At 39.5% G+C, this 72089-nt stretch overlaps 3 protein-coding genes, 1 long non-coding RNA gene and 1 pseudogene across 4 annotated transcripts in view; 4 read left to right on the top strand and 1 right to left on the bottom strand.

Moving 5' to 3' along the window:
- Positions 1 to 16706: 16706 nt before the first annotated feature.
- On the bottom strand, positions 16707 to 17958 carry LOC138907031 (uncharacterized). Its single transcript, XR_011414730.1, has 2 exons — positions 17457 to 17958; positions 16707 to 17116 (listed from the first exon to the last, which is right to left on the bottom strand). It is a non-coding gene; the product is annotated as an uncharacterized lncRNA (long non-coding RNA).
- Positions 17959 to 19698: 1740 nt separating this feature from the next.
- LOC104090192 (7-deoxyloganetic acid glucosyltransferase-like) lies at positions 19699 to 22946 on the top strand (annotated as a pseudogene).
- An 8814-nt stretch (positions 22947 to 31760) lies between these two features.
- Positions 31761 to 36150, top strand: LOC108946654 (uncharacterized). Its single transcript, XM_070198462.1, has 5 exons — positions 31761 to 32645; positions 33073 to 33198; positions 33253 to 34112; positions 34296 to 35627; positions 35727 to 36150. The coding sequence occupies exons 1-5, from the start codon at positions 31761 to 31763 to the stop codon at positions 36148 to 36150; spliced, it is 3627 nt and encodes a 1208-aa protein (XP_070054563.1).
- Positions 36151 to 36341: 191 nt separating this feature from the next.
- On the top strand, positions 36342 to 47094 carry LOC138907842 (uncharacterized). Its single transcript, XM_070198461.1, has 7 exons — positions 36342 to 36350; positions 36480 to 36728; positions 36849 to 37100; positions 43199 to 43257; positions 45693 to 45915; positions 46603 to 46608; positions 46858 to 47094. Exons 1-7 carry the CDS (start codon positions 36342 to 36344, stop codon positions 47092 to 47094), a joined length of 1035 nt encoding a protein of 344 aa, XP_070054562.1.
- Positions 47095 to 64723: 17629 nt separating this feature from the next.
- LOC104090601 (7-deoxyloganetic acid glucosyltransferase-like) overlaps positions 64724 to 72089 on the top strand; it is a 9353-nt gene continuing 1987 nt past the window's right edge. Inside the window, exon 1 of the mRNA XM_009595735.4 lies at positions 64724 to 65433. Coding sequence (XP_009594030.1) covers positions 65247 to 65433 — 187 coding nt within the window. The 5' untranslated portion in view covers positions 64724 to 65246. The remainder of the gene's footprint in view (positions 65434 to 72089) is intronic.

Here is a 72089-nt window from a genome sequence, read left to right as displayed (position 1 = left end):
ATTTGACATTTTTAAACTTGATATTGAAGCAACGTATTAAAGATTTTAAAATATTATTTTCCTGAATTATTTACTCCTGAATATTTTTGTAAGATTTTCGTACTCATTGTGATGGAGCAGTGAGCTCTTTATTGTGGAAAAATATTATTATTGAATTATTTTGACATGAGTCGTGAGCTCTTTATTGTGGAAAAATATTATTGTTGAATTATTTTGACATGAGTCGTGAGCTCTTTATTGTGGAAAAATATTATTGATGATTTATTTTGGCATGAGCCGTGAGCTCTTTATTGTGAAAAAATATTGTTGTTGAATTATTTTGGCAAGTTAAATTATTTGAGCACTTGAGGTGCAAATTGTGATATATTGTGATATTGATACGCATGCGGTGGTATAAGGTCTGGGTATTGAAACGCATGCGGTGAGATAAGGGTAGCTTGATACGCGTGGCTAGTAGGGGGAAATACTAGAAGTCATGCGGTGTGATAAGGATGGCTAAAACGCGGGATGCTATTTCGGAAAAAATATTTTCTTTAAAATAAATTGTGAAGGCTCCCACAGTGAGATAAGGAAATGAGATATTGTGAATTTGTTTATAATTTAAGACTATGAGGTGGTACCTCGGGAGTGCCCTTGTTGATATTGATTTATGGCGACAGTTGCCTTTGATTATTGTTGTGATATTCTTAAAGTTGAAAAGAATTCTGTTTTGTTTCCACGAGGTATTTATTTGCCATTATTTGATGTAATTAAATGTGACATACTATTTGATTCATTTTCATTATCATTTTATCTTATAATATTATTTAAATATTTTACCATGCCATTATTTATTCTCCAGTAGGGCCTGACCTGACCTCGTCACTACTCTACCGAGGTTAGGCTTGGCACTTACTGGGTACCGTTGTGGTGTACTCATACTACGCTTCTGCACATCTTTTTGTGCAGATCCAGGTACATCTTATCAGACCAAGCATTAGTAAACTAGTTGTACGAGGAGACTTCGAGGTATATCTACCAGTATCCGCAGACTCCGGAGTCCCGTTCTCTCTTACTATATTGTCTTCCTTATTTGCTTTAGACTCTGATGTATAGAGACATAGAGAATAAATTCTTAGAAGCTTGTGACTTATTTCTACCGGGTTTTGAGAGTTGAAATTGTTTGAATTGTAGTTTATTTATTTCAGATATTTATTATTATTCCGCATTTATAGGCTTACCTAGTCTTAGAGACTAGGTGCCATCACGACATCCTACGAAGGGAATTTGGGGTCGTGACATTAACGTTGGGTTAATGGCTGACAAAGAAATTTCAAATTATATATAAAGTAGTCAAAACGTGATAAGAAAGTAAAATATAGGCCCAATTTGGTTAATATTAGGGAAACTTACACAAATATCCCAAATAAGTCTCAACTTAACAATATCTAGCCATTAGTCATAAACTTACAAAAACTAGCCAATAATATATAAAAGTTAAAAAATAAAATAAATAAAGTTCTTTCTCTAAAAGAATCACATGCAAAAATCTCATTCCATATTTTTAAGCGTGATTAGCAACATTAGATGCAAGACGGAAAGGAAATTTCATGGATGTGGTAGCAAATAAGGTGATAAAATACAAAATAAAATACAATATTCCAAAAATCTAAGCAAAGAAAAAAGGAACTTTTATAATGGGTATAGTTGAAATCCATTGAAAACATATAGATAAGTTAATACACAAAATTTGATGAAGATTAGAGGTGATTTGGACTGGTTTTCAAAATTCGTAATTAAATCGAGTTCAAAAAATTCTTCTGCGATATATGTATCACGCATGTATCTCACACAAAGGTATACATGTGATACACAATTGATACAAATATGATACATATGTGATACACAAATGATACACAGTGTGATACACATAACATTTTTTTCATGCTCAGTGTTTACTTCGAATTTTCAATTCAAACCACCTCAAAACTTCACCAAATCATCCCAAAACTGATATTCAAGCTCCTTAAGATGTACCCAATCTATTCGAATGACACTCACTCAAAAAGAAAGCAAAAATTTGACTTTGTTTTGCTACAAATAGCTAATTGGCTAATATTAGTAATATTTGGCTAATATTAGTAATATTTTATGAATTGATCAATTTTTGTAATGAGCTACTTATAAATGGACATAGCTGGTAGTTTCCCTTAATATTAGGGTTCTTTTCACTTTTAACCTGTCACGACCCCAAATTCCCTCTGTAGGATATCGTGATGGCACCTAGAGACTAGGTAAGCCTATAAATGCGGAATAATAATAAATATCTAAAATAAATAAACTACAATTCAAACAATTTCAACTCCCAAAACCCGATAGAAATAAGTCACAAGCTTCTAAGAATTTATTCTCTATGTCTCTATACATCAGAGTCTAAAGCAAATAAGAAAGACAACATAGTAAGATAGAAGGGGACTCCGGAGTCTGCGGTCGCTGGCAGATATACCTCGAAGTCTCCTCGTACAACTAGTTTACTGATGCCTGGTCTGATAAGGTGTACCTGGATCTGCACAAAAAGATGTGCAGAAGCATAATATGAGTACACCACAGCGGTACCCAATAAGTGTCAAGCCTAACCTCGGTAGAGTAGTGACGAAGTTAGGTCAGGCCCTACTGAAAAATAATAATAAATGGCATGATAAAATGTTTCACAATATAATATAATAAAATTACAATGAAAATGAATCAAGTAGTAGGTCACCATTTAATTACACAAATAATGGCAAATAATACCCCGTGGAACAAAACAAAATTTCTTTTCAACTTTAAGAAAAATCACAACAAAATCAAAGGCAACTACGGCCATAAATCAATATCAACAAGGGCACTCACGAGGTACCGCCTCGTAGTCCCAAATCATAAATAAATTCACAAAATCTCATTTCCTTATCTCACCGTGAGAGCCTTCACAATTTATTTTAAAGAAAATATTTTTTTTTCCGAAATAGCATCCCGCGTTTTAGCCATCCTTATCACACCGCATGACTTCTAGTAGTTCCCCCTACTAGCCACCCTTATCTCACCGCATGCGTTTCAATACCCAGATCTTATACCACCGCATGCGTATAATATCACAATATATCACAATTTGTACCTCAAGTGCTCAAATAATTTAACTTGCTAAAATAATTTAACAACAATATTTTTTCAACAATAAAGAGCTCACGGCTCATGCCAAAATAAATTATCAATAATAATTTTTCACAATAAAGAGCTCACGGCTCCATCACAATGAGTACGAAAATCTAACAAAAATATTCAGGAATAAATAATCCAGGAAAATAATATTTCAAAATTTTTAATACGTTGCTTAAATATCAAATTTAAAAATGTCAAATACTTCATATTAATAATATTTAATTTAAAGAAAATCAATCTTCAAATAATGCAAATAATAAAAGAAACCAAGTTTCAACTAAACAGGTAAAACAATTAGGAGGAAAAAGTTAAATAAATTTAAAGTATATATCTCAGATCAGTGATGAAGAATATAACAAGATATAATAATTTAATAAATGCGCAACGGTGATCTACACAATTTAAAAATATAATCTTTCACATTTACCCCTTGTACACACTCGTCACCTTATGTACACGACTTTCAACATATTTTCATAATCACATCAATACCAATCCTAGGAAAATTTCCCCCACACAAGGTTAGACAAGTCACTTACCTCGACTTGCACTAATTTAACCAAGTATTATGCTTTTTTCTCGATTTTCTGACTTTGATCGACTCGTATCTAGTCATAATTAATTCGATACAGTCAACAAAAATTATAGGAATCAATTTCATAAGAAAATACTATATTTTTCAATAAAATCCGAAATTAGCTCAAAAATCGCCCGTGGGGCCCACTTCTCGGAATCCGACAAAACTTACAAAATTCGATAACCCATTCAATTACGAATCCAACCATACCAGTTTCACTCAAATCCGACTCCAGAACGACACCGAAATCTCAAAAAATCGTTTCTATGAGATTTCTCAAAAGTTTCTCAAATTTCTATCTCAAAACACTAATTAAATGGTGAAAACAATGATATATTCGTGTATATTGACCAAATTCGAGTCAACCCAATACACCAACAAGTCCTAAAATATCATATGAACTTATTTGAAACCTCAAATCAAATCAAACAACGCTAAAAGCACAAATCACACCCCAATTCAAGCTTAATTTTCTCAATAATTTCTAACTTCTACATTCGATGTCGAAACCTATCAAATCAATTTCGATTGACCTCAAATTTTGCACACAAGTCATAAATAACATAACGGAGCTGTAAAAATTTTCAGAACTGGATTCCAACCTCGATATCAAAAAGTCAACTCCCCGGTCAAACTTCCAAACTTAAATTCCTAGTTTAGCCATTTCAAGCCTAATTTCACTACGGACTTGCAAATAAAATTTTGACCATGCTCCGAAATCCAAAATCACCATACAGAGCTGTTGAAATTATCAAAATTCTATTCCGGGGTCGTTTGCACATAATTCGATATCTGGTCACTATTTGAACTTAAACTTTTAATTTTTTATCAAAATTACATATCTCGGGTTAGGGACCTCGGAATTTGATTCTGGGCATACGCCCAGGTCCCAAATCATAATACAGACCTACCGGAACTGTCAAAATACTGATCCGAGTTCGTTTTCTCAAAATATTGACGAAAGTCAACTTAGTTGAGTTTTAAAGCTCTAATTCACATTTTAATCCATTTTTTTCACCTAAAACCTTTTCGGAAAATTTAACGGATTGCGCACGCAAGTCTAGGAATGATAAATAGTGCTTTTCAAGGTCTTAAATTATAGAATTGACTATTAATTTTAAAGATGACATTTTGGGTCATCACATTTCTACCTCTAAAACAAGCGTTCGTACTCGAACGGAGTTAGAAAACGTACCTGAGATGGTGAATAGATGTGGATAACAGCTGCGCATATCATGCTCGGTCTCCCAAGTCACCTCTTCGACCGGATGACCCTTCCACTGAACATTCACGGAAGCAATATTCTTAGACCTCAGCTTTCGAACCTACCTATCTAAAATAGACACTGGTTCCTCAACATAAGATAGATCCTTGTCCAACTGAACCGAACTGAAGTCTAACACATGAGACGGATCGCCATGATATTTCTGAAGCATAGAAACATGGAATACCGGATGAACTGCAGAGAGACTAGGTGGTAGTGCAAGTCTGTAAGCCACCTCTCCAACTCTCTCATGAATCTCAAAAGGTCCAATATACCTAGGGCTCAACTTGCCCTTCTTTCCGAACCTCATCACACCCTTCATAGGCGAAACCCGGAGCAATACCCGCTTACCAACCATGAATGCAACATCACGAACCTTCCGGTCTGCATAACTCTTCTGTCTAGATTGGGCTGTACGAAATCGATCTTGAATCAACTTAACCTTTTCGAAGGCATCCTGAACCAAGTGTGTACCCAATAGTCTAGCCTCGCCCGGTTCGAACCAACCCACTGGAGACCGGCACCGCCTACCATACAAGACCTCATACGGAGCCATCTGAATGCTTGAATAGTAACTGTTGTTGTAAGCAAACTCCGCAAGTGGTAAGAATTGATCCCAAGCACCCCCCAAAATCTATCACACACGCACGAAGCATATCCGTCAGTATCTGAATAGTACGTTCGGATTGCCCGTCTGTCTGAGGGTGAACTTTACCCGAATACCCAACTCACACTGTACTGCCCTCCAGAACCGTGATGTAAACTGCGTACCCCGGTTAGAGATGATAGATACCGGTACGCGTGAAGTCTGACAATCTCGCGAATATATACCTGAGCCAGCTGCTCTGAAGAGTAAGTAGTAATCACATGAATGAAATGAGCTGACTTGGTCAATCTATCCGCAATCACCCAAACTGCATCGAACTTCCTCTAAGTCCGTGAGAGACCAACAACGAAATCCATAGTGATCCACTCCCATTTCCATTCTGGAATTTCTAACGTCTGAAGCAATCCACTCGATTGCTGATGCTCATATTTCACCTATTGACAATTTAGACAACGAGCTACATACTCCACTATGTCTTTCTTCATCCGCCTCCACCAATAGTGTTGTCTTAAGTCCTGATACATCTTTGCAGCACCTGGATGAATGGAGTACCGCGAACTGTGAGCCTCCTGGAGAATCAACTCACGCAAGCCATCTGCATTGGGTACACATAGCCTGCCCTTCATCCGTAATACACCGTCATCTCCAATAGTGACTTCCTTGGCATCACCATGTTGAACTGTATCCTTAAGGACAAGCAAATGGGGATCACCATACCGACGCTCCCTGATACGATCATAAAGAGAAGACTGAGAAACTACGAAAGCCAAAACTCGACTCGGCCCGGAAACATCCAATCTGACAAACTGGTTGGCCAAGGCTTGAGCCTCCAAGGCTAAAGGCCTCTCTGCTATCGGTAAATATGCTAAGCTGCCCAAACTCTTCGCCTTACGACTCAAGGCATCGGCCACTACATTGGCCTTCCCAGGATGATAGAGAATGGTGATATCATAATACTTAAGCAACTCCAACCACCTCCGCTGCCGCAAATTAATATCCTTCTGTTTAAACAGATGCTGTAGACTTCGGTGATCGGTGTAGACCTCGCAATGGACACCATACAAATAATGCCGCCAAATCTTCAAGGCATGAACAATAACTGCTAACTCAAGGTCGTGTACAGGATAATTCTTCTTATGCACCTTTAACTATCTGTATGCGTAGGCAATCACCCTACTATCTTGTATCAATATTGCGCCGAGATCAATACGCGATGCATCACAATACACAGTATAAGCCCCTGAACCTGTAGGTAATACCAATATTGGGGTTGTAGTCAAAGTTGTCTTGAGCTTTTGGAAGCTCTCCTCACATTCTTTGGTCCACCTGAACGGAGCACCCTTCTGGGTCAATTTGGTCATAGATGCAACAATAGAAGAGAAACCCTTTACAAATCAGCGATAATACCCTACCAAACCAAGAAAACTCCGGATTTCCGTAGCTGAGGATGGTCTGGACCAACTCTGCACTGCTTCAATTTTCTTCGGATCTACCTTGATCCCCTCGCACGAAACTATATGACCCAAAAATCCCACTGAATCAAGCCAGAATTCACACTTTGAAAATTTTGCATATAACTTCTTTTCTCTCAAAGTCTGAAGCACAGTCCTCAGGTGTTGTTCATGATCTTCCCGACTACGGGAATACACCAGAATGTTGTCAATAAACACAATGATGAAAGAATCAAGATAGGGCTGAAATACACTATTTATTAAGTGCATAAATGTTGTCGGGGAATTGGTCAACCCAAAAGACATCACAAGGAACTCGTAATGACCGTACCGAGTCCTGAAAGTAGTCTTTGGGATATCTAGCTCCCGAATCTTCAACTGATGATAGCCTGAACGTAAGTCGATCTTAGAGAACACTCTAGCACCCTGAAGCAGATCAAATAGATCATCAATATGTGGCAATGGATACCTGTTCTTCACTGTAGCCTTGTTCAGCTGGCGGTAATCAATACACATCCGCATAGAACTATCCTTCTTCTTTACATATAAGACAGGAGCACCCCAAGGCGATACACTAGGCCGAATGAAACCCTTATCAAGCAACTCCTGTAACTGTTCTTTTAATTCTTTCAACTCTACTGAAGCCATACCATATAGTGGAATAGAAATGGGCTGAGTACCCTATAATAAATCAATGCCAAAGTCAATATCCCTGTCGGGTGGCATACCCAGAAGATCTGCTGGAAATACATCAGGAAAATCCATTACTACCGGAACTGACTCCATACTAGGAGTATCAATACTAACATCTCTCACATAGGCCAGATACGCATCACACCCCTTCTCAACCATTCGTTAAGCCTTAAGAAATGAAACAACCCTGCTAGGAACATGATCTGAGGTACCTCTCCACTCTAGCTGTGGTAGACCTGGCATATCCAACGTCACCGTCTTGGCGTAACAATCAAAAATAGCGTGATAGGGCGACAACCAGTCTATGCCCAAAATAATATCAAAATCCACCATACTGAGCAATAATAAATCAGCTCTGGTCTCAAAACCGCTGATAACAATTAAACACGACTGATACACGCGGTCCACAATAATAGATTCACCCACGGGTGTAGATACATAAACAGAAGAACTCAAGGAATCACGTGATACGCCCAAATACGGGGCAAAATAAGATGACACATAAGAATAAGTGGAGCCTGGATCAAATAAGACTGATGCATCTCTATGACAGACTGGAACAATACCTGTGATAATAGAATCGGATGCAACAACATCTGTCATAGCAGAAAGGGCATAATATCTGGCCTGGACTCCCCCTCTAGGGCGACCTCTACGTGTTCGACCTTCACCTCTAGCTAGCTGTGCAGGAGGAGTGGCAACTGGTGCAGTAATCATGGCCTGAGAAGCCTGAGGGCCCTGTGGGATAGGTGGGGCCTGAGAAATCTATGGAGGTGCACCCCTACTAAATCTGGGGCAATCTCTTATAATATGACGAGTGTCATCACACTCAAAATAAGCCCTTAGAGGACGTAGATGCTGGGACTGGCTCGGGCCTGATCGACTAGACTGCCCGCTGAAAGCACCCTGTACAGGAGGTACAGAAGACACTAGCGGTGCATAATATGGAACCTGAGGTCTGGGAGTAGCCGGAATACCACTGGAAGCTGGAAGTGCTGAATGAATAGGACGACTCACATAACCTCTACCATGATGGGCTGCAACTGGGGCACGAGAATTATTATGTGTGCCAAAATCTCGGGGTCTCTTAGCTTCCCTCTCTTCCCCTCTTCCGAGTCCGCATACCTTCCAATCTCCTAGCAATTGACACCACATGTTGGTATATGATGTCCATATCTAGCTCTCGGGCCATATTGTATCTGATACTAGGGTGGAGACCCTCAATAAATCTGCGAACCCGCTCTCGAACAGTAGAAACTAAGGCTGGTGCATGCCTAGCCAAATCACTGAATCGGACCGCATATTCTGACACGGTCATAGAACCCTAGCGCAGCTACTCAAACTCTATGCGCCATGCATCTCTAAGACTCTGAGGAACATACTCCCTTAAGAACATATCTGAAAATTGAGTCCAAGTAAGTGAAGTTGCCTCAGTCGGACTATCCAACTCATATGCCCGCCACCACTGGTAGGCTGCTCCTATAAACTGGAATGTCGTGAAAGAAACCCCACTGGAATCCACAATACCCATAGTACGAAGGATACGGTGACATTCCTCCAGAAAATCCTGAGCATCTTCTGAAGCTAAACCGCTGAAAGTGGGAGGGTGGTACTTCTCATACCTCTCGAGCCTGAGCTGCTCCCCCTCTAAAACTGTTGTCCTAATCTCAGGTCGAACTGGAACAACTGGATGCACTGGTATAACCTCTGGGCCATTGTCAACTTGGGCCCGTGGCTCTAGAGTACGGGCGGCGGGAGCCTGTGCTCTTCCTCCGACCTGAGATGTGGCAGGAGCAAGTGAAATTAACCCTGCCTAAGCTAGAGTGACAAACATGCTCAAAAACTAGGCAAGGCTCTCCTGAAGTGCAGGAGTAGTAACAGGCGTCTCAGGTGCCTACTCTCCAACTGGAGCTACTGGTGGCTCTGGTGTAGCAGCTCGTGCAAGTGCTCTGGCTGCACTACGTGATCTTCCTCGGCCTTTGGCTCGGCCTCTGCCCCGACCCCGGCCTCTTGCGGCTCCAATAGAGGGTGTGGGTGTCTGATCATCAGATCCAGTTGTGCGTGTCCTCACCATCTTTGAGAGAATAGAAAGACAATGGTTCAAAATTTTGAAGTCAACAAATACGCACGATAAGGAATCAAAGAAGCGAATATTTCCTAACAGTTTCATAGCCTCTCGAAGATAAGTACAGATGTCTCCGTACCGATCTGTAAGATTCTACTAAACCTGCTTGTGACTCATAACACCTATGAACCTAGAGCTCTGATACCAACTTGTCGAGACCCCAAATTCCCTCTGTAGGAAATCGTGACGGCACCTAGTCTCTAAGACTAGGTAAGCCTATCAATGCGGAATAATAATAAATATCTGAAATAAATAAACTACAATTCAAACAATTTCAACTCCCAAAACCCGGTATAAATAAGTCACAAACTTCTAAGAATTTATTCTCTATGTATCTATACATCAGAGTCTAAAGCAAATAAGGAAGACAACATAGTAAGATAGAAGGGGACTCCGGAGTCTGCGGTCGCTGGCAGATATACCTCAAAGTCTCCTTGTACAACTAGTTTATTGATGCCTGGTCTGATAAGATGTACCTGGATCTGCACAAAAAGATGTGCAGAAGCATAGTATGAGTACACCACAGCGGTACCCAGTAAGTGCCAAGCCTAACCTCGGTAGAGTAGTGACGAGGTCAGGTCAGGCCCTACTGGAAAATAATAATAAATGGCATGGTAAAATATTTTACAATATAATAAAATAAAATTACAATAAAAATGAATCAAGTAGTAGGTTACCATTTAATTACACAAATAATGGCAAATAATACCTCGTGGAACAAGACAAAATTTCTTTTCAACTTTAAGAAAAACCACAACACAATCAAAGGCAACTACGGCCATAAATCAATATCAACAAGGGCACTCACGAGGTACCGCCTCATAGTCCCAAATCATAAATAGATTCACAAAATCTCATTTCCTTATCTCACCGTGGGAGCCTTCACAATTTATTTTAAAAAAATATATTTTTTCCGAAATAGCATCCCGCGTTTTAGCCATCCTTATCACACTGCATGACTTCTAATAGTTTTCCCTATTAGCCACGCATATCAAGACACCCTTATCTCACCGCATGTGTTTCAATACCCATACCTTATACCATTACATGCGTATATTATCACAATTTGCACCTCAAGTGCTCAAATAATTTAACTTGCCAAAATAATTCAATAATAATATTTTTTCCGCAAAAAAGAGCTCACGGCTCATGCCAAAATAAATCATCAATAATATTTTTTCACAATAAAGAGCATACGGCTCCATCACAATGAGTAGGAAAATCTAACAAAAATATTCAGAAATAAATAATTCAGGAAAATAATATTTTAAAATCTTTAATACGTTGCTTCAATATCAAATTTAAAAATATCAAATACTTCATGTTAATAATATTTAATTTAAAGAAAATCAACATTCAAATAATTCACAGAATAAAAGAAATCAAGTTTCAACTAAACAGGTAAAACAATAGCAGGAAAAAGTCAAATAAATTTAAAGTATATATCTCACATCAATGATGAAGAAAATAACAAGATAAAATAATTTAATAAATGCGCAACAGTGATCTACACAATTTAAAAATATAATCTTTCACATTTAGCCCATGTACACACTTGTCACCTCGTGTACACGATTTTCAATACATCTCAATAATCACATCAATACCAATCCTAGAAGAAATTTCCCTCACACAAGGTTAGACAAGTCACTTACCTCGACTTGCTCCAATTTAATCAAGTATTATGCTTTTTCCTCGATTTTCCAACTCCGATCGACTCGTATCTAGTCATAATTAATTCGATACTGTCAACAAAAATTATAGGAATCAATTTCATAAGAAAATACTATATTTTTCAATAAAATCCGAAATTAGCTCAAAAATCGCCCATGGGGTCCACGTCTCGAAATCCAGCGAAACTCAAAAAATCCGATAACCCATTCAATTACGAGTCCAACCATACTAGTTTCACTCAAATTCGACTCCGGATCGACACCGAAATCTCAAAAATTCGTTTCTATGAGATTTCTAAAAGTTTCTCAAATTTCTATCTCAAAACGCTAATTAAATGGTGAAAATAATGATATATTCGTGTATATTGATCAAATCCGAGTTCGAATCACTTACCCCAATATTTTTCCTTGAAAATATATTAAAATCGCCTCTTCTCAAGATCCAATTCGTCAAAAATGGCAAATGGGATGAAGTCCCCTATTTTTATAACTTACAGATCTGTCAGGGAGTCCGATTTTGACAGGGAGCCTGATTTTGACATGGAGTTCGATTTTGACAGGGAGTTCGATTTTGACAGGGACTCCGATTTTGACAGGGAGTCCGATTTTGACATTGGAGTTCGATTTTGACAGGGAGTTCGATTTTGACAGGGACCCCGATTTTGACAGGGAGTCCGATTTTGACAGGGAGCCCGATTTTGACAGCATTTCTAGCAGAAAATTTGCACCAGCTTTTGCAGTAGCTAAGTCCAACTTTTGATCCGTTAACCATTTTGACAGGGAGCCCGATTTTGACATGGAGTTCGATTTTGACAGGGAGTTCGATTTTGACAGGGAGTCCGATTTTGACATGGAGTCCGATTTTGACACGGAGTTCGATTTTGACAGGGAGTTTGATTTTGACAGGGACCCCGATTTTGACAGAGAGTCCGATTTTGACAGGGAGCCCGATTTTGACAGCATTTCTAGCAGAAAATTTGCACCAGCTTTTGCAGTAGCTAAGTCCAACTTTTGATCCGTTAACCATTTGAAACTCACCCGAGGCCCTCGGGACCTCAACCCAATACACCAACAAGTCCTAAAACATCATACGAACTTATTCGAAACCTCAAATTAAATCAAACAATGCTAAAATCACAAATCACACCCCAATTCAAGCTTAATGAAACTCAAGAATTTCTAACTTCTACATTTGATGTCGAAACCTATCAAATCAATTTCGATTGACCTCAAATTTTGCACACAAGTCATAAATGACATAACGGAGCTGTAAAAATTTTCAGAACTGGATTCCGACCTCGATATCAAAAAGTCAACTCCCAGGTCAAACTTCCAAACTTAAATTTCTATTTTAGCCATTTCAAGTCTAATTTCACTACGGACTTCCAAATAAAATTTCGACCACGCTCCTAAATCCAAAATCACCATAAAAAGCTGTTGGAATCATCAAAATTCTATTCCGGGATCGTTTGCACATAATTCGATATCCGGTCAGTATTTGAACTTAAACTTTTAATTTTTTATCAAAATTCCATATCTCGGGTTAGGGACCTCGGAATTTAATTCCGGGAATATGCCCAAGTCCCAAATCACGATACGGACCTACTGGAACTGTCAAAACACTGATCCGAGTCCGTTTTCTCAAAATGTTGACCAAAGTCAACTCAATTGAGTTTTAAAGCTCTAATTCACATTTAATCCATTCTTTTCACCTAAAAATTTTTCGAAAAATTTTACGGATTGCGCACGCAAGTCGAGGAATGATAAATAGTGCTTTTTGAAGTCTTAGAATACATAATTAATTATTAAATTTAAAGATAACATTTTGGGTCATCACATAACCCGCGCCAGAAACTATTTACATTATGTATGTGATATATATATATATATATATATATATATATATATATATATATATATATATATATATACAAAAAAAAATATTTAACTATTTATTTTTCCTTAATTTACCCCAGCTGATAAAGAGAGTAATTTAATCTAAATTGAATATACTTACAGGTTAACGGGTAGCTTTGAGCAAAATCATTTTATTATGCCTATTAAAGCCGTTGAAATGGGCTTGGCCCGTGAGGCCAACCCAACCCGCTACTTGAGAAGGGTTGGGTTGAAATTTTTTTAGCCCATTTAAAAATGAGGTTTATAAGTCCAGCCCAACTCAGCCCGCTGGCCCTTGAGGCTTAACGGAGGCTAGGCCCGTGGGTCAAAAATTAATTAAATTTAAATTTAAATATTTAATATTTAATATTTAAAAAAAGTAAAAACTAAAAAACTAGTAACCCTTCCATATGAACTAGTAGATTTGATATGCATAGTATGACAAGATTAGTATTTCTTTTGCTTAATTAACAACGAACTAGGAAAGTTTTAAGTGGCCAATAATAATTTTTTCAAAAAAAATATTATTTTAAGTGGCCAATGATCAGTTTGGTTACTTTGATATTTTAATAATTTAAACTGCTCTTCAGTATAGAAAAAGATCAAGTTTGAATACCCAAAGAAAATTGACAACACTAAAAAATTTCATGAATTTTTAAAAATTTTGGACTATAATGATGAAATCAGCAAATGATGTTAAACTTAAATTAAAAAACCTCAACATATAAATTTATTGAAGCAATCCCTGAACATGAAGAAAGTGAAAGAAACGTATTAAAATAATATTCATGTAACGTTGAAAAAGAAGAGTTAGAGATATAAAGAATATGCATTTCAATTACGAGATTCCTTGTCAAATATCAAGATTCTTGTATGCTCTAAACAAATAGAAGTCGTTCATATGATTAAGAGACTATGTCACGAAGAAATATTTAAAGATTTCAAGAAAAAAAAATTGAAGGGCTGGTCTGCCCTAGCCCGGGGTCCTATGACTGGATTGGGCTGGCCATTTTAAGGCTCATTTAAATGGAGGGCCGGCCCGTGCTAGCCCACCAAATTTTAAAGCCCGCGCGACTTGGCTGGGCTGGCCTGTTTTGCATCTCTCTGGAAGAATGTGAAGCCTTATACAATTTATCCAGTTTGATACGTGTAATTAATTAATATCTTAAGCGGAGCGGACCTGCGGACGTCTTTCTAATTATTAGTATCATATGTTCGCTATGAATATGACTACATAGGTTGTTACTATGAATATGCTAAATAATTAGTTACTGTTGGTAAAAGGGAAAACAATTCTCCCATTGGAAAAGGGAAATCTCACAGCGCGATATTTATGCGTTACTATATGATAGACCTTTGCTAATTTGCCAACTGAATCCACACTAGATACTTGTTTCCGTCTATTACTTTTATTTATTTATTTTTTACTGTTTTTTCGATGGAGAAGATGAGTTTCAATATTAGTAGAATCCATGAACCAAATAGACAATTAAAGCATGTTTGCATTGTGCAACACCATTTATAGTAAGTAAATAAAGAAGACAGATGTGATGACACTGGAGTAGCCAAATACATATTAAGAATTAATTTTTATTAGTTGATAATTAATTAAGAATATATTTATATATTATTCTCTTCGAAATGAAGGTAATAGTATATGCTCTATATATACATCGACAGTTGACACTATGAGGAGCAAATCTACGTTCAACGTCTCCTACAGGAAATCAAAACTCTAGTTATGGATGACATCCATCATACAGAAGTTTCAACCGTCCCTCATGTTCTCGTCTTCCCTCTTCCCATACAAATTAAAGCCCTGTCAACTCCATGCTGCAGCTAGCCGAACTCCTGTGCCTCGCAGGCCTAAAAGTCACCTTCCTCAACACCAACCACAACCAAGACGTCCAATCCCGTTTCAACAAGTATCCTGGATTAATTGCTTTATTTAGTTACTAGAGTAAATAAAGGGGAGAATTATTTTCCACTTAGAATACAACTTAAATTAATTTTAAAAGTAGGGAAAAAAGATTTTAAAAAATTATATTTATACTATCTGAATTTATTCAATTTTATCCTTCATTTATTCATATATTTATTGTCTTGAGTGGACTCTATTTTAATTCTTCAAGAGAAAAGATTAACAATTGCCCCTCAATTTTTGAATATGATTTAGAGTTACATCAGATTTTCGTAATCAAGGGCATTCTTTCCTAAACACAAGGGTAAGAAAAGACTAAACGTTTAACATAGGATAAAGTTGTTCATTTCTAAGGAAAATGTGACCCTTTTAAAGTCACACATACTTTTCCGTTCTTTCTTATCTTTCCACCCAAATTAACAAAGGGAAGAAATAACTTTTGTCCATCATCTCTTTCGTTTTTTTCTTCTTGTAGTTCCCCTTCCATGTCTATTCCCCTAGTTTCCAAGTTAACATTGTGTAAAGCAACAATTTTGGCACTCAACAAACAAAAAAGGGGGTGATCAATCTGGTATATTTTCTTACTTATTTTAGTTCCCCTTCCATGCCCTTTCCCTTAGGTTCCAATTTAACATTGTGTACTGCTACAATTTCGGCACTCAAACAAAAAGACAAAAAGGACAATATTGATTTAAGCACTAATAACAGAAATCTCACAAAATATTTAGGTTTATAGGACTAACATCTCACATAGTTCTAAATGTTAGTGTTACTTTTATCATTCCACTAGAAAATTTGACCGCGCTTCGCGTGGTGATTGACCGACCTCATTAAGCTTACTCATGGTCTTTTTTCTAATATACAAAAAATAAAAATAATGGCAAGTCAATTCTTATAAAAAAAAATTAGTCATCAAATCCCAATATATTATATTTTAATTTTTAATCCATTTTATTATCGATACTTAATTTTAAATTTCTCTCTAGTTTTCACTACTTGAGAATTTTTTTGTCTTAATAGAGGTACTTGACCCTTCTTGTATTAACATATATAGGTGAAACGGTACCTTTTCCCTCTTTTTCTTCCTTTTTCTTAGAAATATTTTTTATGTTTTTTTACTTCCTTTCCTCTCTATTTTTTTTAAATGCCGGGTCTCCCTTTTCTTTCTGCCTCACTAACTTAGCTTCTACGTAATACAAAAGAAGGTAACCGAAGAAACTCAAGGGCATAACAAAGATAGGTGAGCAAAAAGATTTAAAGCATTATTGTGCCTATATGTATAAAAACAATTAGGGATTGGTTGGCTTTATGCTTTCTCTAAATAAGGTAATGGTAATATTATTGTCAGTACCAAGATGTTATGAAATCTAGTATAAAGGAGTACAATGACAACAATAGACTCAAAAATCCAAAAACTACATCATACTATCTAATATGTTTCCTTTGCTACAAAAGTACAATTTTGCAAGCATTTTTAAAAAAGAATTTTGCTCAGCTTTCTCTTCAAAATATCTCTTGTTTCTTTCAAGCCATGTATTAAAAATGATGCACGCAGAAATAAATTTCATATCAATTTGCCTCTATTGTTCACTTTCTCTCCAAACCTGCATAATAATAATTGCTTGGTATCTTGTGCCATTACCCAGCTTACTCCAAACAGATTGAAAACTTTAGGTGGAACATTTGACTTCCAAATCAATTTCCATGGCCCTTCATCCTACCAACCCTTAACCTGCTTCAAAAATAATATATTAACAGATACTAACAAGGAAAGTTCAGATTTATGTGCTAACTAAATCTGAAAATCTGTCTTGTTTTCATCTAGCGCCACATATTGTAGATTTTCCAGCAAAATACTAATATTGTCCAGCTCCCAATCATTAAAGTTTTGTCTAAACTGAAGATGGCACTCAAGAGTTAGAAATACAATCAGCTACCATTATAATTCAAGAAATTGGTCTTTGAATACCCCAACTTCCTGACAATGATCTAACCAAACTATTTTATGCTTCATATCCCCCGATTTTAATCTTGTAAGTTATTGGAATTCAACACAAAGATTACATATTTACCTTCATAAAGTTGTCCTATTAGGCATGGATATAGAACATGATTGAGAGTCCAATGATTCTCCTTTCCGTACTTTGTGACAATGACTATGTTCAGATACAAAACTTACATTGCCTTTCGTCCCCGCCTCAACTATATCATATATTCCGGCAATCACCATAAGCGTAGGCTTTAGACATGTACCAGAAAAAGAAGCCATAGATGGCTCTCCATCTATCAATCAACTTATACACAAATGTATGAATTGAAAATTAATGTACATTACAATTATATAAGGAAATATTTTGAGGTTATCATTATTACTGAATACACCTAGAGGCCATTAGCTTCTCTCTTTGTTCAGTTATGTAATTATGATTGAAGGAACGATATGGTATTCTTATCAACATAACACATACCTTAACTCCTAATTTTGATAACCTCAAAACTTCTCACACCCAACACAATCAGACAAAGAAATATTATTCAGGTAAATAATATAGCCAAATAAGAAATTTTGGAGTGTTAGAATGGCACCTACCTTATTTAAGTTGGAGCAGTACTCCAAGCTTTGTCCAGAAATCTCTCGTGGACTTGTTGAAGCAAAACTCCTGCAGCCTTTTCCCAGAGCAAAACTGTCGCAGCCTTTTTTCTCGTCATGATTCATACCATACGCGAGCAGCAATTAAAGCAGAAGGGCCAAAAAAATTAAAGAAAAGCTTAAAAGAAAATCAAAGGATTAAGATTTCCCTTGCTTTATGCCAAAACTCATTCAAAATATAAAAATTATATAATATTCACGAAGTACTCCAAAAATGTTAAGCTATTGACATTGCCGAATGTCAATGTGTGTTCAATCTCGCAAGAGAGCAGGAAAAACTCTTGAATTATTGGTGCCTGCCATAGTTGTACATTACCTAAGTACTATGCTTTAGTGCACAAAAATTATCAACAACGTTAAACTGCTAAAAGATTAAAAAATGAAGAAGGTTAACAATGGAGTACTCAATTTATATGATCGAGAAAAATAAGTAAATTCAAATGAAGCATGAAAGTCGGGAAGGAAGGATGGTATGAACAGACATACCTTACAAATGATAAGAAGAACAATTAACTTAAAGGCTCAGTTGCAAGCAATGAAACTGCAGTACATATGGCCTGAAGCATTAAAAGAGATATAATAACAAACCGAAGAGAAGAAAAATAACACAAGAAAATGTTATAAAGCTGTAACTACATGAAGAAATTCCAGTAGCAGTATATATATGCCATATATACTATGGTGATACTGGCACTATGATTTGGTTGAGAAACTTTCTAAGAAAGTGGTTAGAGGTAAAAAAAACTCTATTGATTTCTTCTTTGTCTGTAAACCTCAATAAATTGAGCATCTATAGTCCTTACCAGCACATTTCATGTCTATTTATATCATCTTATTTGCACTTGCTTGCTTCTCAAATTCAATACCATATTTTGATGAATTTAACATTTGGTTATACAGACCTCAAAATTTTTAGAGATTAAATAGCAAAGATATATTATAGGCGGTTATTTTGCATGTCCCCTTCATTTGATGATCATATTTTGGTGGGATTTTTTTCCATGATCACTACATTGTTGAACCAATGTTATATGCATATGTCGCTTCAAATAGAAAACAATAACGTAGAAAAGATTGAAAATTATTACCTAAACTATAACATGAATTGAAAGACGTTGCTGTCGAATCCTAACACCCTAGTGATATAATAGGGAAAAATATGATAATAGTAGTTCAAAATATTTAGACCAGTATATCTGAACTGCGCAAAAATCTAAGTGACGAAGAATATTAGAAAAGTACCTCAATCTCGTAATGGCATTTTCTGTTCGTATTTCTTGTACGTCAATACCTATATTTTGTTGAGCGGACAAGTTTATTTGTCTTCGTATTCCTTGTGCGTCCACACCTATATTAATTGAGCGCACAGATTCTAGGTGCATCAAACATAATTTTTTTTAAAATACAATTAGATTAATCAAATAAACCATGAGAAACTGGTAAGAATAATCGGAAAACATTCTTTGAAAAGGATTACATACCGAAATTTGTTGGGTGCACCGAAGCAGTTTGTGATTCCTGATTATTATTTTTTTTGTCGAATAGCTCATGATTTGTAAAGTAAGTATGTCGTGGGTAAAGAATGAATATATTATCAGGGAATTAGAGATATTGTTTCAAATAAAAACTATAGAATAAAGAAGGTAGAGAGGGAGATTGAAAAGATGGAGAAGCACATAGAAATTGAAAGATATAGAAGGGGAGTAATTAGGGGAAAAGGGACTAGCAAATCGTTGCCATGCAACCGTTGTGAGAGAATGTTGAGTAGATGGGAAGTACCGAGAATTTGCAAGAGATTACAGAACCGGTGTTTATGTGAAGCGATTTTGGTGTATTTTGAGGTGGAAATTGCGTTTTAAAATGGGCAAGAAATCATAGAGGCAGGAAAGAGAATTTTCTTGTAGATGGGAGAGCCACGTCACCACGTTAGGCCCCTCAATTATATATATATATATATATATATATATATATATATATAAATATAGATTTTTATACGAACTGTTCCCATTAATAACAAGATATGAACATATAACAGACAAAAGAGACAAATTTGTCCTAATATTTATAATAATTCTTTTTTATTATAGCAATACAGATATCCTTTATCTAGAGAATTTCATGAAAGTTGAAGGAAAAAAAAAGAGAATTTCATGAAAGGAAAAAAAGTTTAATAATTAATCACAAGTTAGGTTCGAGGCTTTTATATTCAAATCTCAAATTAGAAACTATTACTCCACTTTCATAAATTAACACAACCCCTAATAATGATCCTAAAGAATCTTCTTGAAATCAATAAACAAGTAAAAGAACTATACCTCTCGATCTTAATCTAAAAGATATTATACGAAGCATGAACATACTTACAGAAACAAGGGAGTATCATTTTGTAAGATTCCTGGAAAACGTGAAGAAAGTCGTTGTATATATTGTAGGGAGCAAAAGAAGGGAAATGTTACAAGTCTAAGGGTGTGTTTGGTATGAACCAAAATGTTTTCACAAAACATGTTTTTCAAAAAAATAAGTGATTTTCTTTCTTATTTTCTTGGTAAACAGAAAATATTATCTCAAGAACATTAATATAATCTAGGCAAATATTACGGGGGAAGGGATAGATGGGGGCGGGAAAGGCACTCCCCCTAGCTCCAGCCCACCTCGACCCCCTACCACGGCCCACTATATCCCTCCACTCTCCCCGCCCGCACCGGCCCCGTGGATTCCTGATCGCATACTCTTTCCAGTATTTTTCGAAAACACAACGGTACTTTTTGCCAATTCGATTTCAATACTAAGTTCCTCATTGCATAAGTAAGAACTCTCAACCCCAAACATCCGACCCCTTAACCTCAATCTAAACACTTGATGCTGATCTCGGACCCGACCTTGAATCGAACTCCAAGCCCGATCCCCGATCTCGAGCACGGACTCCGAGCCCCAAAACACGACCGGAACCCAACTCGGACCCCTGAAACTGACCCCGCCCCCCACGCCCACCTCGACCCTCGACCCCAAGCTTCGTGCCTGACCCTAAGACTCTAGACCCGACTTGAACCCCAGCTCGACGCCCATCTTGATCCTGACAACCGAGATAGATCATTAGTCCTTAAAGATTTGTGAATAGAAATATCAACCCTACCAGTAATTAGTGCTTTAAGGTTAAAAAGTTCGTGAATTTTAAATATCAGCCATATTAATACAGAACTACATTAGAAACCAGAAACTACGTATAAGATTTTGGCGGATGTGACTTTCTTATGAGACGTACGCCAATAATAGTTTGAAATGAAATGAAAAACATTTTTTTCTCTTCAACTTTGTTTTAAAAATCGCATTCCCCCACTACCTCATTATGACGCTATCTCCTTATACATAACTTATTTTCGGGGTACAAGGTTATCGCGATTCCAAGGATACGTTTGAAATATGATTGAACGAGCTCATATTTTAAAAAGTTACCGCGGGAAGCTCTTCAGGAGAATTCTTATTTGAAGAAAGATGTAGTTATAAAAATAACCTACTTAATACTTTTCTTAATATTTTTTTTGGTCAATCATTTATCTTTTTCAAAAGATCCTTGGTGTTTTTCCGCGCTTACCTTATTAGACTTTATCATATTATATTAAACTGTTAATAAAGTAATTATTTTATGGTCTAAGAATCCATTTCACAGGAATTAGTTCTATTTTCATAATAATTTAATCACGGTACCTTGAAGATGAACTTTAAAAGTTGGAGACATGAGAAGGTGAAAGTTTTGGCTAAAAACTATAGCATTACTATGGCTGGCAAAGGTTCAACAACTAATCAAAGTTATACTCTTACTTCTTCTTGTTTTAGGAAATGACCTGGATACCCTCATAGCAAGCGTTCCAGGCATGGAAGTTTTGTCTAAATAATTATGAGGCCGGCCAAAGTTGCCAATTTGCTTTAATGGAAGCCCAGGGAATCCAACAAGCCAACGGACTCATATTAAACTCATTTGAACATCTAGATGGTCCATTCCTTTCACTTATTCGCTCTAAGTCGCCGACCACATACGCCATTGGACCACTACACTTGCTCTTAGAGAGTAAACTAGCTGCTAGAGGAACACCATTGTCACAATCTTCATACAGTTTCTGGGAAGAAGACTACAGCTCCCTTGAATGGCTTGATGCACAACCCGTCAATTCAGTGATTTATGTAAGTTTGGGAAGTATTGCACTTTTGTCGAGGGAGGAAAGTTTGGAATATATTTTGGCGTGGCTTGGTAAATAGAGGAGTTAGATTTCTATGGGTTATGAGGCCCAACATACTAAATTGACCAACAGTTTTTGAAAGAGCTTAAGGAGGGTTGCAAAGAAAGAGGGTTCATAGTTAGTTGGGCTCCACAACAGAAGGTATTAGCCCTTTCAGCTATTGGTGGGTTTCTAACGCATATATAGTGGTTGGAACTCAACATTGGAAGGGAAGCCCATGATCTTTTGGCCTCATTATGTGGACCAACGAGGCACCAGCAGATTCGTAAGTGAGGTATGGAAAGTTGGGTTGGACATGAAAGATAACTGCGATATATTCGTTATTGAGAGAATGGTGAAAGATCTGATGATGACAAAAAAGGGATAAGTTCAAGAAATCGGCTGAAAATTTTATGAAATTGGCAAAAGAAAGTGTTCGTGAAGGAGGTTCATCATACGATAACCTTGACCTTCTCATAAATGATATTAAAAGGTTGACCACTAACCATGCAGGATGTCAAGAGTTGGAGGACACCCATATGTTTAAAGGTTAAAAAGCTCTTCTTCGTTTCAATTTGATTGTCCTTTTTCAATTAGATAATTCAATACAACTTTCAGACTTGTGATGTAGATTATACTAACTGGTTATGGGTTTTGGTAGAGCATCATGGGACTGTTATAAGTCCGCGTATTAGTAATATTTGTATCATTTTAACGGTAGTGCGTAAAATGATCATAACTTGCTCTTAGAATAATGCGAGGTCAAGTAATATACAGCCTTAGAAAGGGTAATATAAAGGAGGAATAATCTTCCAACTTGGAATACAGATTTATATATACTTGATATATATCCTGATTTGAGATCCATTAAATGGCTCTAATTTATCGAAAAACTAACTTCGAAATTTGCAGAATACCCTCAAAATCGGATAACAATTGAATTTATAAGTGGTTTTGAGGATATGCGGATTAACTTGATACAAAGTGATAAATTAAGTTGTAATTGAAATTATGAGCACGTGATTTTTGCCCGACGGAAAATACTCCTACAAATTCAAAATAGGTTTTTCTAATTATTTTAATTTTTATAGAAGTTTTAGGAATTTCTTGTTAATTGTTGCTTGCATTTAGTTGCATATTTAACATTTTAAAATCATAAGAAAAATACCAAAAATGTCTAAAACATTTCATGCATAGAATTTTAGGTCTTAATTGTATTTAGGATTTAATTACATAAGTTAATTGTATTATTAAATAAAAAATCAAAAATATTGGACATTTTTACATTTTTAGCTTTCAGTTGCAAATTAGTAATTTTCTTTCATTAGTCTTAAGTTAATTAAATATTTTTATGTTAGAAATAGGCAATTAATTTATTTTACAAATTAGATTTGATGTAGGACTTAGTTTAGGATTTTTTAAAATTAAATTTATTAAGCTAAACATCAAGAAGAAGAAAAAAAAGAAGAAAACTTGCTTAATTCCGGATTGGGCCACAACCATTTTTAGTGGCCCAATTGCCCCAAAATTACTCAAATCCGCCCAGCCCAATCCCTTTGACCCATCAATTGACCCACGACCCGTCTGCCAAACCTGCCCCATCTCCATCTTCAATCTGAGCCCTTCATTATTTTAAATCTAACGGTCTCTATTCCTCCCCACTATTATATTTAAACCTAATTATAACTCCCCCAAACCCTAAACCTAAATCCCAAAACCCCAAATGGTGCCACCCCTCCTCCGCCTCCTGTCGCCGCTCAACTCACCCGAACTCGCCTGAACTCAGGCGAGTGTACCCCCAAACTCGTGCACGTGATCCCTCATCTCTCCTCCTTTACGTCACCCGTCCCGTAACAACCCCTGACAAAAAATATTTCCTTCTCCCTTATGCCTCACGCGCTCTTGATCTTGAAAATGATTTTGGATAAATGGTAGCCGTAGGATCTGAGGGATTCAAGATCCTAGGCCTCCATTTGTCCGATTTGGTTCACAAAGAAAGGAATCGATTTTTTTGTGGATTTTCGGATGGGGAAAGGAATTTTGGGGCATGACTTGGAGAGAAAGGTATGGAAGCTTCTAGGTTAGCTATAAATAGGAGGATGTTTCAGAGAATTAGGGGATTTATTTTGGGCAGAAACTTTTAGGAAAATTAGGGAGTGCTCTTCTTCTTCTCGATTGTCATCTACGATTTTCTTTTAAGTTTAAGCATCAAAAAATACAAAAAAGAGTCCAATTCAATTTGTAGTCTTCTTCTTAAACTTAAAGGAAAAAAAAAGAAAAAAAAAACTATTTTCCGCTTTTTAGTTGAATAAAAATTCGATATCAAATCTGAAAAAAAGATGTTCTGTTTATTCGTCGTTGATTTTGAATTTGGTATCAAAAAATAAATATGAGTTGAGGTTCGAAGCTGTGTCAATTCGCCGTCCGGAGTTCTGGTTGTGGTTCGATTTTCTTTTGCTATTTGAACTTAGCATTTCTGGACAACATTTGATGTATACAGATTCATTCTACATATATTAAAGGAAAATCATTTCAGGTTCATCCCTTCTCTTTCTTCTATTTGTTTGCTGTTAATGTGTTGTATAGGAATAATGAAAGAACTATTTTAAGATGGAATTAAAATTTTAGTCTGTAGTAGTCAGATGTTGGTTGTGATGGAGATATTCACGTAACTAATATTGAGGTCAAAAATTGATTAAAATTTATGAGACTTCTTGAATATCTGCATAATATTTGGTTCTTATTGAAACATGGTCTAACTTAGTTCTGTTCACGTTTGTGGTTTTGATGTTTGGATCTTTGTTCTTCTTGTGTATCTGTGCTTGATTGCTGAAGCATCTAGTAGATGAAAACAATAATACTTGCTTTCAATTTTTTTTTTCTAAACATGGAATATGTGAGAAAGATTCATTTGTATCTGGGTAGATTACTCTAAAATAAACGAGTTTCTTAACATTAGAATAATATTTTCTTCATGACAAATGGATTTAAAAATGGTTTAAAAGTGAGGCTCCGCCTGTTTCTTTCTCTGTTTAAGTAGTACATTTTGTCGTCATTTTGTTCAAGAACTCTGCTCATGGTGTTAAAATGGCCTTTTTATTTTCTCTTTTCCCTTTTTGATTTTTTTTAGTTCTTTTTGCTATTAAACTTTGTAATTGAACCATGGGCACTCTTAATGATTAAGAATTGTTGAGTAGGATAAGTAATTAATTTGTTAAGATAAAATTGTAAATTCAAGTTTGATTAAATATGATCTTTAGTAACTAATAAATTGAAGGATTAGGAAAATTGGGGTGGTCAGGAATATTATAATGACTCTTCTAATGGTTTCGGTACCTTTTTCACTTATTTGTCTCCAGTTTTCTGGAATTTTGTTTATCTATTTATTTGATCTCCCCTTTTATGGTTTGAGTGTTTAGTTGCTGGAAGATAATTTTATTTGTTTGGACATTTGTGCGGAACGTGATGGGTATATGGGAAGGGAAAAATTGAGTCCGTAGTAATTTCATCTTGCATCACATGCTTTAGGATTGGACTCGGTCTAAGTGCATGAAATAAGGATTTCAAAAGGGAATGAGCATGAAATATCTCTTAGTAAAAGTACTCCATAATTATGGGCCTTTTCACACACAATCACCGAATTAGGGACTATACAAATTATGAACACCGTAGTTTGCTTAAGGCGCGTTAATAATAATCATCGTGACTATGGGTACGGTTTCCGTGGCATGGTCACGATACATAAATCCCATTCGGGTGTGCATTTCATGTGACCCGACCATAACTTCAAACAACAATAAAATTAACATATTTTGAATCACGGGTGCATTTCACGTGGCGCAATTCGCAATGTGTACTAAAACCATAAATTCAAATTCATGTGTGCATTTCATGTGACCCGACCATAACTTCAAACACTAATAAAATAAGCATGTCGTAAATCGCGGGTGCATTTCATTTAGCGCGGTTTGCGATGTGTGCCAAAATGACAAGTGTACGACATCGCGACTTGTTCAAATAAACTCCATAAATAATTAAAAGCGGTCAGAAGGCTAAAAAGCACAATAGGTTTTAAATATGTAATAAGTCAGATAATTGGGCCAATTATTAATAGTTGAGCGACCGTGCTAAAATCACAGAATCTGAGAATGCCTAACACCTTTTCCCGGGTTAACAAAACTCCTTACCCGGTCTCCTGTGTTCGCAGACCATAAATAGAGTTAAATTTTCTCGATTTGGGATTTAAAATAAACTGGTGACTTGGGACACCATAAATTATCTCAAGTGGCGACTCTGAATCAATAAACAATCACATTTTGATTTATGTCAATTTAATTGGAAAAACTCCCATATCCCTGTCCCCTCGGGAAGAAGGAGGTGTAACAGCTCTGGCGACTCTGCTGGGGATCGAACCCAGAATCTCTGGTTCAAGGTTAAGAATTCGAGCTTAGATGACTGTTATACTTGGCTTTTGTTGATTGTCTGATATTACATGTTTGGGCCTAATGTGCTAATTGTCGCTCATTTACCGCTTTGATATTTTGTGAACTGTATATAAAATGCTACGAAACCCTCCTTTTCTCTGAGTCTTCTAAATCTTCTGTGGAGCGTGCGCTTCGCGTGGCTTCTTTTCTGTTAGAGTCATATCCTAATTTTAGAACGAGATTCGAACAAGTTGCAAAGCCGGTGAAGCTTCTGTATTCCCGGTACGCTGCCTCCCCCCCTCTCCCCCCCTCCTCCGGCTCGAGTTGTCCGCTCGGGTAAGCCAGGTCTAGAACAATACACCCAGGATTTAAACTTAGAATAACACAGCCTCATGCCGGATCCCTAGTAGGTACGTTTGCTTGCATCACGTGCATTTGACTTAGGGGACTCAACACATGGGTTAGGTCCATCTAGGATATGTGTACCCAAAATTAAAGGATCATCCCTGATGCATTCTTTACGTGCTACTTGTACATTAATTTGCTTGGCTTGTATGTTGACCGGCTTCTTGAGTTAATATATATATATATATATATATATATATATATATATATATATATATATATATATATATATATATATATATATATATATATATATATATATATATATATATATATATATATATATATATATATATATATATATATATATATATATAGAGAAAAACCAAAGAGTGAGGTAGGATAGAAAAACGCCTGGTTTTGACAATCCCGGTATTCAAAAAGAAAACCCGTTACTCTGTCAAAATTTCAAGAATAAAGAGAGAAAAGCATTTCAAAACAAATCATATTTGTCTGTGCATCAAAATTGACCGAACTATGCGGGTTTGATTCTCACCGGGTGTGAGATACGTAGGTAGCCCTCATCGGGTCCGGCCCCGTTTTTGCAAAAATAATCAAAAAATACATCATTTTGTCATAAATAAATTTAGGGGATGGCATTTTCTGTCTAAATGGCCAGAAACGTCCCGACGGGACGCCGAAAGGCTTGTTTTGCAAGAATAGCCACCTATGGCTCTTTTCCTAATTTTGACCACTTAGCAAGCACAGTTTTAAAATCTTCATTTCTGAAGGGCTGAAGGGTCGTATTTGCAAAGGTGGCCTTGAGTTGTTTGAGTTTTATTTTGCAAAAATAATCTTTCTTTTGGGGTCAAAAATCAAAAAAATAATAAATCAAAAATCACTTGTTTTTAACTAGTCGCCTTAAATAAAAATGTGCAGGATGAGCACTGTTGAAAATATACCTTTTTGAGTCGTAGACGAGATTCCACTAGGACTCCACATGTGGTGGAACGACCTGGGGGAGGTCGCCAAGCGTTCTGTGACAAAGACTTTACGTGGGCTCACTAGTCTTCTAGAGATTAAACCAAGGGTTGATATAATCGAAGCTTTGATACCGTTTTGGGACCCGACACACAATATTTTTCACTTCTCTAATTTCGAGTTGACCCCTACACTAGAGGAGATAGCAGGTTATGCTGGTTTCGAAGGGAAGCTAAGGAATCAATATCCAGTAGCACCAAGAACTGTAACGCCTCATAAGTTTTTGGACCTCTTTAGTATTAGCCGGCAGGTTAAAGATGAAAACTTAGCTGGAGGATTCTACACATTCCATTTCTTATACAGCCGGTATGGGGACCCCCACGGATTTAAGGCTCCGGACACTAGTTTGAATCATCAGGGAAATAAAGACAAATGGGAAGCACGCATGGGTGACAGACATATAGAGTGACAGACATATAGAATTGGGGCTCACAGGAGTGGCCGACTTTATGGTCAAAAAGGCTAATGGCACTATCATACCAATGATTCTCGTAGAAATTTATCGAGCTTTAACCGCTTGTCGAGCCGGGACAAAGTTTTTTTAGGGTTGCAACTTGCTTTTACAAATGTGGTTAGTAGAACATCTTTGTCATCGCCCAGGTTACATGAACTAAGGTCTGACCGGACACAATTGCATCGAAGAATATGAAAACTGGGTAAACGGTCATGAGTTGCCAGAAGGTACTGAGGCATGGTTCACGTATTTGGGTTCTTTAAACGCAAATCGAATTGAGTGGACTTTCGGTTGGCTCCCGGTCGACGAAGTTATTTACATGTCCACCGGAGTGTGCTTTCTTTTATTAATGGGTCTTCGGAGTATTCAACCATATGCCCCGAATCGGGTCCTATGCCAATTGGGCAGATACCAGACAATCCCTTATGATGAAGATTTGAATCCACAAGTTATTGAACTATGCCCAAAAGCCACATTCCCAGAAGAAAGGGTTCGCCAGACTTGGCACCAATGTAGGTTCCTGGAGCCACAGACTCAAGTACGGGATTTGTCCACGGGTGAAGTAGGATCCAACTACGCCACATGGTATGGTAAAAGAAGTCGGGTCGATCAAGGGGAAAAGAAGAGGTTGGCTAGGAAAAATAAAGCCATTCGAGCCCATATCCAGAGAATGAAAATAGCCGCCGAGACACCGGTAAGAAGTGAGAGAGATGAGAAAATTATAATCAACCTATGGCGGAAAGTGCATGATTATGGTTTTGACTTGACAAAGGCCGAAAGGGACTTGTTAAATGCTCAAGCAAAGTTGGCCAAAAGTGCAGAAGATCATGCTAGATTAACCCACCAGTTGAAGCAGAAATATGACAAATAAGTAGCAATTTTACAGAAAAAGCAGGTTGCCCTAGAAAATGAAATGGTCAAGCAAACAAAGGATTTCACGACAGAAAGAGAGCATTGCTATGCATTGATTTACCAACTACAAGAAAGCATGTAGCAGTTACAAGACCAAAACAACACAGATACACAAGTGTTGGAGGCTCGGGCCCAGCAGATTGGACGTTTGCTTCAAGAAAAGGGTGTCATCAGAATGAGGATTAAAGAGATAGTTGATTATGTTGTAATAAAATGCCATGAATGTGAAGACATGACCAAGTCTATGTTTTTTGCTTCTGTGATGACATTCGTTCGACAGGTGATGGTTGACCTAGACCACCTTCAAGAAGATATTTCCCGTAGGCCCGTGCGGAGATCGGTTGATGTCCCGCAAGCCCCCGGAGTACCAGTGGATGCTCCTATGTATTTTTGACTTTTGTTTTTTAGTTTTTGAGTCTGTTTTTTACTTTCCTCGAGTTTTGTTCGTCTTTGTCAAGGCTGTTTATTACTTTATTTCGAGTCTGTAGATTTTTCTTTTGTAGACATCACTACTTTTAAGTCCTTATAATAGAAAATCCAAAAGGATGTCTTTTATTAATGAAATATTAAAAAAAAACCAAAAAAAGGCCAAAAAAAATAAAAATAAAAATTTATTTCGCATTTATATCCTTGAACTACATAATGATCTGATTTATGCGGCGTCATGATATGTAGGCAATCCCCATAGGATTCGTTCATAGTCTTAAAATAAATAAATAAATAAAAAGAAAAAAAAGAAAAGAAAAGAGAAAAAGAGAGGAAAAGAAAAAGGGTGGTAAGAAAGAAAAGAGGGGCCAAACAAAAGGAAGAAAAGAGAATGAGAATTAAAAGAGCGAAACACAACAAAATGAGAGGAAAAAAATTAGGATTTGAAATTTGGGAAAAGAGTCGGGATGAAACACATAAGCCGTCGCAAAGAATTTAGAAACTTTTAACTGCTCAGGTGCATTGCATCCCCAATATGCGATTCCCTATCTATTAAATGCTTCAAAACTGACCAAGTTATTGTGTGTGCATAAAAAGACAGGTTCTGTTTAGGTGGTTAGTTTGTTGACATCCTGGCAAGTCACCCTTATAACACCAGATCAAAGCGTAAGGTAGTCATGACTAGCAAAGAGTCGGACACGGGTGTTGTTGACCCACCGAGGGAGATTGTAGAATCGGAGTTTGAATTGAAAGAGGAGGTCCACAGGTTGAAGCATCAAATGGCTGAAATGTATCAAGCCCGGATCAGGGGGCATCCTCTACCTTCATTTCCCGCTAACTACACAGAAAATTTCGCTTTCATCCCACCACTGGCACAAGCCAAGAATCCCGCTACCGTTGATCTTTCCCCTCAGCATGCACCGGGTATTACCCCTTTCCACCACTACCCCGACACCTCGTCCCAAACTTTCCATGCTCCACCAGCCAAAACAACCGCATACCAGGCTCCGACATCTGCTCCTGTTTTCGTAGCCCCTCCGCGAGCTACCCTCCACCGATCTTCTAATGAACCCGCGTTCCAAGCTCCAGATACCCAATATTATGCTCCGAAACCAACTTTCAAAGTCACGGATCCTTATTCCTACACCCCTCACTTTGAACCTCCTCTTGAAACTGAGAAACCATCCCGGAACGTGGAGCTGGATGAGATATTCATGAAAGTGAAGAGTCTAGAGAAATCTTTGAAGAACATGGAAGGGATAGGAAGCCAAGTAAGTGTGGCTTGCAAGGATTTATGCTTATTCCCTGATGTCCAACTGCCCGTTGGGTTCAAGATGCCCAAGTTTGACCTGTACGATGGACATGGAGATCCCGTGGCCCATTTGAGAGGCTTTTTGCAGCAAGATGAGAGGCTCCGGTGGGAAAGACGAATTATTAATGGCGTATTTTAGTCAGAGTTTGAGTGGGGCGGCTTTGGAATGGTACACCCACCAAGATGCTAGTAGGTGGTACACATGGGATGACTTGGCTCAGGCCTTTGCTCGGCACTTTCAGTACAATATAGACATTGTCCCGGATCGCCTATCTTTGACCAAGGTAGAGAAGAATCCCAGTGAGAGCTTTAGGGAATATGGTTTCAGATGGAGAGAACAAGTTGCACAGGTCAATCCTCCAATGGAATAAGATGAGATGGTCGAGTACTTTCTTCAAGCCTTAGAACCTACTTACTTTGGCCATTTGATCTCAACCATAGGTAAGTCCTTCAACGATGTGGTAACGATGGGAGGAATGGTGGAAGAGGGACTCAAGTCAAGCAAGATCATGAGCTACTCCGCCATAAAGAAACCACACAGGCAATTCAAAGTGGCACCGGAAGCCTGTTAGGCAAAAAGAAGAAAGATGATGTCGCTATGTTTGTCTCTAGATCAGGGCGTGGCCCAAGGGGTTCGCCTCATCAGTACACCCAACCTCGACCCCAACCTCAAGCCTATGCCCAAGCTCCATATAATCCATCCCAACATTATTTCCCACCACAAAACCCTCAATATTCAGTCAGACCACCCCAATACCATGTTCACCATGCACAGTCATATGAGCAACCCCCTCCTTACCCGCAATGGCATGCTCCAACTCCACAAAATCCTTATCCACCCCCACAACCATACCGAAACCCTACTGGTCCAAGCTTTCGATCAAGGTCGAATTATAGAAAAGAGAGGCAGCAGCGGAAAGAAACCTTCACTCCTCTTGGAGAGTCGTATACCAGTTTGTTTCAAAGGTTGAGGCAGTTGGACGTTTTGAGGCCGATTGAGCCAAAGACACCAAATACACCTCCAAGGAACCTTGATTATTCCCTCAGATGCGCATATTGTTCTGATTCCCCAATGCACGACACAGAGAAGTGTTGGTATTTGAAGAGGGCGATCCAAGAGCTTATTGATACAAATCAAATTGTGGTCCAGAGCCCGGAGGCGCCAAATATCAACCAAAATCCTTTGCCGGCCCATGCAGAGACACATATGATTGAGATAGTTCATGAGGACGGGGAGCCCAAGAATTCTTCCAAGTCTGTCATGATGATCCGGGATAGCGAAAGTAATCCAGTTAAAGCTCCAGATTTTGCAAAAGCAATGCCCTTGACAATTGAAGGGGTGTCGGAGAAGCTAAGCACGCTCAACATGAAGCCATCTATATTGGTTGTGAAAGGGCCTCCGATTGATGTTGAAGCGAACCAGGAAAAGCAAAAATTGGTCATGCCAGGGGTCCCGAGAAAGTCTGTCATAATCTTGGAAGGGGTTCGTATAACCCCCCTATTATTAAGACAGTGACCCACTTACCAATGGTTGACACAAAGGCCGTCCCATGGAATTACAAACAGGTGATAGTAACATATAAAGGAAAAGAAGTAGAGGAAGAAGTCAATAAAATCGGAGGACTGACTCGTTCTGGGAGATGTTTTACCCAGAGGAACTAAGGAGAGACAAGCCATTCAAGGATGGCCACATCCCAGTAAAGAAGCCGGTCACCGAAGAAGAGGCAGAAGAGTTCCTGAAAAAGATGAAAATGCAAGACTATTCCATTGTAGAGCAGTTAAGGAAAACACCAGCTCAGATCTCTCTTTTGTCTTTGCTGATACATTCAGATGAACACCGCAAAGCCCTGATGAAGATTTTGAATGAGGCCCATGTTCCTGATAAGATCACGGTGAACCACTTGGAAAAGATTGCTAACAAGATTTTCGAAGCAAACATGATCACTTTCTCAGATGATGAACTTCCTATGGAGGGTACAGAACAAAACCAAGCTCTTTATCTCATAGTGAAGTGCGAGGATTCTGCTGTCTCAAGGGTACTGGTTGATAACGGTTCTAGTGAAAATATTTGCCCTCTCACTTTGTAAAAGTTGAAGATCGGCACTGAAAAGATCCACATGAACAATGTATGTGTTCGAGGCTTTGATGGAGGAGGGAAAGATTATGTCGGTGATATAATGCTCGAATTGTCAATAGGGCCAGTTGAGTTCACTATGGAGTTCCAAGTGCTAGATGTGGCTTTCTCCTATAACTTGTTGTTGGGCAGGCCCTGGATACATACTGCCAAGGCAATCCCGTCTTCTCTGCATCAAATGGTAAAGTTCAAATGGGACAGGCAGGAAATAGTTGTGCACGGTGATGAGAACTTATCTGCTTACAATGACACAATTGTTCCATTTATTGAAGTTAAAGATGATAAAGGGCCTTGGGTTTACCAAACGTTCAAAACAGTGTCAGTCGAGAAGATTCCTGAAGGAGAATGCATTCTAGGTCCAAAGCTACCCTCCGCGTCCGTCATGGTAGCAAATGAAATGTTGAAAAATAGTTTTATGCCGGGCAAATGCATGGGTTTATTTCTGCAGGGTATTGCACATCTGGTGTGTCTACGTAAAAGTTTTGGTACATTTGGTTTGGGATTCACACTCACAGGGAAGGACGTGAAAAAGGCTAAAAACTTGAAAAGAAAGGCATGGTCACTTCCTAAGCCTGTTCCACATACCTCCAAGTCTTTTGTCAAGCCAGGGGTCGCAAAACGTCCAATATCAGCGTTCACAAAACATGTGGTCGACTTTGATGAAGAGCTGATCAAGAGGTTCCAGAGTCTGTTTGATGAGGTTAATATGGTGGAAATCGGGGAAGGTTCCAGTAATGCCGATGTGCATCTTGTTGGGCCAAATGTAAAGCTTAGCAATTGGAAAGCTACTCCTCTCCCCACCCGTAAGGAGTTTTGGTAGTTTGCTTTGTTTTCCTTTCTGTTATCTGGGTTATTCCAGGGTTGTAATCCAAATTTTTTATTTTTTTGCTTGTTTTGATGTACAAACCCTTCTATCCTTTTATTTTCAATGAAATACAATTTTCCGTTTTCCATTATTCCTGATAGCATTTTGTTTTTATTTTTTTTCTCTCTGTACAGTTCTTTTTATGCTGGTTTCAATGACTTGACATGCATCAGGAATTTTCAGCCAAATCTTAAAAGCCAATCTAATTCTGAAATAACAATCCAAGAAGTAGAGTGTGATGATGAAACAAAATATGATGAAGAAGCAGCATTTGAGGAAATCAGTGGAGAACTAAAATACTTTAAAGGAAAACCTAAGCCTAATTTGAATGAAATTGAAGCAATCAATTTAGGAGATCAAGATAATGTCAGGGAAACCATGATAAGTGTGCATCTGGAACTGCAAATCAAGGAAGAAATAATCAAAGCACTGTTTGAATACAAAGATATCTTTGCATGGTCGTATGACGATATGCCGAGTTTGAGAATTGATTTGGTAGTTCATAAATTGTCAACTGATCCTGCATTCCCTCCTGTCAAGCAAAATTTAAGAAAGTTCAAGACTGACTTGAGTGTGAAGATTAAAGAAGAAATCACAAAGCAACTTGGGGCAAAAGTCATTCGGGTCACTCAATATCCCATTTGGTTAGCTAATGTGGTGCCAGTACCAAAGAAGGATGGTAAGACCAGGGTGTGTGTTGATTATCGTGATCTCAACAAGGCAAGTCCAAAGGATAACTTTCCATTGCCGAACATCCACATTCTAATTGACAATTGTGCCAAGCATGAGATCGGGTCTTTTGTGGATTGCTATGCGGGATATCACCAGATCCTGATGGATGAGGAAGACGGAGAAAAGACAACATTCATCACGCTATGGGGGACATATTGCTACCGGGTAATTTCATTCGGTTTGAAGAATGCTGGGGAAACTTACATGAGGGCAATGACTACCATATTTCATGACATGATACACAAGGAAATTGAGGTTTATGTAGATGATGTGATCATAAATTCAAAGAAGCAGTCTGACCATGTTGGAGACTTGAGAAGGTTTTTCCAAAGGCTCCGCAGGTACAACCTCAAGCTCAATCCAGCAAAATGTGCATTTGGTGTCCCGTCTGGGAAACGGTTGGGATTCATAGTCAGTCGACGCGGTATTGAGTTGGACCCGTCAAAGATCAAAGCCATCCAAGAATTACCACCGCCAAAGAACAAAACCGAGGTGATGAACCTTATTGGAAGGTTAAACTACATCAGCAGGTTTATCGCTCAACTCACGACAACTTGTGAGCCCATCTTTAAGTTGCTGAAGAAGAATGTTGCGGTTAAGTGGACTGATGAGTGTCACGAAGCATTTGATAAGATTAAGACTTACTTGTCAAACCCACCTGTGCTGGTCCCGCCGGAACCTGGGAGACATTTAATTTTCTATTTGACGGTCTTGGATAATTCTTTTGGTTGTGTGTTGGGTCAACACGACATCACGGGAAAGAAAGAGCAAGCCATTTATTATCTCAGCAAGAAGTTCACTCCTTATGAGGTTAAGTATACTCTTCTTGAAAGGACATGTTGCGCCCTGACTTGGGTGGCACAAAATTTGAAGCATTATCTGTCATCCTACACTACTTATCTCATTACTCGCATGGATCCTCTAAAGTATATCTTTCAGAAGCCTATGCCCATAGGAAGATTGGCAAAGTGGCAGATTTTACTCACAGAGTTTGACATCATCTATGTGACTCGTACCGCGATGAAATCCCAAGACCTGGCCGATCACTTGGCTTGGAATCCGGTGGATGAAGAATATGAGACACTGAAGACTTATTTTCCTGATGAAGAAGTGATGTATGTTGACGAGACTGATCATGATGAAAAGCCAGGTTGGAAACTCTTCTTTGATGGAGCTGCTAACATGAAAGGTGTCGGAATAGGGGTTGTACTCATTTCTGAAACAAGGCATCACTACCCCGTAACAGCTCAGCTTTAATTTTATTGCACTAACAACATAGCTGAATACGAGGCAAGCATTCTGGGTTTGAGGCTAGCTATAGACATGGGAGTTCAGGAAATATTGGTTTTGGGAGATTCAGATTTGTTGGTTCACCAGATTCAGGGAGAATGGGAGACTTGGGATTTGAAGCTCATACCATATCGACAATGTCTGCATGATCTTTGTCAATGATTCAGGTCAGTAAAATTCAGGCATATTCCCAGGATTCATAATGAGATCGCTGACGCCTTGGCTACTCTGGCATCAATGTTACACCATCCAAATAAGACTTACTTGACCCTCTGCATATCCAAGTCCGTGATCAGCACGCTTATTGTAATGTGGTTGAAGAGGAAATTGATAGTGAACCTTGGTTCCACGATGTCAAGGAATACATCAAGTCAGGGTTATATCTGGTACATGCCACAAATGATCAAAAGAGAACCATTCGACATCTGGCTAGTGAATGTTTCTTAAGTGGGGGAATCTTGTACAAGAGGATTTCAGATCTAGGATTACTAAGGTGCATAGATGCTAAACAAGCTTCGACTATCATGACTGAAGTGCATTCTAGAGTTTGTGGGTCGTATATGAGTGGGTATGTCTTGGCAAAGAAGATTCTTCGAGCAGGTTATTAGTGGCTCACCATGGAACGAGATTGCATCAGCTTCGTTCCCAAATGTCATCAATGCCAGGTGCATGGTGATTTGATTCATTCCCCGCCATCTGAGTTGCACACAATGTCTGCACCTTGGCCCTTTGTTGTTTGGGGCATGGATGTCATTGGACCAATTGAGCCGGCAACATCAAACGGGCATAGGTTTATTCTGGTGGCCATTAATTACTTTACCAAGTGGGTCGAAGCTGTAACTTTCAAGTCCGTGTCCAAGAAGGCGGTGGCAAATTTTGTTCATTCAAACATCATTTGCCGGTTCAGAATTCCCAAGGTAATCATCACAGATAATGCTGCTAACCTCAACAGTCATTTGATGAAAGAGGTATGCCAACAGTTCAAGATTATGCATCGAAACTCCACTCTGTATCGTCCTAAGGCAAACGGAGCTGTTGAGGCTGCTAACAAGAACATAAAGAAGATACTTCATAAGATGGTGCAAGGTTCCAGGCAATGGCATGAAAAGTTACCTTTTGCTTTACTGGGTTATCGCACTACTGTTCGCACTTCAATAGGTGCAACTCCCTATTTGCTGGTATATGGAACCGAGGCAGTTATACCTGCGGAATTTGAGATTCCATCCCTGCAGATCGTTGCTGAAGCTGAAATTGATGATGATGAGTGGGTCAAAACCCGGCTAGAGCAATTGAGTTTGATTGATGAAAAATGATTGGCAGCAGTATGTCACGGTCAATTGTATCAGAAAAGAATGGCAAGAGCATACAACGAGAAGGTGCGTCCCCGAAAATTTGAAGTGGGCCAGCTGGTATTGAAACGCATCCTTCAACATCTGGCTGAAGCTAAAGGCAAGTTCGCCCCAAACTGGCAGGGGCCGTTCATTGTGACAAGGGTGTTGCCCAATGGTGCTTTGTATTTAATAGACATAGAAGGTAAATGTGTGGATATGGCTATCAAATCTGATGCAGTCAAGAGATATTATGTATGATTTCTTTGCTTATCTTCAATCGCATTTTGTACTAGGCATATTCAAAGTTGGAATGACGAAGGCATTTTATTCTGCTATCTCAAACACTTTTATCATTTGTTACCCTTTTTTTTAGCCTTATTTATTTTATTTCATACCCCTCTTTTGGAATCAGAAGTAGAGCTGGAAATAGAAAATAAAAAGAAAAGGAAAAAAAACAACTTATACTAGTTTAAACCACGTTCGACCTGATTCCTTTTAAGGATACGTAGGCAGCCTTACATGGTTCGGTCCCATCAAAATAAAAATTCAAAATTCCTCAGATTCGAAGAAACTGGGGCAGAAGTTTTAGTTTTGTAAAAAGATCTAATTCCAAAAGTTGTAATTTTGAACCCCTTCATCTTAAATTATTTTGAGCCTGTATGCCACCCTTTCTTTCTAACCCTGTCCAAAACCTACACTACAGTCCAAAAAAAGACCTTCTGATCAACTTTGAGGATGCCAAGTCAAGTGAGATGGAGGTATGATTTACATCATGGGTAGCACCTTTGTTCATGGGAAAAAGAAAAAGTGAATAAATGAGAGAGTCTTATTGGTGAAAACCCTCACAGGCACCATAGGGCGATGGTGAGTCGAGAGAAAGTTCAAATGAGAGAGTTTTATTGGTGAAAACCCTCACGGGCACCATAGGGCGATGGTGAGTCAAGAGAAAATTCAAATGAGAGAGTCTTATTGGTGAAAACCCTTAAGGCACTGTAAGGCGACAATGAGTTGAGAGAGGAGCAAATGAGAGAGGCTTGCTGGTAAAAATCCCTCGGGGCATTACAAGCCGAATGAGGTTCATGACTTTACAGAGAAATTAAATTATGGAAACCCCGATTTTGAAGTATGAAGACATAGCATGAACTGAAATGTGATTAGTTAGATGGATTAGGCTAATTAATCTGAAATGCATATCATGATCATTGGAGCCAGTTGCATCATTCAGATAAGTCTCTTTTCTTTTTTTCTTCAAATAGTCATCTCTGTTTTTTCCTTTTTATTCCTAATTCTCGAAGTCACTTCGCTTCATTTCTTTTGGGTCTATTTTTCTAAGTCTCTGTCAAATTAGTCTTTGTTAAGCAAGCAAGAAAGGACTTCAAAGATCATTACCAGCTTTTTATTTGCACCAAGCAAAATTCGGCCATGTACATCACAAGTGACATGATTTAGAATGAGCAATGCGGTGGTAACTGAAGTTCAGGTGGTCAAGTGATTCGTGAATTTGTAGGAAATGCAAAGGTTCAATAGTTGTCAGAATGAAAGTGTCATACGACGAGTTGAGTGTAAGGGATTCAAGTCATTCAGAGGTTTTGTGGTCGAGGTCCGATCAAAAGGTCAAATAATTCTTTGTAGCCTGAAACAGCTAATCAAAATAAAGCAGGGTAGTGGCAGAAGCAGACACTTTCAGCAAGGATGCCACAAACTAACCGCCACATTTTCAAACTGATAAAATTTTCTTTGTTTTAAGCAGGGGCAAGAAATCTTGTTTGCTTTGCCAGGAATCCCCCATGAGGAAAGCATGTTCTAGATAAGTTCAGTTTTAAGTTTTCAGGACCCACCTGGATAATGGGAGTTAATTTCAACTGTTCAGGACCCTCCTCGATAATGAGATTTAATTTCAGGTTTGCAGCACCCTCCTGGATAATGGGATCTAGTTTAAAATTTTCAGGACCCTCCTGGATAATGGGATTCAACTAACACTCAAGAATGTTCCTGGCATAAACTGGGGCAGAATATTTTCTCTGTTTTGTCTGTGTTGTCATGATTGCAGGCGCCCACCTGGAGAACGAGGGAATTCATTTCAGTTTTAAGTCAGCACAGGCGCCTACCTAGAGAATGGGGGAATTTATTTCAAGTTTTAAGTCATCAGGCGCCCACCTGGAGAATGAGGGAATTTATTTTTAGTCAGTCGCAGGCGCCCACCTGGAGAATGAGGGAATTTATTTCAAGTTTTAAGTCATCAGGTGCCCACCTGGAGAACGAGGGAATTCATTTCAAGTTAAAGTCAGTCATCAGGCGCCCACCTAGAGAATGAGGGATTTTATTTCAAGTATTAAGTCATCAGGCGCCCACTTGGAGAACGAGAGAATTTATTTCAAGTTTTAAGTCATCAGGCGCCCACCTGGAGAATGAGGAAATTTATTTCAAGTTTTAAGTCATCAGGCGCCCACCTGGAGAAAGAGGGAATTCATTTCAAGTTAAAGTCAGTCGCAGGCGCCCACCTGGAGAATGAGGGAATTTATTTTTATTCAGTCGCAGGCGCCCACCTGGAGAATGAGGGAATTCATTTCAAGTTCAAGTTAGTAGTAGGCGCCCACCTGTAGAATGAGGGAATTCATTTCAAGTTTTAAGTCATCAGGCGCCCACCTGGAGAACGAGGGAATTTATTTAAAGTTTTAAGTCATCAGGCGCCCACCTGGAGAATGAGGGAATTTATTTCAAGTTTTAAGTCAACATCAGGCGCCCACCTGGAGAATGAGAGAATTCATTTCAGTTTTAAGTCAGCACAGGCGCCCGCCTAGAAAATAAGGGAATTTATTTCAAGTTAAAGTCATTAACAGGTGCCCACCTGGAGAACGAGGGAATTTATTTCAAATTCAAGTCATTGATAGGCACCCACCTGGAGAATGAGGGAATTTATTTCAAATTCAAGTTATTGGCAGGCGCCCACCTGGAGAATGAGAAAATTTATTTCAAGTATTAAGTCATTGACAGGCGCCCACCTGAAGAATGAGGGAATTCATTTCAAGTTAAAGTCATTAACAGGTGCCCACCTGGAGAATGAGGGAATTTATTTCAAGTTCAAGTCATTAGCAGGCGCCCACCTGGAGAACGAGGGAAGTCATTTTAGAATTCACTTCAGGTTTCAAGTCAGTAGTAGGAGCCTGCCTGAAGAAGATGGTCAATTAAAGTTAAGAAGTAGCAGAAGCTCGCCTCAAGAATGCGAGTCAACAGTTCAAGATGCACAACATGACTGTAGAAGATTCAAGATCAAGCTTTAGAAAACTTATAGATAGGAATCTTGTAACTCATAGCTAATAGGCTTGTTTAGTTTCTTTTTATTTTGATTTTGGTGTAATAAGGAGCTCAACAAGCAGTAACAGCAGCAACAACAGTGAAATCACAGCTATTCGGTAGTCCCAACTACCAAAGTTCCCAGAACTACACTGACCTGATTCCTTTATAGCCAAGGATATGCCGGCAACCTTCGAAGCAAGGTTCGGTCAAACCTTTTCAAAACGCTTCCCATGGAGTATCCAAACGGACAAAAATTACACGTATTTGCTCACTTTATCTTTGCCCGAAAACTCTTCGTGTTTTCGAGCAAAGAGGGGCAGCTGTGAGAACGTGATTTTTGCCCGACGAAAAATACTCCTACAAATTCAAAATAGGTTTTTCTAATTATTTTAATTTTTATAGAAGTTTTAGGAATTTCTTGTTAATTGTTGCTTGCATTTAGTTGCATATTTAACATTTTAAAATCATAAAAAAAATACCAAAAATGTCTAAAATATTTCATGCATAGCATTTTAGGTCTTAATTGCATTTAGGATTTAATTACATAAGTTAATTACTTTATTAAATAAAAAATAAAAAATATTGGACATTTTTATATTTTTAGCTTTCAGTTGTAAATTAGTAATTTTCTTTCATTAGTATTAAGTTAATTAATTATTTTTATGTTATAAATAGATAATTAATTTATTTGGCAAATTAGATTTGATGTGTCTTCACTGGTTATCCGACATCATGTAGGACTTAGTTTAGGATTTTTTTTTTTAAATTAAATTTATTAAGCTAAAAATCAAGAAAGAAAAAAAAAAGAAAACTTGCTTAATTCCGGATTGGGCCACAACCATTTTTAGTGGCCCAATTGCCCCAAAATACCCAAATTCGCCCAGCCCAATCCCTTTGACCCATCAATTGACCCACGACCCGTCTGCCAAATTCGCCCCATCTTCATCTTCAATCTGAGCCCTTCATTCTTTTAAATCTAACGGTCCCTATTCCTCTCCACTATTATATTTAAACCTAATTATAACTCCCCCCCCCAAAACCCTAAACCTAAATCCCAAGACCCCAAACGGCGCCATCCCTCATCTCTCCTCCTCCACGTCACCCGTCCCGTAACAACCCCTGACAAAAAATATTTGATTCTCCCCTATGCCTCATGCGTTCTTGATCTTGAGAACGATTTTGGACAAATGGTAGCCATAGGATCTGAGGAATTCAAGATCCTAGGCCTCCATTTGTCTGATTTGGTTCACAAAGAAAGGGATCGGTTTTTTTGTGGATTTTCATATGGGGAAAGGAATTTCGGGACATGACTTGGAGAGAAAGGTATGGAAGCTTCTAGTTTAGCTATAAATAGGAGGATTTTTCAAAAAATTAGAGGATGTTTTTTGGGCAAAAACTTTTAGGAAAATTAGGGAGTGCTCTTCTTCTTCTCGATTGTCATCTACGGTTTTCTTTTAAGTTTAAGTGTCAAAAAATACAAAAAAAAAAGTCCAATTCAATTTGTAGTCTTCTTCTTAAAATTAAATAAAAACAAAAAAAAAACCATTTTTCGCTTTTTAGTTGAATAAAAATTTGATATCAAATCTGAAAAAAAAAAGATGTTCTGTTTATTCGTCGTTGATTTTGAATTTGGTATCAAAAAATGGATATGAGTTGAGGTTCGAAACTGTGTAAATTCGCCGTCCGGAGTTCTGGTTGTGGTTCAATTTTCTTTTGCTATTTGAACTTAGCATTTCTGGACAACATTTGCTGTATACAGATTCATTGTACATATATTAAAAGAAAATCATTTCAGGTTCATCCCTTCCCTTTCTTCTATTTGTTTGCTGTTAATGTGTTGTATAGGAATAATGAAAGAGCCATTTTAAGATGGAATTAAAATTTTAGTCTCTAGTAGTCAGATGTTGGTTGTGATAGAGATATTCACGTTACTAATATTGAGGTCAAAAATTGATTAAAATTTATGAGACTTCTTGAATATCTGCATAATATTTGGTTCTTATCGAAACCTGGTCTAACTTAGTTCTGTTCACGTTTATGGTTTTGATGTTTGGATCTTTGTTCTTCTTGTGTATCTGCGCTTGATTGCTGAAGCATCTAGTAGATGAAAACAATAATACTTGCTTTCAAATTTTTTTTCTAAACATGGAATATGTGGGAAAGATTCATTTGTATCTGGGTAGATTACTCTAAAATGAACGAGTTTCTTAACATTAGAATAATATTTTCTTCATGATAAATGGATTAAAAAATGATTTAAAAGTGAGGCTCCGCTTGTTTCTTTCTCTATTTAAGTAGTACATTTTATCGTCATTTTGTTCAAGAACTCTGCTCATGGTGTTAAAATGGCCTTTTTATTTTCTCTTTTTCCTTTTTGATTTTTTTAGTTCTTTTTTCTATTAAACTTTGTAATTGAACCATGGGCACTCTTAATGATTAAGATTTGGTGAGTAGGATAAGTAATTAGTTTGTTAAGATAAAATTATAAATTCAAGTTTGATTAAATATGATCCTTAGTAACTAATACATTGAAGGATTAGGAAAATTGGGGTGGTCATGAATATTATAATGACTCTTCTCATGGTTTCGGTACCTTTTTCACTTATTTGTCTCCAGTTTTTTGGATTTTTGTTTATCTATTTATTTGATCTCCCCTTCTATGGTTTGAGTGTTTAGTTGCTGGAAGATAATTTTATTTGTTTGGACATTTGTGCGGAACGTGATGAATATATGGGAAGGGGAAGATTGAGTCCGTAGTAATTTCATCTTGCATCATATGCTTTAGGATTGGACTCGGTCTAAGTGCATGAAATAAGGATTTCAAAAGGGAATGAGCATGAAATCTCTCTTAGTAAAAGTACTCCATAATTACGGGCCTTTTCACACACAATCAATAAACAATCCTATTTTGATTTATGTCACTTTAATTGGGAAAACTCCCATATCCCTATCCCCTCGGGAAGGAGGAGGTGTGACAGAAATAAACAATGATAAAGTAAATTCAAACCACACGAATTGGACAGTTTCAATCTCGGAATGTTAACCACCCTCGAGCCAGATGCACTTTGATCAGTATCACGAGACAGAAGAACAAGAGCTTAAAGAGAAAAATAAAAATGTATTGATTTGGAATGCATGTTACAATGTGTTCAATGAATTATGAGACCCCCTTTATATAGTAAAGGAGTCCTACTTTAGGTACAATTCTATAAAAGGTAAAAAAATCTCTTGATTTGCCGATTGCTAGTTCCTCATTAATGCGTGTCGAGATTCCCACCGTAATATCCGACCGGTCACGGATATTTCGGTCTTCTGTTATGCTAACAATGTTTCTCTGAGCTCGTTCGGGGCTAGGATCAATTCCGGGATCACGACCTCGATATTCTCGAAGGGGCGTTCCAACCCTGGGTTCTAGCCCGGTGGGACTTGGGGTCGATTTTCAGTCCTTTATTGCCATGTTCCAAACCTGACCTACCATGTCGTAGGCGAGCACGATTTCGACCGTATACAGATAGTCCCCTCAGTTTTTGGAGGGTATACGACGAGAAACGACATGAGCTTTCGGTTCTTACTTTGATACCTCGCGACAGAAACGACAAAACAAGTGAAACGTCTTGTCAGTTAAGTCTTAATGGCATTAAATGCATGTGACTACCGGTCGGCCATTACTGGATGTTAACCGCCACTGAAATACTATAAATACCTCTTCCTTTGTTCATTCCAACTTTACATTCAAACCTTCTACCCCTGTACCTTCAAAATTTTAATATTTTCTAGCATTTATACTTTGGTTATCTTAGATCCTTTACAAGAACTCTTGTTTATTTCCATCTCAAGCCATCAAGTGTGCTCCTTTAACTTTCTCTTTTTCCTCATTTTCCCTCAATTTTCAAAGAAATGGCAAAGACTTCAAAGACCGTTCCCCAAAAAGAAACTCATTCTACCTCGCGGCCGGCTACCGAGGAGACCTTTTTGTGTACTGCTGTCGAGGAACCAGTACCGGAACCCCCATTGAAAATGTTCGTCCCTGGAGGATGCTCGGTAACCGCCTATTTCAAGGTTGAAAAACCTTCCCCCGTACAAGGCCGGTGTGAGGAGGCCTCGAGATACATACTCTCGATCACTGAAGAAGTCCTCCTTACGGTAAAAAAAGATTGCAATTGGGTTGACAAGCATGTGGTGGTTCCTGGACCCGATGAAGACATCACCACCCACGTCGAGGGATACTTAAGTGTTTACACTTATCCCTTTATACTAAGCCCATTGGATTCGGTCATCATCGACTTTTGCAAAAGATACGACGTATGCCTCGGTCAAATTCACCCCTCATTATGGAGGATCGTGATCCTTCTTCGGTTATTCGTGAGCAAGATCGATGGATGCTCGTTCACCGTCGACCACCTCATGTGCCTATACAATCCCCGAATCTTTCAGGGGGACTGATCAAGCTCGCGCGTCGGGCCAGTAAAGCCCCATTCTCGAGTATTGATGAAGATCAGAATTGAGGCTGGTTAGGTTGTTTTCTCCGAGTGAGGACCTCAGACTTGATCCCAACCGAGCACATGTCGTTCCCCGAGAAGTGGAATAAATCACGAAAGTAAAATTTCGTTTTCAAAATCTTATTTTATTCTTTTTTCCTTCATGCTTATCGGTTCTTTGTGGTGGTGCAGCTGTCTCTAACTTCCCGAATGCAGTCCCTCGACTCAAGGAGTGGGTCGAGGTCATCGTGTTACAAAGGCCATATTCTGAGCGATCATGGCACAAACTTTCGAAGGGCCGGTGGGAGGCCCGTTCTCATGGTGAGATTCTTTTCCCGAGTAGGTAATATTTGGGTTCCTCTTGTGTTATTAAGTTCTCACTTGTTTCATTTCCTTTTGCAAGTTTATCCAAGGCCATCACACTGAGGCCTCCATCCGGTGGTGAGAACTTCCCCGCCGAGTCTCCTTCTCCGAGACAGGGTGATAAGAAGAAAAGGAAGAGGGCTCCGAGATCGGAGAAGAAGAAACCAAATAGAAGGTTGGTGCGCAAATCCAAAGAAAGCACAAGCGCTCGAGCACCACCTTCAAATTCACTTTATCGGTTGAGGGATGAATCCGAAGAAGAAGTATAAGCCTTCGATATGATGGCCCACATGTCATCGCAACTTAAGGGGCAAGGGGTCTCCGAAACGGAGAGAGGCGAGGTCGATTTGCCTCAAGTTAGGGAGGCTGACGAGGAGGCTATGGCCGAAGCTTCTTGGGATGTGGTCAATGCTCCAAAGGAAGCACATAGTGTTCTATATATCACCGAGTCGCCCTCGTTTACCAAGTCCATGTATAACGAGGCTTAGACGGTCAAGAAACATCCCAACGAGGGGGCCCACAGAGCGGACGACCCCTTCCGTGACTTTTTTGATGGCGTGGATTCTACTGCCACAGAGGACGTCATCGGATTTGGTTAGTTGGAGGTGTCGAAGAAAAGTCCATCTTCGGGAACAAGCGGGCCTTCCTCTAGCCCGGAGATCATCATTCGGTTCCCAGCTCCGAGTGTGGATCCTGACCAGAAGCGGTCGATCGTCATCTCCATTCTGAAGGATGCCCGGGTCCTCTCTGCCCTCGTAAAGGTGGCTAGCTACCTTCGGTATCTGGTGACCGAGGAATACCAAGCTAAGATAAATGAGGTAGACGCGCCCTGCCTATTCAATGAAGCACAATAGGCGCTAAAACGGGTAACTTCAAATATCTCTTCATGACTGTAATTTGTACTTAGACTAATTTCTACATGATCCTAATGTTTTTATTTGTGTCTGCAGGCCTTGGTGCTTCATCATGAAACTTTTCTTTGATATCGATATAAGCTGAACTAAATTAAAGCCGAGGTCCGAGGGCTCACTAAGAAGATAGATACTTACAAACTTCTCAGTGAGCAGCATGAAGGGGAGGCTAAGAGCCTCCAAGCTGAGTTAGAGGTGGCTCGGAAGGAGCATACCGACCTGGTTGAGTAGGTAAAAATATTTGAGGTTAGTGACGATGAGCTAGACTCAGTGACTAATGGTCGGAATTTGTAGGTCCAGCAGAAAATAGATTGTATCGACCAACTTCGAGCTGAGATGGATAATGTCAAGGCCGAGACCGATAAATGGAGAGGCGGGATGAACCATCTGGCCTCGAAAAGGAAGACTGCTCAGGGACAGCTGACTTCGGCTGAGACCCAGCTTCGAGAGGCAAAGGAAAAGGCTGAGGTGCAGGCCAAAAAGGTTGAGGAGCTCCTGTCTCAGCTAAGTACGGTCGTCTCTGATCGATAAAATCTTGTCAAGGAGCTTGAAACGGCCAAGTCGGTGGTCTTAGTGGTTAAAGCCGATGCCGACGAGATGGTGGCCCAATATAAGGCCGATGCCGAGGTTGTCCAGGATCGAACAAGGGATATTGTCGAACATGCGAAGCGGCAATCCCGAAGGGAGGCCCTTGGGGAGATTCATGCTCGGGGTTTCGACTTGTCGGCCAAAATCGAGAGTGCTAAGGGGATCGAAGCCGAGGCCAAGAAATTGGCTTATCCCGAGATGAAGAAGTCTTCGAGGGTTCGAACGGATCTGAGGGTGGAGGAGACTCCGAAGACCCTGGCGACGAGGCGGGCTCTAGTGAAAACCATGCAGTTTAAGTTCCATGTACATTTTTCTTTGTTTTTTGTATTTTTATACTTTTGGACTTTTTATCAAGGCCGTTTGGCCCTTGTAAAGACTATATATATATATATATATATATATATATATATATATATATATATATATATATATATAATATACAAGGCTTCCTTTTCCCTTCGACAATTTCTGAGCTTTGTTTTCCTTTGCTTTATTCTTTATGTTTGCAAAGATCGAAATGCCTTAGCATGAAATAGTTAGGTTATGTTCGGAGGTTTGAACAGGCCTTTCCTTCGACATTATTTTGTTTAAGACATCGTGGGGGTTCGGTATGACCAGAACATTTCCCTAAAGCACTTATAATGTTTTAGATTATAATTTACCGAGGGTAGCCTTTAGAACCGGTTAAGAAATTTTTCAAGGCCTTGTTTTTTGTTACGCGTCTTGGACATCTCTGAGCCATTTTAATATGTCGTAGCCTTTTTAGTTTGGGTATTTCCCATTGGCCTTTTTAGTCTCCGAGCCACTCCGGGCTTGCCTAAGATAACATTCCCCGAGTGGGGATGGCCGTAGCCTTTCAGGTTTGGGCACTGCCTAATAGGTCTTGCGCCCTCGGGCTTCTATAGCCCGGACCATCCGAGTTTGTCTTTGGATGACATTCCCCTAGTGAGATCGATCCTTTGTACCCGGATAAAGGCATCGCTTGGGCTCGAGATCTTTAAGTGATCGAATGTAGGAAATTCCCTAAGAGAAAAAGATTTTTAAGGGACAATATATTTATCTGCAAGGTAGAAACTTCCTTTTATTTCTGTGTGTAATATATACGATTACACATGCGTACAAGATTTATGTTAGGGCTCGAGCAGTCTATGTGGGAATGGTTCATTTGACCGTTTGTCCCTTACAATAAATCTTATCGATCGAGTCGAGACTCTTCGGTCGCAAAGTTTGTTTCCTTGCCAAAGTCATTATCCTAGGGTGATTCCCACTAGTGTTCGAGGCCGATCGTAGAGAGGCCTCAAATACTGTTGTCATGATCTTCGATACCGTTTCGTAATCGACCTTCAATTCTAAGTTAGTATGATTTACTGTTTTCTCGTTAAAAATCTTACGGAAAGACGCATTTGGGACAAAATCGGTTCAAGGGAAAAAGAGTGCAACGCGTGCTTTCAGGCCTAAAAATTGTGTCGTTCTTTTGACGGTTGCCTGCAAGTGTTAGTTCAAAATGCAAATAAGTAAAAGGAATGAATAGGGTTGTACTTCAGCAGTAATATCGCTTCAAGTGAGTTATGTTCCAGTTGTTCGGTAGTTGCTCACCGTTGATTGTTCCGAGTTTATATGATCCCTTATCGGTGATCTTGATAATTTTATAAGGACCTTCCTAGTTTGGTCCCAACTTCCTTTTTATCCGGTTCAAGGTACTTAACGTGACCTTCCTTAACACTAAGTCCCCGACATTGAAGTGTCGAAGGTTGGCCCTTCGATTATAATACCTCTCGATTTGCTACTTTTGGGCGGCCAATCGGACAAGGGCGTCTTCGCGCCTTTCATCTAATAGCTCCAGGCTTGTATTCATGTCCTCGTCGTTCGATTCCTTAGTTGCATATCAAAACTTGAGACTTGGTTCTCCAACTTTGACCGGTATTAGAGCTTTGGTACTGTAAACCAGCGAGAATAGGGTCGCCCCGGTACTGGACTTCGAGGTCGTACGGTATGCCCATAGGATTTCGGGCATGATTTTCTTCCATTTTCCTTTAGCGTCAGTTAACCTCTTTTTGAGGTTTTAGAGTATGGTTTTGTTGGTCGACTCTGCTTTTCCGTTTCCACTAGGGTGGTAGGATGTTGATAGGATCCTTTTAATCTCATGGTCTTCGAGAAACTTTCTTACTTTGCTGTAGATGAATTGTTTCCCATTGTCACACACGATCCCGACCGGCATTCCGAACCGGCATATGATGTGGTCCTAGTTGAAATTGATGACTTCCTTTTCCACGACCTTCTCGTATGCCTGGGCTTCCACCCACTTAGAAAAATAGTCAGTCATAAACAATATAAATTGAGCCTTACCGGGTTCCCATGGAAGGGGGCCAATGATGTCCATTCCCCACTTCATGAACGACCATGGTGACAAAATTGAATGCAGTATCTCCCCAGGTTGATGAATTATCGGAGCATGTCTTTGACATTTATTACATTTTTGTACGAACTCTTTCGCGTCCTTTTCCATGTAGAACCAGTAGTAGTCGGCTCTGATTACCTTTCGAACCAATGATTCAGCGCATGAATGATTTCCGAATGTGCCTTCGTGAATTTCCCTCAAAACGTACTCGGTATCTCCTAGTCCTAGACATATTGCGAGTAGGCCATCGAATATTCTTCTGAACAGGGTTCCGTCTTTGGACAAGCTAAACAGGGCTGCCTTCGTATGTTGGGCCCTCGATTCTTTCGGATCTAATGGCAGTTTTTCAGTCTTTAGATATTCTATATATTTGTTTTTCCAGTCCCAAGTCAGGCTCATTGAGTTTATCTCGGTGTGGCCTTCTTCCACTACTGATCTCATGAGTTGTATAACCGCCCCAGAGTTGAACTCATCATCTTCGACCGCCGACCCTAAGTTAGCAAGGGCATCGGCCTCACTGTTTTGATCCTGAGGTACGTGTTGTATATTCCACTCCTTGAATCTATGTAATGTTTCCTGCAACTTATATAGGTACCTTTGCATTCGTTCCTCTCTGACCTCGAACGTCACATTAACTTGGTTCACCACAAGGAGGGAGTCACATTTAGCTTTGATTACCTCCGCCCCCAAGCTTTTGGCTAGTTCGAGACTTGCAATCATGGCATCATATTCGGCCTCGATGTTAGTCAATTTTACCATCATAATAGATTGTCTAACTACATTGCATGTCGGTGGCTTCAATACGATGCCAAGTCCGAACCCTTTTGTGTTTGAGGCACCATCCGTAAAGAGGATCCAGATCCACGAAGATGTCCCCGAGTTCAACAACTCTTTTTCGACCTCGGGTATTAGGGCCGGCGTAAAGTCGTCCATAAAGTCTGCCAAAATTTGAGATTTAATGGCGGTCTGGGGCCGATTTTCTATATCGTACCCACTGATTTCCATGGCCCATTTGGCCAACCGTCCCGAGAGCTCGGGCTTATACATTACATTCCTCAATGGGTAAGTAGTCACAACACATATGGGGTGACAATGGAAGTATGGTTTTAGCTTTCTAGAGGCGCTTAGCAAAGAGAGCGCCAACCTTTCTAGGTGAGGGTACCTAGTTTAGGCCTCGCCAAGTGTCCTACTAATATAGTAGATTCGAAATTGCATACCTTTCTCTTCTCGGACAAAGACTCCACTTACCGCTATCTCCGATACTGCTAAGTACAGGTACAGTTGTTCGTCTGCCTTCGGCGTATGATCCAACTCCAAATGCATACTTCTCCAGGTTCAGCTTCATATTGTATTTCTTCAATATGCCGAAAGTTTCCTGCAAATGTTTCAAATGGTCCTCTGCTCGCAGGGACTTGACCAACATATCATCAATGTAAACCTCCATTGATTTTCCTATTTGTTCCTCGAACATCCGGTTTACTAGGCATTTTGTTTTAGCAAATTATACTACTAGGCTTGCCTAGTAGTTATTTTATTAATAATAAAACAAAAAAAAACACAAAGGAAGAGTACATGTAAGAGGGGCAAAGACCTTACCTTACAATCCCTATTGAGGCATGAAAAAACTCATCTTCTAGCATGCATTTAAAAAATAGGAACTAGAAAGAACTAAATACTTTATGATCGTCATAGAATTTATAACACACACTATAACGATATTACATGTGACGATTCTATGAAAATGATAACATAAAATAGTGTAGAAATTAGAGTCTTGCCCCTTATTTATCACACTTGTGAGTTCTTCAATTTGAAGTTCCTTAAATTCCTCTTCAACTATCTTCAATAAATCTTCAAAATTCTTTATTTCTTCTCTAATCAATTGGACCTTGTAGATGTGGAAGGGGAATCCCCTTTTTGCTTTGAATCTCTCATTGGGAATTGCCTGAGTGCTATTCCTTGATTCGCCTTCTTTTTTCCTCTATGCGTAGGAGATAAATCTCCAATTTTAGCCTCATCTTCCGGACAATATTCAAGCCCACCTTCGTCAAAAATGGCAACACGTAAGTTTTCCTCTAGTTGTTGATTAGCTAGTTCTTGTACAACCATCCATAATGGTTCAGGCCTCTTCATGTTATTATGCTTCGTTGCAGAAGCTTTAAATTCAGCTTTTTTGGTGAGGTTTTTACCCGACTGTACACTACTTGGTTCATGTCTCTTTGCCACTCAAACTTTCAGCACCTGTGAAGTCATTTTTGAGCCAGCTGAATATGCACATTTATGAGGTTTTGGACTGTCCAAAGCATCCAAAAGTCCCCGGTCATGGTCTGAAATCAAATCCTTGTTTGAAATCTCACCTGACTGTTTAAAACTCTTCAAGCCTACTACTGCGATTGTCTGAAGTTGTAGTTGTCCAGATGAAACATACACTGTGGCATTTTGACTTAATTTCGTCTTGCTTTGCACAATAGAAGATGAATTATGAAACCCGTTTATTATGTTTATCACTCAGATCTTCTTTTTTCTCCTGCACAGCTGAAACCCATTAGATTTCCCCTCACTGCTAGGATGAGGCAGAATTATCTGATGCACGTTATCATCTCCTAAGGTTGGTAAGTTAACTCCAACATCCTCCTCATGTGTAAGTGCATCAAAAGCATTTTGAGTTATGATAGCTCTTGAAAAATGAAATGTGGGAGTATTGGAATTGTGTGCTTGCTTGCCCGTCAGACTCTTAAGCAAATTATTCTTGGAGACATTTCTTCGATCATCTAACTCCTTAGTCAAATTGTCACTGCCTTGTCCTCCTTTTTCACTGCTGGAGCACGCAACTAATTGGTTGGCCAGAATATCATCATTCAGAGTTGTTGAATCAAGATCATCTGTAGGAATAATGTCCTTTGAGGTACGTAACCAAATATCAACATTCTTTGCATTTTGCTGATCTTTTACACTGTCTGGAGAGCTGGTTTGTCGATCTTTTAAACACGTTTCACCCTTCACCAGTTGCAATATATTTGTAGAATCTTTCTCAGCATGTTCATGTGCATTGAGCAAAGCATCAAAAGAGTTAGAACACCTAAAATTTTCTGTTGCAATTTCCAGTTTTTTATGATCTGAAGCCACCTTCTTGCTAGGTGATCGATGCACTACTGACCAAACCTTAGTCTGTGATTGTTGCTCATGTTAAGACTCTGCTTCTAACGTATCAGCAGCCTTCTTGTTAGTAGATTTTCCACCAATTTCACCAGCATCTCCCTTTCCAAGAATTCCAGTTGTGTCCTGTATTTTTTCTTTTCCATCAGTAGCACAAGCAGTAGCAGATTTTAAAGTCCCAGTTCCCTTCTCCTTCTCACCTGGTAATTGCTGATCATTAGCATATTCCTGCCTTATATTAATGTGCCTAGCAACTGAAGGGAAATTATCAGCAATCCTAACTTGAACACGATCAATACCAGGTCCCTTAGCAGCCTGCGTTTCCCCCTCACAAACCTGAAAAACAATCTTCACAATTGTAGGTTTAGAACCTGGTGGTGTTTCTTCAGTAGCAATTGTTCTATCATGTGAATTCACTACACCCCGATCACTAATAATCCTAGTAGTATTCAGTGCCATATTATGAATTTGTATAGCAGAATCAACAACCTGGTAAATCCTCACTAAAGTAGTAGCAGCTGGAATGTCACGGGGTAGTTTAGAAACAGGTTTCTGTTGCTCCCTATTCTATTGCCCAATTTCTATAGCATCATCCTTACCACTCCTACCTTCTTGATCAATTAGTGTAATCTCTTGTTGTTCATTACCATTAGTAGCTCGAAACAAACTAGTACCATGACTAATAATAGCAGCTGGGACAGTCTGCACATCAACAGCAGTCCCTGTCACACTTCTAACAGTAGCATGTATATCCACACCAGTATCATCCCCAATCCTAGTCGATCTATGATTAAGCACACATGTTGTAGAGCCATTCCCAGGTTCTTTAGGAGTCAAAACCTCGACTAATACCATAGCAGCATTAACTTGTTTAATTCCCTCATCCTGTATCTTCAACAGCTGTTGTTGATCACCATGAGTCTCATCTGGAAGTTTCAATCCCTTTGTAACACCTGTAACATTAAAATCATGCAAAGTTGCAACTGAAGTATTGCTTGGCATGATCTCTAAACTTTTAGAGGCACCAGGGTCCTTCTCTTCATGATCAGTTGTGGCTTTTGGAACACCAGCATCAACTTCTTTAGTAGGTTGTTACACCTCTCTTCGATCCTCACCAGTCCCCTGCTTTTGCATTCCATTATTAACTGCTTCAATGATTTTACTAGCAGCTCACTTAGCATTCAAAAGCTCCCTGGCATCACCTTGATATTGTTCTACTATCCCCCCATTGTTCATCAACTGTTGGTGTGGATCAAAATCATTCTTAGCCTTAAGTCGCCGACATGCTTTCTCCTCATGGCCTTGATGTTTACAAACCTCGCAATACAATGGAAGATCATCATAAATTATTTTCTGCAAGTGCTCAATAACTTCACCAGTTTTCTCATTCACAAATTGTAATCTCACGTTGGTAGGCAGCTTATCATGCAAATCTAGTTAAACTTTTACCCTAGCAGTACTAGGTCTTGACTTCACCATTGTTTCTCTATCAATTGTAATTGGTTTACTGGCTACAGAAGCTATAGATAAGAGCGACTGCCTAGCAAATATATTAGGCAGCATATTCGGCAAAGAAATCCAAACAAAAGCTCTAGATAACTCTTCTTTAGGATTAAACAAAAACGACCATGGAAAAACTCTAATTTGAAACTCTTCACTATTGCACTTCAAATATTACACAGTTTAGATGCGGCTAAAACAAAATCTTTATATTTTTCAAACCTCACCAAAATATGTCGATGAGCCATTAATCTGATCAAACATCGATTTGTCGTCCCAAAACGTTTGGGCAGCAACTTGCATAATTCCAGAATTTCAGGTTGTCCATACGAGAATTTGAGCAATAAAGCTTGATGAAGACCTTCTTCCTTTGTGTATTGATCAATTTATTCCATGGTAAACTTGATAGTAGGAACTCCATGAGTAAAATCAATAGGTTTCAGATTTGTTTTTTGTAACTTTTGGACTGTTTGGTTTGGAATTAGTTGAGTAGAATATATTGTGTTAGAAATAGAGTTTTTGGTCGTATCTCCCACAGCTTGAAGTTGGGGAAAGGGCTGCACGTCCATGGAAGCCAATACTACTCCATTGTATCGCCTAGAGAGAGGAGAGAGAAGAGAGAAAATCGGGGTTTAATCCGAATGGTAAGTGGCACCGGTATTTTTTAATCCAAATGGCATCACGTTATAGCAGTATGTGCTGTAGTTAGTGATGAAGGGGGTTTTCCTTGATCGCCTGGGTTCATCTGTATTTGGTTGTACCCGAAGTATACATCGAGAAAATTGAGGATCTCGTGGTCGGCCGTGACATCAATCATGCGATCGAATTTGGGCAAAGAGAAGGAGTCCTTGGGACATGCCTTATTCAAATCCTTATAGTCTATACACATTATTAATTTATTCCCTTTTTAGGGACTACCACTACGTTTGCTAACCAATCTGGGTATTTAACCCCCGAACAGACCCTATTTTAAGAAGATTAGATACCTCGTCCTTGATGAAAGCATGTTTGACCTCGGATTGGGGTCTCCTCTTCTGCTTGACCAGGTGGAAATGCGTGTCCAGGCTTAGCTTGTGGGTGGTTATCTCTGGCGGGATCCCTGTCATATCAAGGAGGGACCAAGTGAAACAATCTTCGTTAACTATAAGAAATTGAACGAGTTTTTTCCTAAGCTCGGGGCTTAACCTTGTGCCCAGGTATACATTTCGATCGGTCAAGTGTTTGGTTAGTACGACTTGTTCCAGTTCCTTGATCGTTTATTTTGTGGCTTCGGAATCATCGGGGACTATGAAAGATCTAGGTACTCTGTAGTTGTCGTCCTCGTCTACCCCTCGTTCCTCCGATCCTATCGAAGCTGGTGTCGGTGATTGCTAATTGGCCCCGTCTTTGACCATCCGATTCGGATCGTCCGATGTTGAAAGTGTGGATACCGGGATCACCCCATCGACCACGAACATATCTTTGGCAGTCGGTTGTTCCCTATAACCCATTTTTACTCCTCCGGGTGTTGGGAATTTCAGCACCTAGTGCAGCGTCGAGGGTATTTCCCTCATGTTGTGAATCCATGATCTTCCAAATAGAGCATTGTATCTCATATCCCCTTAGATTACATAGAACTTGGTTTCTTGTACAGTTCCGGTGACGTTCACCGGTAATGTTATCTCCCCTTTAGTAGTCTCGCACACCATGTTGAGCCAGTTCAGGACTCGAACCGTGTCATGACACAAAATCTAACTACATGCATCGTGATGGCACTTAGTATCTAAGACTAGGTAAGCCAATTACAATTATATATCGAGCCACCCTTTTTTTTAAAATATAAGTTTAATACAAGTGTCGAAACCAAAAGCGGAAAAAATTATAAAAACCTCCCAAGACTGGTAGTACTGAATCACAAACTCTAACTGATTACATGCAATGATCTCAAATATCGAGTATACAATACTGTTCGAATAAGAGTGACAGTACAATAAAAATGGAAAGACTCCAAGGGACTACAACGACCGAGCAGCTCTACCTGGAATCCTTGCGATCAACACACTAACTCTGCCGAGTTCGATATCTCCAATACCTGGCTCTGAATAAAAATGTGCAGAAGGGTAGTATGAGTACACCACAGTCAGTACCTAGTAAGTATCAAGACTAACCTCGGTGGAGTAGTAGTGAGGTACAGTCAAGACACTCACTAGTCAAATAACTTGTGCAATATGGCATACAAAGATAATAGAAATAGATAGTAGTTATAACAACAACAATCAACTGGTGATATAAACAACAAAGCAGCAAGAACACCATAAATATTGCTCGCACAAATAATAAAGACAAGTACCACCAATTAAGCAAGCCCTTCAAAATATACAGCTTATCTATAAGTTTTCCAAATAAAAATCTTTAGAATGTAATCCTTTCCAATTAAATAAATCCTGAATATACTTCCTCCAAATAAATACCTTATGAATACGAATCTTTCAAACAAATATCTCCCAATATAATCCTTTCAAATATTATTCTTTTAAATAAAACCCTTCGAATATAATTCTTTTAAATAGCAGCCTTTCAAATGTAATTTTTTTAAATACAACATTTCGAATATAATTCTTTCAAATAAAGACCTTTCAAATATAATTCTTTTAAATAAAATCTTTCGAATATAATTCTTTCAAATACAAACCTTTCGAATAAAATTCTTTTAAATCAAATCCTCCGAATATAATTCTTTCAAATAAAGACCTTTCGAATATAGTTTCTTTCAAGTAAAACCACCGATTGACACATCACCTCATAGTCCTAAAAATCCCAGGTCTCTGCCCAATTTTATATCTCACGGCACATCGTGCCCATATTTCTATCACAACCGTACAGTCAATTCACAAGGCAGAAGACATAATAATTTAATAAAATGACTGAGAAGTGAATGACGAGAATTTACAGATAAGTAACAACACAACAAATAGAAAAAAAACAACAGGGGACATCCTGAGGTATCGCCTCGTAAACCCAAATGTAAATTCTCCACAGGGGGATCTCCCGAGGTACCGCCTCGTAGTCCCAAAATAAATATGCAAGACAGGGGGATCTCCCGAGGTACCGCCTTGTAGTCCCAAAGTAAATATGCAAGACAAAGAGATCTCCCGAGGTACCGCCTCGTAGTCCTAAAATAAATATGCAAGACAGGGGAATCTCCCGAGGTACCGCCTCGTAGTCCCAAAGTAAATATGCAATCGCAATGATGGAAAAATAATTCAGCAAGAACAACAGCTTCTTAAATCCAAATTTCCGATAAATATATTAATGTTTCAATTTAAACTTATTTAATAAATTATTTGCAGATGAAAGCCCCATAATGTAATTATTTCAAGGAGATGTCAACTCAACAAGCACACAGAATTCACATAAAAATTCAAAGTAGAAATCACACAAATTTATCATATAAAACAAATTCGACAACCAGAGAACGAGGCATGACAAATAAGGATTTAATAAGTGCCAACAATTTTTAATTTAATACTTAAAAATTCCTACAACATTAACCCAATACAATGTGCACATATAAGCCAGAATATGTACTCGTCACCTCGCGTACACGGCTTGCACATTACACAAATGGCACTTATAACTCAAAGTCTAAGGGGTAATTTCCCCACTCAAGGTTAGGCAAGATACTTACCTTTTTAAAGTTAGGCCGATATTCAAAAATAGCCTTCTTGCTTGAATTGACATCCAGACAGCTCAAATCTATCCAAATTAATTGTATAACTTCATTAAAATTCTTCGGAAACAATTCCGGATAATATAACGTCGACTTAAAATTTCACATTAAAAAGTCAGCGCGGGGACCGCCTCTCGGAGCCCGACTGAATTTTTACGAAATTTGAATACCCATTCCGATACGAGTTCAACCATACCAAATTTATCAAATTCCGATAAAGAATCTGCCTCCAAATCTTAAATTTTCGTTTTATGAAATTTTTACAATTTTTCCCAAATCTCCATCTCAAAATACTAATTAAATGCTGAAAATAATGATATATCCATCTATATTAACCAAATCCGAGTTAGAATCACTTACCCTGATGATTTTCTTGAAAATCCCACGAAACATCGCTACAAACCAAGCTCCCAAAGTCTGAAAATGAAAAATGAGATGAAAACCTCGTTTATATGGTACCACATCTGACTTCCAAAGTGCTTACCGCACATTTAAGGTCTCTGCGGCCGCAATCCTAATTGTGCGGCCGCACTTCAGCAGCTGCTGCACCACCAGGCTTTAGTAAATTGACCATAACATTTATTTTTGTATCATCTCCAAATTCCTTATAGATAAAAAGATATAAGCTTCTGAAGTTGGACCATCGAATATGCAAAAATCTCAATTCTGCGGTCGCGGGAGGAATTCTGCGGTCTGCACTTTTCCTATGCGGTCCGCACTTTTCCTCTGCCTCAGCACTCCAAAATGTGCCCCCCGCACTTTCAAAGTTCCAGAACAACATCACAGTGCTGAAATGGCCAGACTCACTTAAAACTCACCCTGAAACATACCCGAGCCACTCGGGACCTCAACCAAACATACCAACAAGTCCTAAAACATAACGCAGACCTGCTCAAGGCCTCAGACCATATCAAACAATGTCGAAACTACGAATCGCACCACAAATCGAAATCACAAATTTCCAAATCTTCCAACTTCCAAAACCCGTACCGAAACATATCAAATTAATCCGGAATGATGTCAAATTTTGCATGCAAGTTTCGAATGACATAACGAAGCTAATCTAACTCTTAGAATCATATTCCGACCCCTATATCACCAAAGTCAAGTCCCGGTCAACCTTCCAAACCTTCCAATTCCAACTTTCGCCATTTCAAGCGAAATCAACTATGAACTTCCGGACACACTCCTAAGTCCAAAATCACCATACAGAGCTATTGTAACCGAAAAAATTCTATTTCGAAGTTGTTTGCTCAAAAGTCAACTCTCCGGTCAACTCTTTTCTTTTAAGCTGCTTAAATAAGAATTGTTCTTCCAATTTGATCCTAAATCATCCGAAAACCAAACTCGACCACGCAAGTCATAATATATATCACAAAGATGCTCGGGACCTCAAGTCGTTGAACGAGACACTAATTCACAAAATGGCAAGTCGGGCCGTTACATTCTCGCCCTCTTAAACATACGTTCGTCCTCGAACGTGACAAGAATCTTTTGGTGGACTTTAATTTACTGAGTGTATTTACTATACACATACTCACGGGTGATTCTATGTCACCACAAATTTAACATGGATCCGACAACGCCATCTCAGTTGAAGATTACCTCTTTCATCCATACTTATAAACTTTAAAATTAAATTTCTTATACTCCAAACATTTTTAAAGGGCTTGATTTTTTACATCAATACACGGTATTAGTCTCAATCGACTATAGCAATTCGTGCCTACACACACATCATACGTATGCCCATAACTACATCTCTTATCATAATAGTTGTTCATAATCAATTTCAGCATCGAGAATTTACCTTATATTAACCAAAACCCCGTTTCAATTTTTTTTTCACAACACTGATAGCAAAACGTGAGGTATGAGGACCTCATAATTATTTACCCGACTTAATGAGTCACCTTTAAAATATACATATTATCTATAAGTTTTTCAAATAAAATCTTTAGAATATAATCCTTTCCAATTAAATATATCCTGAATATACTTCCTCCAAATAAACATCTTACGAATACGAATCTTTCAAACAAGTATCTCCCAATATAATTCTTTCAAATAAATATTTTCAAATATTATTCTTTTAAATAAAACCCTTTGAATATAATTCTTTTAAATAGAAACCTTTCAAATGTAATTCTTTTAAATACAACATTTCGAATATAATTCTTTCAAATAAAATCATTTGCAGATGAAAAACTCATAATTTAATTATTTCTAGGAGATGTCAACTCAACAAGCACATGGAATTCACAAAAAATTCAAAGTAGGAATTACACCAATTTATCATATAAAACAAATTCGACAACCAGAGAACAAGGCATGACAAATAAGGATTTAATAAGTACCAACAATTTTTAATTTAATACTTAAAAATGCCTACGATATTAAACCAATAAAATTTGCACATATAAGCCCGATTACGTACTCGTCACCTCGCGTATACGGCTTTCACATTACACAAATGGCACATACAACTCAATGCCTAAGAGGTAATTTTTCCACTCAAGGTTAGGCAAGATACTTACCTTTTTCAAGTTAGGCCGATATTCCTAAACAACCTTATTGCTTGAATTGACCTCTGTACAATTAAATCTATCTAAATTAATTGTATAACTTCATTAAAATTTATCGGAAATAATTCCGGATAATATACGTCGACTTAAAATTTCACATTAAAAAGTCAACGCGGGGCCCACCTCTCGGAACCCGACTGAATTTTTACGAAATCCGAACACCCATTCCGATACGAGTTCAATCATACCAAATTTACCAAATTCCGATAACGAATCGACCTCCAAATCTTAAATTTTCGTTTTATGAAATTTCTACAATTTTTCCCAAATTTCAATTTCAAAATACTAATTAAATGATGAAAATAATGATATATTCATGTATATTAACAAAATCCGAGTTAGAATCACTTGCCCTAATGATTTTTCTTGAAACTCCCATGAAACATCGCCACAAACCGAGCTCCCAAAGTCCGAAAATAAAAAATGAGATGAAAACCTCGTTTACATCGTACCACATCTGTCTTCCAAAGAGCTGACCGCACATTTAAGGTCTCTGCGGCCGCAATCCAAATTGTGCGACCGCACTTCAGCAGCCACTGAACTACTAGGCTTCAGTAAATTGACCATAACTTTCGTTTTTGGATCATCTCCAAATTCCTTATATATCAAAAGATATAGGCTTCCAAAGTCGGACCATCGAATCTACAGAAATCTCAATTCTGTGGCCGCGAGAGGAATTCTGTGGTCCGCACAATTCCTTTGCGGTCCGCACTTTTCCTTTGTGGTCCGCACTTTTCCTCTGCCTCAGCACTCCAAAATGTGCCCCCCGCACTTCCAAAGTTCCAGAACAACATCAGATTGCCGAAATGGACAGACTCTCTCAAAACTCACCCCGAAATACAACCGATCTACTCGGGACCTCAACCAAACATATCAACAAGTCCTAAAATATAACGCGGACCTACTCGAGGCCTCAAATTAGCCCGGAATGACGTCAAATTTTGCATGCAAGTTCCAAATGACATATCAACTCTCGGAATCAAATTCCGACCCCGATATCACCAAAGTCAAGTCCCGGTCAAACTTCCAAACCTTCCAATTTCAACTTTCGCCATTTCAAGATAAATTAACTACAGACTTCCAACTAAATATCCGGCCACACTCCTAAGCCTAAAATTACCCTACAGAGCTATTGGAACCATCGAAATTCTATTTTAGAGTCGTTTGTTCAAAATTCAACTCCCCGGTCAACTCTTTTCTTGTAAACTTCTTAAATAAGAATTGTTCTTACAATTTGATCCTAAATCATCCGAAAACCAAATTCGACCACATACGCAAGTCATAAGACACACCACAAAGCTGCTCGGGACCTTAAGTCATTGAACGAGATGCTAATTCACAAAATGATAAGTCGGGTCGTTATAGACCGCATGTACGATCTGATCTTGTAAGGCGAGTTGTTCTACGACCCTTGATCTGATGATGTTGGCTGCGCTACCTGGATCAATTAACACATACTTAATTCGACATTTATTTACGAGTACCGATATTACTAGTGCATCGTTGTGGGGCTGCACGATCCCCTCAGCGTCTTCGTCGTTCAAAGACAAGGTTAAATTCCGGTACGTAATCCCGAGTCTATTTTTCAGTTATGATGGACACTTTGGTGTGCTTCAGCATCGGACCCTGGGGAATGTCGACTCCACCAATGATCATATTAATGACGTGCTGAGGCTCTTCCTGCTCTGTCTTCTTATTAGTGCCCCTGTTCCTGAAGTGGTTCTTGGCCCGATCACTCAGGAATTCTCGGAGATTCCCGTTGCTGAATAGTCGGGCCACCTCTTCCCTTAATTGTCGGCAGTTTTCTATTCTGTGGCCATGAGTGCTGTGATATTTGCACATTAGGTTGGGATCCCTTTGGGTTAGATCGGACTGTAAAGGTATAGTCCACTTGGTATCTTTGATATGTCCGATGGCAGATACCATAGCGGCGGCATCGATGTTAAAGTTGTACTCCGATAAACTTGGAACTTCTATAAGCCTGACAGGCATGTCGAAGCTGTTTTTGCTCATGAGTCCCCGGTTGTTCTGACCTCGATCACTTCTCATTTCATTTCTTATAGAGTTCCGTCCGGACCCACTATTTCATCAGTCCCCATTGAACGTCTGATACCGATCCCTGTTTGATCTCGGTTCACAATCGATGTCTCTCTTAACTCTGTCGATGGTTCTAACGGGATATACGGACTAGGAAGGGGGCCCAAGATGATCATCTTCAACCCCGATTTTCGATTGATACCGGTTACAGACATCGGCCCAAGTGACAGCCGGATATTCCACCAAGTTTTGTTTCAACTACTGTGAAGCCAATAAGCTCTGAATGTTGAGTCCTTGGGTAAAAGCCTGAATGGCCCAAGAGCATCTCATTATCCTTAATTTTTACTTTGAAAAGGTCCTACCGGTGGTAGGTCTATCCGTTCCATTTGAAACTGGGACACGAACTCTATGAGCATCTCATTATCCTTATGTTTTACTTTGAAAAGATATGATTTCCTAGTCTCGACTTTGATAGCCCTGGCATGTGCTTTCACGAAAGAATCTGCAAGCATAGCAAATGAGTCAATAGAATTAGGAGTTAAGCTGTGATACAATATCATAGCTCCTTTTGATAGGGTCTCTACGAACGTTTTCAACAAGACAAACTCGATCTCATCATCTTCCAAGTCGTTCCCTTTGATGGCACATGTGCAGGAGGTAACATGCTCATTTGGGTCGGTCGTTCCGTTGTACTTAGGAATCTCGGGCATGCGGAACTTCTTAGGGATCGCTTTGGAGCCGCGCTCTGAGGAAAAGGTTTTTGCACGAAGTTCTTGGAATCCAGGCCTTTCAATATTGGCGGTGCGGCTGGAATTTGATCGACCCTGAAATTATAGGTTTCTACCTTTTTGTCATTAGCTTCGATTTTCTTTTCCCTTGATTCTATCCGTTTTGACAGTTCCTCGAGTATCTTTGCGATCTCGGGGTTAGTCCCCGATTCATTTTCATTCGACCTCTCTGTAACCGGTTCATCATTGCGGGTTACTTCCGGGACGGATCAGGTTCCATTCTGCAAGGTGCGCGGTTTTGGTTCTGTAACTGATCTATCACCACCTGTTGAGCCTGTAACATTTTGAAGATCATCCGTAAATTGATCCCGTCTCCTCCAATATTTTATGTGTTTGAGCTTCTGAACGGGATCCATCACGGACGTTATTCTCGGGATCGGTTGGGAAGTTTGCGTTGATAGCCACATGTGAATTAACATCGATCGGGTCCGCGACCGAAATTCCGATGGGATCAACGGGCGATACCTCGTTACTGGGCACTATGTTGTTATTTTCACCTTGATGACCTGACTCATTGTCAACATGTAGGGGTGGTGATTGAGAGTTTGGCATTTTGAGATTTAACCTGAAATTAGATACACTTCAAAGAACAAGTGTAAAGTAGTGTGTTATGAAAATTTGTATCAAATAACCACTATTATCCTTAGCCCCACGGTGGGCGCCAAACTGTTTACCCTCAAAATCGGATAACAATTAAATTTGTAAGTGATTTTAAGGATACGAGGATTAACTTGATACAAAGTGATAAATTAAGTTGCAATTGAAATAAACAATGATAAAGTAAATTCAAAACACACGAATTGGACACTTTCAATCTCGGAAGGTTAGCTACCCTTGAGCCAGATACACTTTGATCAGTATCACGAGACAGAAGAACAAGTGCTGAAAGAGAAAATAACAATGTATTGCTTTGAAATGCGTGCTACAATGTATTAAATGAATTATGAGACCCCCTTTATATAGTAGATAAGTCCTATTTTAGGTACAATTCTATAAAAGGTAAAAAATCTCTTGATTTTCCAATTGCCAGTTCCTCATTAATGTATGCTGAGATTCCCGCCGTAATATCCGACTGGTCACGGATATTTCGGTCTTCTGTTATGCTAACAATGTTTCTTCGAGCTCGTTCGGGGCTAGGATCGATTTTGGGATCACGAACTCGATATTCTCGAAGGCGGGGGTTCCAACCCCGGATTCTAGCCCGGTGGATTTGGGGTCGATCTTCAGTTCTTTATTGCCATGTTCCGAACCTGACCTACCATGTCGTATGCGAGCTCGATTTCGACCGTATACAATGTACAACTCATAATAATTGGCAATCGTATAAAAATGGTTACACAGGCCGCTGGAACGAGTCATGTGGAAAACTGAAAATTTTCCTTTCCACTTGAAATTAAGTATAATTTCTTCACTTAACAAATATATTTATGACCCTCTTTACATGTGCCAAAGTATCAAGGCATCAACCCACCAAATAATTAATTAAAGACACAGATGAGAAGAAAACTGGGAAGGGCAAATGCTGTACCAACTCAATCTATAAAATATGAGACGCCAAAGCCTAATTTCACATATCCAGTCAAGCAAACTGACCTCACGTTATGGAGCACCAGCACAAAGAAGCAACGTTTCCTCACGTTCTCATCTTTCCTCTTCCAATGCAAGGCCCAATTAACTCTATGCTGCAGCTGGCCGAGCTCTTCTGCCTTTCAGGCCTGAAGGTCACCTTCCTCAACACCATCCACAACCAAGAACGTCTCCTCCGCCACACCAATGTCCAATCTCGTTTCGAGCAATATCCCGGTTTTCGATTCCTCGCAATACCTGATGGCCTTCCCGAGGAACACTCACGCTCGGTCGAACAATTCGGGGACATTATCAGCTCCGTGCAGACCGTGGCAGAGCCTTTTCTTTGAGAAAATATGCTTAGAAGTGGAGCCAAAGAACCGGTGACATGTGTTATACCAGATGCCCTGTCTTATTATGTGGTTGATATTGGAAATGAAATGGGAGTTCCAGTTATTCCCTTTGACACCATTAGCCCGTCCTGCGTTTGGGTTTACTTGTGTCTGTCAAAACTTATTGAATCTGGCGAGCTTCCCTTTAAAGGTACTCTCTCTTTCTCTCCCTCACTCATTTTTCTTTCTTTGTTTTTGTTTCGTAAATTCAAGTTAAATAAGATTACCACTATTTACCAGCACCCTGCCCCCTCCCCCCCCACACACACACCAAACACACACACACACAGAAAAGAATATTATCGCTGGACACTAGCGTTACTAGTAATGGCGTCCCAATGTAGGGAGAGAAGCCTGAGTCCTTATTATTTATTTGACAACTAATTATAATCTAAATTCTAGCTAGAAACATGTATTCGCGTCTCTCTCCCTATATGTTGAACTGAGTCAATCAGTTAAACTTCGAAGTTAGCTTTGATTTGATTAATTTTGTATTAATCAAAATTTAGATATTCGAAACTGCAAGAAAATTATTATAAGTTTGCAACTTTTCTCATATCAAAATGGTGAAAGAATACATTCATCATGTTAGTCATAGTTTGATTAGTTTGAATCTCATTAAATTGAACAATGTATTAAATTTGGGGAGGAGAAAAATAAAATACATAGTAATACTAGATTGTTTAAAATGGGCACGAATCACGAAAGACAGAAATGTTTCGCACTTGGCTTGATTAGGGTATTATTATATGCTAAATGTTCTTATTAAAGACGCAAAGGAGTTTGTGCGAAAATACGACGGGTGTCAGAGGCATGCACCAATGAATCATCAGCCCAGGGAGTTACTACATTCGGTCAATTCACCCTGGCCATTCATAAAATGGGGAATGGACATCGTCGACCCCCTGCCATGGGCCCCCGGTAAGGCTCAATTTATATTATTTATGACTGACTATTTTTCTAAATGGGTGGAAGCCCAGACATTTGAGAAAGTCAGGGAGAAAGAAGTTATTGATTTTATTTGGGACCACATCATATGCCGGTTCAAAATGCCGGCCACAATCATGTGCGACAATGGGAAGCAGTTCATCGGCAGTAAGGTGAGTAGATTTTTCGAGGACCACAAGATCAAAAGTATCATATCAACACCCTATCACCCTAGTGAGAACAGGCAGGCGGAGTCTATGAACAAAACCATACTCCAAAATCTTAAGAAGAGGTTGGTCGACGCCAAAGGAAAATGGAAGAAAATTTTGCCCGAAGTCCTGTGGGCGTATCGTACAACCTCAAAATCTAGTACCGGGGTCTCCACTTTCTCGATGGTCTACGGTGTCGAAGCGCTAATACCGGTAGAAGTAAGAGAACCGAGTCTTAGGTTCTGATATGCGACCGAAGAGTCAAACGATGAGGCCATGAGCACGAGCCTGGAACTATTGGACGAAAGGCGCAAAATCGCCCCCGTCCGGTTACGAATCGAAAGGTATTATAACAGGAGAGCCAACCTCCAACACTTCAATATCAGGGACTTAGTGTTAAGAAAGGTGACACTGAACACCCGGAACCCGAACGAAGGGAAGCTGGGACCAAATTGGGAAGGTCCATATCGAATTATCGAGATCACCGACAAAGGATCATACAAACTCGAAGCAGTGAAAGGTGAGCGATTACAGAACAACTGGAACGTAACCCACTTAAAACGATACTACTGCTAAGGTACGACCCTATTCATTCTTTTCTTTACATGTGTTATGAATTGGACTGACGTTTGCAGGCAACGGCCAAAGGATGATGCGGCTTTTAGACATGAAAGCAAGCATTGCACTCTTTTTTCCCTTGAACCGGTTTTGTCCGAAATGGGTTTTTCGGCAAGATTTTTAACGAGGCAACGGTAATCGTGCAATCTTAGAACTGAAGACCGGTTATGAACCGGAGTCGAGGATCACATTAACAGTATCCGGACCCTCTCTACGATCGGCCTCGAATACTGGGGGCCATCACCCTCGGATAATGATTTTAGCAAGGAAAGAAACTTTGTGCTCAAACATTCTGGGCTCAGTGGATAGGATTTATTATAAGGGCCAAACGGTCAAATGAATTGTTCCCACATAGATCACTTAAGCCATAACACGAAGCTTGTACACATTTACAATCTTGTATGTTGCGCACAGAAATTAAAGAAAGTTTCTACCTTGTAGATACATATTTTGTCTCCTAAAAATTACTACATTTTGTTCCTTAAGAACATAGAGCCCAAGGGCCACCTCTATACGGATCCAAGAGAATACCCCGACTCGGGGACTGTTGTCCAAGGCCAACTCGGATGGCTCGGGCTGTCGAAACTCAGGGGCACAAAAACCTATTAGTCAGTGCCCGAACTTTAAAGGTTACAACCACCCCCACTCGGGGACTGTAGTCCTGGGCAAGCCCGGACGGCTCGGGTATCGAAGCCCGGGGTAATAAGCCTATTGGGCATTACCCGAACTTAAAAGGCTACTGCCATCCTAGAAACGGCTCGGAGATGTCCGAAACCCGTAACTAAAACATAAGGCCTTCAAAAATTCTAAACCGGTCCAAAAGCTACCCTCAGCAAAATTATAATCTAAAAACTTGTAAGTAAGCGCTTTGGGGAAAGCTTCCGGTCATACAAAGCCCCCACGAGTTTTGAGCAAAATTACATCGAGAACAAGCCTTGTTCGAACCTCCGAACAAGACCTTATTACTACGTGCTAAGGCATTTGAAATCTTTGCAATCGTAAAGAAAAAACCAAAAGAAACAAACTTAAAAATTTCCAAAGGGAAAAAAGAAAAGCCTTGTATATATATATATATATAAAGATCTTTACAAAGGCCAAACGACTTCAATAAAATATACAAAAATACAAAAATAAAGAAAATATACAAGGCACCTGAGTCTAATCTTCGCCGGAGTCCGCCTCGTCGCCGGGACCATCGGGGTCTTTTTCGCCCTCGGATTCGCCGGAACCCTCGGAGCCTTCCTCGTCCTCGGGATCTTCCAACTTCTTGGCGTCGGCCTCGAGCCTCTTAGCATTTTCGAACTCGGCCGAAAGGTCAAACCCCCGAGTATGAACTTCCTCAAGAGCCTCTCTTCGGTACTATCACTTCACGTATTCGATAGTGACTTTCAGGCAATCCTGGGCTACCTCAGCATCAGCTCTGTACTGGGCCACCATCTCTTCAGCATCGGCCCTTGTTATTTCCGCCGCTGACTTGGCCATTTTAAGCTCCTTGCCAAGGGTATCCTGTTCAACAACGGCCGAACCCAGTTGGGACTGGAGGTCTTCGATATTTTAGGACCAAGCCTCAATTTTCTCCCTCGCCCCTCGAAATTGGACCTTCGCCGAGGCTAGTTGCTCCCGGGCAGTCTCCTTTTCCGAAGCCAATCGGTACATTTTGCCCTTCTACTCCTCGGCTATAGCCTTGACCCCATCCATCTTCGCTCGATGCTGGTCGATCCGATCAAGCTTCTGCTGGACCTGTGAGTTTTGACCGTTAGTCGCCAAACATAACTCGTCATCACTAACTTTGAAGATATTTACTTGTTCCACTAGGTCGGCATGTTCTTCTGACCCGCGTCAAACTCAGCCCGGAGATTTTTGACTTCTCATTCGCGTTGCTCGCTGAGAAGCTTATACATGTCCCTCTTCTCAACAAGCTCTTTGACCTCGGCCTCGAGTTGGCTAAGCTCATCCCGGTATCGGAGAAAGGTTTCATGGTGGAGCACCAAGGCCCACAAAACATGAAAAAGAAAAGGCATTAGAGTCATCAAAAACTAAATTCGAAGATAAAAGCATGTGATAACACTTTACCCGGTTTAATGCCTCTTGTGCTTCGTTGAACAAGCATAGCGTATCCACGTCGTTCATTTTTGCCTGGTCTTCTTCGATTTCCAGGCACCGGAGGTAGCTAGCTACCCCGATAGGGGTAGAAAGAACCCGGGCATCCTCTAGGACGGTGATAACAACTGATCGCTTCCGGCCAGGATCCGTGCTCGGAGCGGGGAACCGGTTGACCAACCTCGGGGTCGAGTTCGGCCCACCGACCCCCGAGGGTGAACTTTTCCTCGGCACCGCTAAGTCACCCAACCTGGAGAAGTTTTCCAGGGCGGTTGAGTCTACACCATCAAAAGAAGCATCGGAGGGGATCGTCCACTCCATGAGCCCCTTTATTGGATCGCTCCTTCGTCACTCGGGCTTCATCAAACATGGACTATATGAACGAGGGCGATCCCCAAATTTCTATAATACCGGGTGGCGCTGAGCCGGCGACTCGAGAGGTATCGACCCTCACCTCTGTACCAGCCTCGTGAACTTGAGGGGTATTAGCCTTCGTCATTTCCCCCTCGGCTGCCACCTGTTCCTCGTGAAAGGGCAGCTTGCGGGCCACAAAAAGATCGTCCTCCTCGAGCTCATCCTTGAGCCGAAAGAGTGAATTTGAGTCAGGCACTCGGGAGCTGGAGTTTTCCTTTGGCTTACGAGCCAACCTTCTCCTTGGTTTCTTCTTCTCCGAGCTCGGGAAACTCGGGGCCCACCTCCTTTTCTTCTCTCTAACTGTGGCTACAGGCTGCCCTGAAGCGGAAGGATCAACGGGCAGGTCCTCCCCCCCTGCCAAGAGCCTAATCTCGATGGTCTTAGGCAAGCCTGCAAAAAAGAAGAGAAATAATGAGGACATAGTGTTGAAAAAGAAAGCCTAGTGCTTCCACTCGGAGAGAAGAATCTTACCATGAGAACGGGTCTCCCAGCGACCCTTCGAGAGCTCGCGCCACGAGCGTTCGGCATAAAGAATCTACGAACAAATGCCTTTGATCTACTCCTTGAGCCGAGGAATGGCGTTTGGGACTCAAGCGAGGGATGCACCACAGCAAGCACCGATGAGAAAATGGAAGATAATACATAAAATAAACGTTTTAAAGGAGTTATACTTACGTGACACGTTCCACTTCTCGGGGAATGGCCTCCACTCGACAGGGATCAAGTCTGCGGTTTTCACCCAAACAAAGCATCCCTGCCAGCCCCGATCCCGGTCCTCGTCGATACTTGACAATGGGGCTTTGCTAGCTCGACAAACAAGCTTTATCAGTCCCCCTTCCTCCCTGGAAGATTTAGGGATTATACAAGTAGAGTAGATGATCGATGGTAAACGTGCAGGAATCAATTTTGTTCACAAAAAAATGGAGGAGAATCACGATCCTCCACAGCGATGGGGGAATCTGGCCAAGGCATACTTCGTACCTCCTACAGAAGTCCAGGATGACCGGGTCCACCAGGTCTAATATAAAAGGATAAGCGTAAACACTCAGATATCCCTCAACATGGGTAGTAATATCGTCATCAGGCCCGGAAATTACTACGTCCTTATCCGTCCAATCGCAGTCCTTTCGAACCTTAGGAAGAACGGCCTCAGTAATGGAGCAGATGTACCGTAACACTGCCTCACCTCGGCCTTGGACCATAGAGGGCTTTTCAGCCTTGTTGTCGTCATTAATCGAACACTTTCCCCCTCCCCCCCCTCCCCCCCGGGACGAACATTTTTAAGGGATGTTCGACCGTCGGTTCATCAGTGGCCGCGCCCGGTGTAGACCTCTCGAGGATGACCACATCAGGGGCGGTCTTCTCGACCTCAGTGGTCGGCTACAAGGAAGAAGAAACACCTTTCTGGGGAACGGTTTTGGAAGTTTTCGCCATTTTTTTCTAGGTAAAAGGTTTGAAAGTGTGCAAACTTATGATATAATCAATAAAAAGCTTTATACAATTTTACTTTCTTGTTCCTTGGTTTCATCATTGTTGTGCCCGGAAGCTCTGCTCCCAAATTATTGTTCTTCGTGATTTTATCAGCATTTCAAGGCTAAGTATTGTGTATTTCTTTAATTATTTCATTATTTCAGGATCAAATTAATTCACTTGTCTAGAAACAACGTATAAATTTAAATGTACCATTTTACGGGTAAACAGTTTGGCGCCCACCGTGGGGCCTAGACATCCGTGTAATTAAGTTGATTCTTGCCTTTTTTACTAACGTGTTTTGGCTATTTAATTAGGATTTTGACCATAATTGGAACTATATGAAGACAAATCCGGAATGAAGTTTCGTTAGGTGATTTTGGACTTAGGAGCGTGTTCGGAATGTAAACTAGAGGTCTGTAGCTAATTTAGGCTTAAATTGGCGAAAATTAAATTTTTGGAGATTTTGATCGGTAGTGGACTTTTTGATATCGGGGCCGGACTCCGATTCCGGAAGTTGGAGTAGGTCCGTAGGGTTGATTATGACTTGTGTACAAAATTTGGGGTCAATCGGACATGGTTTGATAGGTTTCGGCATCAGTTGTAGAAATTGGAAATTTTAAGTTCATTAAGTTTGAATCAGAGGGTGATTCGTGTTTTTAGCACCCGGTGTAGACCTCTCGAGGATGACCACATCAGGGGCGGTCTTCTCGACCTCAGTGGTCGGCTACAAGGAAGAAGAAACACCTTTCTGGGGAATGGTTTTGGAAGTCTTCGCCATTTTTTTCTGGGTAAAAGGTTTGAAAGTCTGAAGGAAGATGAGGAGATGAAGAGTAAAAACTTGCTGAGAAAATCAGGCACGCTGGCTTAAGTGAAGGGTAAAAGAAAGATTGCAATTTGAAGAACGAAGGTAAGAATGTTGAAAAATGAAGGAAGGTGGTGATATCTTGAAGGATCGAAGGTAGGAGCTTGGTCAAAAGTAAAAAATGAACGAAGGAATGACTATTTATAGAGGTTGTGCGCCGTTTCGCATCCACGAACGACCTGCCGATGGCTGACACACGTTTGG

Source organism: Nicotiana tomentosiformis, chromosome 3, assembly GCF_000390325.3.
Source record: "Nicotiana tomentosiformis chromosome 3, ASM39032v3, whole genome shotgun sequence".
NCBI lineage: Eukaryota > Viridiplantae > Streptophyta > Magnoliopsida > Solanales > Solanaceae > Nicotiana > Nicotiana tomentosiformis.
Note: the sequence above shows the minus strand (reverse complement) of the source record. Positions and strands in the feature narration are given on the sequence as shown.

Bases quoted from the DNA above. Each gene is read 5' to 3' on its own strand.
- LOC108946654 (XM_070198462.1), top strand. From the start codon at position 31,761: ATGTTTGTCTCTAGATCAGGGCGTGGCCCAAGGGGTTCGCCTCATCAG. The intron at 32,646-33,072 runs GTTCGTATAACC...CACTTGGAAAAG, and splicing joins CTGTCATAATCTTGGAAGGG to ATTGCTAACAAGATTTTCGA. The intron at 33,199-33,252 runs GTACTGGTTGAT...ACTTTGTAAAAG, and splicing joins AGGATTCTGCTGTCTCAAGG to TTGAAGATCGGCACTGAAAA.
- LOC138907842 (XM_070198461.1), top strand. The intron at 36,729-36,848 runs GTTTGTGGGTCG...CATCAATGCCAG, and splicing joins TGACTGAAGTGCATTCTAGA to GTGCATGGTGATTTGATTCA. The intron at 43,258-45,692 runs GTGAGTAGGATA...TCCTTTTGCAAG, and splicing joins CTCTTAATGATTAAGATTTG to TTTATCCAAGGCCATCACAC.